A 72,089-nucleotide genomic window follows, 5' to 3' on the forward strand; every position below is an offset into this window, starting at 1 on the left:
TTATAAGAAAATAGCTATAGGCAGGGGTGACCTGTACAGTCAATGAACATTTGTGTTGAAACTTCTCTAGTTTATACAGGCACGTTCCTGGGTATGGGGAAAGATTAACATTTTTCATTCCCTGGTCTGGCAGTGCATGGACAAGCTGTGGTAGGAAGGGTAGCTGAGCAGGATAAGAAGCTCATCTGGGCATAGAAAATTGCTATGGGGCACTATGGTTGTCTATGACATGAGCTACCCCAAAGCCTCTGTGTATGTATGACAGATATTAATATCCAACTTCCTGTTTTGTCCCTGGACTGTGAAATGTCACCCTGTGAGACGTAAGAAAAAGCATCATACATTTTGACAGGGACTGTTTTTCCTTTGTGAGACTGTCCAGATGGGAAATTCTGGTCTCTGAAAGATATATCATGATGTGGGCAGGAAATGTGTCACTCCCACTACCATAGGGCAGTCCTGTATTCAAAACTTGGTGACCTTGGTCAGATGAGGTGACCATAGCAAGGTCCATGAATGTCTTAGAAGGAGGTGTTGCACAGGAAGCTCTGCAACATCTCCTTCCAAGTGAGGGGCTGTTTGTGTTTGTGGTGTACACAGACATCATGGAATCCAGGGACCCATAGCACTACTGAGGTGTGGGAGCTAGTGAAGGAAAGATAGTCCTCACCTGTGACATGGGTATTATAGGCCTCATCATAGGACTAATCTGAGGATAAAGGTGACAATGCATGTGATGTGTTGGGCACAGGGCCTAGCATGCAGGATATGCTTAGGACGGAACACCTGGGCGTTTCTGCATGTTTCTGCGTTTCATCCTCAGGCTGAACTTTGATCTCATTAAACTTACTAACTGGCTGAATCTAATAGTGAAGTTGCTTATGCCAGTGACTCAAAAACATGATTTCCTCCTACTCTTTATGGAAAAGAGCAAGAGTTTAAGGTTTCCCATGATTCCAAATTTCAGGTGTGATTAAAACTTGTTTCAAAATAACATTGATGGTATTTTGGGCTGGGAATGTGGCTCAGTGGTAGAGCACTTGCCTAGCATTTTTGAGGCCCTGGGTTCTTTCCCCAGCACTGCAAAAATGAAACAAAGAAACATTGACAGTATTTACTCATTTTCTAGTAATTCTATAGTCTTAATACTTTAATCAGTCCTAATAAGGACACTGAATTTGACTCAGGACACTGAATTTTGGTTGTTATGGAAACTTTGCATAAAATAGGTGATATATTTGAGATGCAATTTCCTCAAGTGAAATCAAAGGATTTTTTTTTGCCCCTGTTCTCATTTGAGTTGGTCTCCTTTGTTATAAGGTTATATCAAGGCATCTAGAGCCCAGTGTGATGTGGAATTTCAACCTGTCATCACTTCCGAATGAAGATTTCAATACTTTAAAGTCTTTTGGGAGGAAATTAATGACACTCTCAATTTAGGGAAATTCATTAGGTTTAATGAAATAACAGTGTGGGCTGGGGAGTGGGAGACTACAAAGAATAGTGCAACTCCCCAGGGCTCCCATGGGAATCTAGGAGGAAACTATATAGAGGTGTGGAGGCCTCCATGACCTTAGGTTTAGGAATATAGCCCACTCAAAGTGATCTTGCCCAGAGGAAGCTGGGGGAATAAATACCTAGTTCCTACTCTCCTTGCGCATCCCATGTAGGTGTTCCCCAAGGGCTTAAACCCACCTGGTCACCAGAAAGCCCTTGACCTGTCTATCTGGTCAACCTTTAGGCAGAAATCAGAAGGTGGAGTAAGAAGAGCAGAGCACAGATATGGAAGAGCATTTTTCAGGGGAATGAGTTTCCAATTTTAGATATGCACTTCTAGATAGAGAATTGAATGAGCCTTCTCAGGTATGTACAACATAGTAGGGTGACACCCAAAGAACTAAAACTTAACCTGAGTGTGCAGTAAAACCAAAGAGCTGCAAAAAAAAATTTTTTTTTTAAATGCACAATTGGACTTTACCTCAGAGTAGGTTTTACCCTATTAATAGGATCTAAAAAAACATATAAACATATACAATCCACAGGAATGGAATGTCAATCCAACTAGGACTGGTGTGTGTGTGTGTGTGTGTGTGTGAGAGAGAGAGAGAGAGAGAGAGAGAGAGAGAGAATGAGAGAGAGCGCTGAGTCCCTTTTACATGCAGAATCAGGGGGTTCAAAGCACTTGCTATATGTAACTCAGACTTAAGCTAACAGCTGGCCTCCAGAGATTATGTAAGGAAAGAATAACTATGCATGGGAGCACATGGATGAGCTGGCTTTCTCTGGGCAAGAAAGGAAACTGTGATGTTTTCCCCAACACCCTCATTAGGGTTGGGCTCTGTAACTGAGAGTTTCCATCATGCCCTCTCTCTCAGCTCAGGAGAATTGCTTCCTCATTACCAAGACCTGGTGTGACCCAATGCAAAGCCAGCCCAAGTCATGACAACAATAAAAATACTAGAAAGGCAACAGGGAAAGGCAGGAGAAAAAGAGAAATCAAACAGCCAGGACACCAAGGCCATGAGAAGATACAAAGAGACATTCCAGGATATATACCCAGAGAAACAAGGATCAGAAAATTGGGGAATGGGAAAATAGGGAGGTAATATTTAGAAACTTTATGGGTTTGGCTGCTAAATACATATATTTTTAACAACCATTAATAGCTTGATTTTCAAGCATGATTAATTCTGCCCAGCAAGGAGAATGAATTGAGTTCATTTGGAGAGATTATCTATTTATCTTTTTGAAACGGGCTCTGGTGGGTTTCCAGACCAAGGAAACAATATGAGGCCTGGGACAGGGAGTAGCATGGGGTAGTGGGGGTTCAGGGAGGGAGCAGTGAGACTAAGCACACGACCAGAGGAAACATGGCAGAGCCATACCTGGAAAGAGGGGCCTCATACAATATAAACATGAAAATTTCTTTCTTACCTCATGGTAGAACATACTGAAATTTGGGGGCAAAATGTTTTAGATATTAGGAGATACTAACTTTTTGTGATATATACTTTTAGAATCAGAAATCATTTTGCCAATAAGAAAGCTCAGTAATGTTTAAGAGATACACAGACCTGACATACAATATGTGCAATCACTTATGAGAAAAAAAAATGATATACAAAGTGGGATTCTTCTAGTATTTGCTTTCTAGTGGATCTATTTTGGGATAAGCAACTTCATGAAATTGGAATTCTTATGCAATGTGCTATAATGACTAGCCTAAAAAAGTAGACCTCCCATTAGATGGTCTGAGGCAATATAAGACAAGCAGCTTACAATGTAGTTGAAAAAAATATATAGGAACCAATGAGAAAATAGCATAAGGTAGGTTTAACAAAGGGCTTAGCTGTGTAGGTCTGGTTGTCACAGTGACAGAAATTCTGAGAAAGGTCTATGTGGTGTTGACAGGTTCTCAGGAAGTCAAGAAGAATGCCAGCTGGGTCTGGAAGGAGGGAGATGATCTGAAGCATGCAGAAGACAGAATATTCTGCTTGAGAACTGGAGACTATGAGTGTAGAGGGAAGGGTGGGAACAAAATGAGCTGAAGGTCCTAGGTGAGGGGGCTGAGAAAGAACATCCCTACAGCATCTGAAATAGTACTCATTCTCAGAAGTCACTGGTTGCTGAAATATTTGGGTCAGATGAGAAAGAAGTTCTTTGTGAATTCAGCTCACAAGTTGCCACTAGAACATCATCCAGACACCAGCTTCATTCTTCCTGGGGCTGGCAGGGACAATTAAAAATAATGACACTGTTTCCTATTGGTAAGAAAGTTGAAATTAACAATAGCAGTTAGGATTGTCAGTTGTTGACATTTTCTGGATTATTTGTATTATTTATTCTAAATAACAACCAAGGATCCTGAAACAGCCACAAATAGCTTTATTGATGGATTAAACCAAATCCTTAGAGAAGAAATAATACGCAAAGTCTCTGGGTAATTGAAGAAAAGGAAATATAAACTCAATTAGTTACCCTAATACCAAAACCTGGCAAACACATGACAAGAAAAGAAACTAAAGACCAATATTTCTCATGGATATAGCTGCAAAAAGTTCTTAATAAAGTTGTAGAAAATCAAATTCAATATTAAAAGAATAACATGTTATACCCAACTGGGATTTGGTACAGGAATTCAGGGTTGGTTTAACATTTAAAAATTAATTTAATTTGCCTTCTTTTGTGGGGGAATATACTGGGGATTGAACTCAGGGGCACTTGACCACTGAACCACATCCCCATTTTTTATTTAGACATAGGGTCTCACTGAGTTGCTTAGTGCCTTGCTTTTGCTGAGGCTGGCTTTGAACTCACAATCCTCCTGCCTCAGCCTCCTAAATTGCTGGGATTATAGGCGTGTGCTACTGCACCCCGTTATTAATGGACAAGAAAAGGTATATGATGTCCTTAATAGATGCAGAACAGACATTTGATAAAATCCAATCTCCATTCCTGATTATGAACTCTCAACAAACGAGGAGTAAAAGGGAACTTCCTCAACTTGGTAAAGGGCATATGTTAGTCAGCTTTTCATTACTGTGACAAAATACATGGATAAAATTGTAAGAAGAAAAATTTTAATTTGATTCATAGTTTTGCAGGTTTCAGTCCATGGTTGATTGTCTTGTTGCTTTTGGGGCCTGTAGAGAGGCAGCACATCATGGAGGGGAGCATATGATGGAGGAAACCACACAAAGAGGAATATATATATATATATATATGGAGAGAGAGAGTGCACGAGAGGAGGAAAGATGTGAGGGTCCCCAAATTCCCCATAAGGACCTGTCCTCAATGATCTAACTTCTTTCTACCATCTCCCAAGCCTTTAACACTTGGACCTTTGGGGGACACCCTGGATCCAAACTACAGAAGCACATTTAAAAACCCTCCAGCTAATATCATACTTAATGGTCAAAGATGAATCTTTCCCTGTAAGATCAAGAGTACGAGCCAGGTACAGTGGCACACACCTATATTCCCAGTGGTTCAGGAGGCTGAGGATTGTGATAAGCATGTCTGTTCTCATTGCTTCTATTCTATTCTACATTGCACTGAAGATTCTGACCAGTGCAATGAGCAAGAAGAAAAGACCAAAGATTTGATTGGCTCAGTGCTGACACCAAGAAACAGGGCTGGATTCTTTAGGAATGCCTCTGATGTTTTCTTGCATATGACTTGAAATCAGATACATTGCTTTTGCAAATGACCTTGGCCTCTGTGTAGCTGTGTTGCTTTGAAACATCCCTTAACCTCTTGTAACCTCAGTTTCCCAAGTGTTGGGATAAGCATAATAGCAACCCACTGGCAGATCTTTTGTGAAGATTAAGTGGAGTAAGTATACACATGAAAATGCTTATAAACTATAAAGGGCTATTCCAACATTTGGTTTTGTTACATGCATGTTGAATGGTGGCAGGAGCAATATAATCCTTTGCAGATGCAGCAGGGAGATGTGAGGGTTGGGATTTGAGGACCTGGGTCACCTAGGTGCTCAAGGAGGGGCTGGAAATTAGGCTGGAGATATGGTCCAATACTTACTAGGTGGTAGCTGGACCAAGCCTCTGAGCACACTGGGTGGGATTCCAGCTTGGGCTGCACCTCCTCCTCTCAGGTGTGGCAAAGGTGGGACATGGCGGTTAGCTGGAGGAGGGAGCAGGGGACACAAATGCCCTGGATGAGATGTGCTCATGAGTTCCCTCCTTATTGCTCTGCTCTCTTTGCTGAACTTTAGATGCTCTACCCAATCCCAAAGCCTCCTCCAGGTTCAGGGGGAAATAACCCACAGCGGGCCCCCATTGCTTGGTAACTCAACACTTGACCTCCTTGGGGAACATCTGCTTTTTAAGAGGGCACAGGGTGCAATGCCACAGTGCCTCCCCAGGACTTTGCAGGGGCAGTGGGGCTTCTACTCAGAAGGTAATTGAAGTCACATTCTCTGCAGAGTCCTCTCAGACTGAGCAGATGGATGGCCTGCCTCTCTAGCAGGGCATAAGGGAGGTAAGCTAAGAGTTTTCATGAAAGAATGAGGCAATTTTTCAGGAGGAAGCACCACATGGAAGAGAGAAGATGGAGAAAGGTAGAGCAGATGTGACTGTTAAATGGTCTGCCCACAATTGGCCCCAAGAGGAGGGCTCAGCCATACAAAAGCCAACTGGTCTGGCCAGCTCCAGGAGGCCAGGAGGGCCAGAGACTAAGGAGGATCACCTGGGTGTGCTTGTGATCACTGCGCATCTGTTAATGAGCAGCTGTGCTTCTGGGAAGATGAGAGGAAGCAGAATTTTACTGCTCTCAGAATTGAGTACCGGATCAGGTATTTGCTTGAAGCAGAGTGCAATCATTCAGATCTTTGAGGAATCAGGAGGCATTATGTTCCAGGTCTGGGAACAAAACATGCCCTGTTGGGTGGTTGCTTCAAATACTGAAAAATTAAAGTGGCTTGTTGGGCAACCATTTGGTTTGGCAAGTCCTCTGGCATACCTTGCACAGTTTTGGGAAGCTGTGTCACTTCTGGACTTTTGACAGTTATAAATTTTGAGAGTGGAATAGGTCTAAGGTGTGGCTCTTGGGAGTTGTAACTATAGAAAACAATGAGAAATAAAATAATTAAAATGGCGGGGGGGAGGGGTTGTGGCTCAGGGTAGAGCACTTGCCTGGCATGTGTGAGGCACTGGGTTCAATTCTCAGCACCGCATACAAATAAATAAAAATAAATTGTTCATTGACAACAACAACAACAACAATTTTTTAAAATAATTACAATGGTCTCTTCCCATAAGTGGCCTGAGGTGATCCGTGAAAATCATCTGCTACTCTCTTGACCCGAAAACCCCACAAAATCATGCAAAACAAAAGGTTCAAATCTTCATGTTTACTTTAAGAACACCCATGAAACTGCACAGGCCATCAAGGATATGCATGCCACGAAGTACCTGAAAGATATCACCTAAAAGAAGCAATGTGTGCCATTCGGTGTTACAATGGAGGAGTTGGGAGGTGTGCCCCGGCCAAACAGTGGGGCTGGACACAGGGATGGTGGTCCAAAAAGAGTCCTGAATTTTTGCTGCACATGCTTGGACATATCCAGGTGAACAAAGCACCCAAGATGCACCACCGCACTTGCAGAGCCCGTGGTTGGATTAAACCATACACGAGTTCCCCTTGCAATCTGAGATGATTCTCACGGAGAAGGAACAAATTGTTCCTAAACCAGAAGAGGAGGTTGCACAGAAGAAAAAAGATATCCCAAAAGAAACTAAAGAAACAAGAACGTATGGCATGGGAATAAATTCAGCATAAAATAAATGCAAATAAAAGTAAAAATAAAATAAAATAATTACAATGAAGAAAATATTCAGATACTCTTTAGCTATGATTTTTTTTTTTAAACCCAGGAAGGTTAAACAACTGGTAATTGCTTTACTTTTATTATCATGACTAGCCACAGTCCTAATGGTCTTATCAAACACCTTTTGGGGCTCAGAGACCCTTCCTTGTACAGAAGCCGAAAATGTCCACATTCTCTAAGTCTCCCTTGCAGCAAAGGTCTGAGCATAGGCCACAAGCTCCCCCCACCCAATGGCCTAGCTCAATCTTTCTTTTGGGAGAGCACTGCAGGACACAGACTGGCAGATCCCACCTGTCGGGCCCAGGCATGGAGGAGTAGGTGTGAGTAGTCATTCACCCTGGTGACTGAAGCATACCTCTGTCAGAGGCTGTTTTCAAACTCTGACCATGCTCCAGTTCTGCTTTGCTGCTTGGAACAAAATAACACCACTCCAAGGCCAAGAGTGCTTATTGCAAATTCTTCTTGTTCAGTTCCCACCCTCTCTTCCTAAGCCCTTCAGCTGATCAGTGTCCTTGGACCAATTCCATTACTGCACTTGAAGCACTGCTACCTTGGCACACATGAACACATCTGTTGTTTAATGTCTTACAAGAGCTGATCCTGGGGTGGCACAGGGAGATGCCAGAAATATGAGATGAAAGAAGCATGAGGAAGCAGGAAAATCACAAAATGAGTGACTTTTACAGACAAATATAGTCTTATAAATCATCACTGATTTAGAGATGAGGATTTCATGGTTCAGAACAATAACATGCTTCACTTGAAGTTTCACTTGAGTGATTTCTACAATACTTCACTGCCTCTTTCCTTTCTAGGTACATTTATGTGGCAAAAATAGTTATTCATCATAAATTTCAATGAAAATGTCCTGATCATGTGGAATAATTGGAATTTTCATTTGCTGTGGGTACAACCACTTATTAAAACTGTTGGACAGTATCTATTACACTAAAGTCTGACGCCAAGAAATTCCATTCTTGGTATAATCCAACAGACATGTGTCACTATGCACACTAGAATATATGTGTGCACAATGTTCAAAGCAGATTGATTCAAAAGAAACAAAGATGCTGAAAGTACCTCAATGTCCCGCAGAAGAACAGGAACATTGTAGGATATTCTAGCAATGGAAAATTGTACAGCAATGACATGAAGTACTGCCACATGCCACACAGATGAATCTCATCAGAGAAGGTAATATGCATTAGTATGATGTATGTATGGTTGCATTTCTATAGTGTTCAGAACTAATCTCTGGTGTTATAAGCAGAAGAGTGATACCTTGTGGTGTGGTTGTCTTTTGGGAATGGCAATGGGCATAAAGGAGGGACTTTAAGGTACTAATAACATTCTATCCCTTACTGGTTCATCAACTATGTTTACTTTGTAAAAATTCATCTGGTTGTCCACTTATGGTATGTGTGCTTTTCTGTATGTGAGTTATGCTTTAATAAAAGTGTTTATTTTTTTTTAAAGAAAGTTTCTAACTGGGTATGGTGGTACATGCTTGTAATCTCCATAACTCAGGAGGCTGAGGCAGGAGGATCCCAAGTTTGAGGCCAGTTTCCACAATTTAGTGAGACCCTGTCTCAAAATAAAAAACAAGAAGGACTGGAGACATAGCTCAGTGGTAAAGTACCTTTGGATTTAATCCCCAGCACCACCTCCTATCCCCCCACAAATCCCTGACAACACAGGTAAACAAAATTAATTATTTCCAAGGAAACTGAAGCCAAAAAGAGTTACAAGAGTTACAATACAAGAATACAAACAGTTATATTGGTGCTGGATCATTTCCTATGGGGAAAACCCTTTATTCAGCTGCTCACAAGAACTTCTTTGTATTATAGCATAGTCCAAAAACTTTCAGTTCATGCTGACAATCTCCAATCTTTGCAAAAAGTTCAGATCCTTAGCGCAAGCAGGAGGGGAACCAAGCAGAACATTTCAGAAAGAGCTCTACAGCGGGGCTAGGGAGTTGTGAAAGTAGATGTGGAGTAAGGCAAAAGGCCAGAGCCACTAGCCACACAAGTCCAGGAAGTGGGATCAAAAGAGCCAAAGCAGGAGTTTAGCCAGGCTAGGGGTGGAATTTAGCTTTCCAAGAGCCCTGAAAGAACTGGGATGGAGAGAGGACAGCTGGACTTGATCAGAACCCATTCAACATTCTAGTGCCCCAATGTGAGAGTTAAAAAGGAAAGATGAAGGGATAGGACATAGGGCATCCTGTGTAGTTTGAGTCTTTACAGATTTAAAAAGAAATTCTGAAAATCTGTAAGTGTGTTCTGTTTCTGGCTTTCCAAACAATTTCTGGCTTCCTTGGACAAGGCAGGGGATGGGAACTTCTTTGTCCCACCAACTTCTGGGTTCTCTCCAGGGCTGTGCCTGGGAAGAAAACTGCTGACAGCCAGTCTTCCCACAGTTCTTTGCCCAGAATGGATCTCCCTCCCTCAGCCACACCCTCTGCTGGCTCTGTCCCTTGTCCCCAGGGTTGGAACACATTCTGGGAGCTGGACTGGTTGGCTCACCTACTTTGGAGCAAGAGCAGTAACATCTTGTGAGTATTGAGTAAGGGTTACCCTGGAAGAGGCCTCAGTCTCTCAGAATCTTTGGAGGATTTTTCATGAGCTTAGAAAAGGAACATCTCTGAGCCTCCATATCATCCTCTGTTTAGTTCCATAACCAACTGACCCCAACTGGCCTTCTCTGAAACTGTATCAATGTACCTGTGTAGTTGACAGAAACAAACTGTCATGTGTGAATAACAGCAAACAAAAACAAACAACAGCAGCACAGTTAGGGAAATGAAACTGGGGGGAAATGGAAGCAGGCTGACAATTTAAGAAGGCAAGTATTGTCACAGCCTGGGGATTAGCAAATTTGAGGTTTTAGGAGAGCAAAAAAGGGAGAAAATCTCAGAGATGGAAGAATTATAGTAATTAGAATTGTTTTCTTTCTCTACGGTATGCACAAAGAGTGTTAAAATAATAATTCATTTTAAGTACTGGGTGGGACCTTGAGTAAGAGAAGAGGAAAGGACCAGTGCCCAGAGTGGGATTCACAGGGGTGGGTACCAAGGGTGGGGAAAATGCCACCCTGGGAGTATGATCCTGCCTCTCACAATGAAAAGTAAGCACCTCACTATTTGGGAAGTCCTTTGTCAGCATTTTGGGGCTATATATGTAGTGCTAAATTGGTGTTTACTTTACACACATGGATTTAGGAAATAATTCCATTAAGCAAAGGGGCCCATAAAACTATTTTCCCTCATTCAGACTTTGCAAAACAATATTACCTGTTGAGGCCAAAATTCAGAGAGAAGATTGCATGAGCCTGGGTGTGCAAGAGACACAGTGTTTGACTCCAGAGGTTGCCATTTGCATTGCAATTGCTGTAAAGGGCACTCTGGAGTTGAGCTGTGCCCAATATGCCCATGTGGACATCCACTAGGCACTGCCAGGAAGTTTTTCATAGGTCCCTTCTCAGCCTTCTCTCATGATACTGATAAAGGCTGTTTTTTCCAAATCTTGCCTCTGACCCTTCCCAAGTCTCTGCCACCTTCCCTCCACCTAGCAGGCGATGCTGCATCCTCCCCTTCCCTGTCCCTGCAAAAGTCAGGACTACAAGTTAGAGACCATATCAACTCCCTGCCCTCTCAATTAAAAATGCATCTCTTTCTGGATCTGCATTTCCCTCTCCCAGCTCAGCTGAAAGGAAAGATGGAGTTCCTTGACCCTCACTCAAGCTCCTTATCGGGGCCTTCTTAGGACTCCAGCACAAGCTATAGGCCATATACACTCCGGCTTGGGTAAGAGGGCTCCCTACTGGATGTGCCCTTCTGCAAGGAGTCTGGAGACAGGGTAGAGTGTCCACATGGGCCCAGGGTCCTGCTTTGAGAATGTGCTCCAGGTACTGAGAACCTCAGAATCTTGTGCCCAAATGGTTCTGTATCCCCTTCAGGGACTTTAAGACCCTTGTTCTGGGCTTGCGGTGCTTTCCCAAAGACATGAGAGGTGGTCACCAGGAGGCTGCTTGTGGGGCTGGAGGAGAAGATGGATGAAGCTTGAACATGTGGGTTGGACTTCCATGTGTGTGAACGCAAGACCCCTCATGATTCCCTGAGGAGCAAGGGATGAAGGAGAGGGGGACTGGGGCCAGAATAGCTCTGACTATAGTACAATATCCAGAACATAACTCCAAGGAATTTGAGCGTTTTTAATCAAACTCTGGCCTTCTGACCTATGAAGGTATGTTTGCCAAGCTAGAAGAGTAGACCACATTTCAGTTTATAGTTTATTAGCTTGATTTGTACATTTAAATATCAAGGCCCCCATTTATAATCTTGCCCTAGACCAAGCAAATGTTAAGGTCAGGCCTATTTTCAATCCCTCTTTCTTTCCTGCCTTTAAATACTTCCATGCATCTGTCAGGTGAGAAATAAGCAAGTAAATAAATGAGCAAAGACCTGTCCATAGCCCTCAGTCTCCCCATCTCTCTCTTTCTAAATACAGATTGTTTAACCAAAGAGGAACTCAGCAGTCTGTCACAGAGGGCCTGCAGTGCTCTGAAAACAATGAAGACTACCTCTGCCTAAGTAAGCCTGTGATCCACAGGTATTTATCTCACATATACTTTTGTCTGTGATGGAGAAAACACAGACTACTTCAAGAAGATTCTTCAGAGGGGTATCCCCCAAACAAGCACCACTCTCACACCCCTGAGAAGGCTGTGACTGACTTCTGAGGGACTCCATTAGCTTCTTGTTGTAGTGGGTTTGTCTCAAAGACAAACCAAGTTGCTTATCCTATAGCTTAGATTACGTAATGCACAATGGGCTAACTCTTGCTGTTGGGGGTTTAGAGGGTCCTGACTGAGCTTCAAGGTTTTTTCCCCATAATCAAGAAGTCCCATATCAACTGGAGCAGCCATTTTTTATGTGGTGAGCAGTTAATAGTATATTTTATGCATATTATTCCAGACAACATGCACAGTGTGCCTTCTATCCAGCAGCCCCATGATCCCAAATATCCACCCTATTTCCTGAGATTCTTGAGAAACAATAAACTAGGCACTCTATGTCTCAGATGATACTGGGTAGCTTAACAAGTACATTATTCATGTATAATCCTTCAGTCTTAACTGAGATCAAGACTTTGGCTGAGGCTACGTAACTGATACACCTCAGTCATGTCACCCGTATCCTAAGGGGGCTCTAGCAAACTTTGGCAAAGGAAGCGCAGCACTGGTAAAGGACTCAGGTGCTTGCTGAAGAGAAAGTACACAAAAGGGCTCATGCTGCTGCAGAGGTGAGACATACCTTTCAAGTTCTCAGGCATAACTTGGGAAGGAATTTGGAGGAGGCTTAGGTCCTGTCTCAATACACTAGCTAGCAAAATACGGGTCACCAGTGCTAATTAATCTATAGCAATGCATATGGAAACACGTGAATTACAAATGCCTCAAGATGTGTGGAGCTCCCTTTTGTGTCAACACTGGGCAGTGATTAGAGCTGCCAAGGTAGATGTGGATCAGGTTTCTTGCCAGCTCAAAGCCTTTCCTCCCTTGCATGGATGTCCTCCAGCATTTCTCTCATGCTCTTCCCTGCTACCATCTCTTGGTGCTCTGCCACTCAGTCCTTGATGACTCTGGCAAATGTCCACAGGGAGTTTATATCCAGCGAAGAAGACAAATAAATGCCTTTCTTTCCCTACTAGATTGGAGGCTGCTGAAAGCAGGAACTAAGAACATTCCATTATCTTTGTCCTCAGTAATTAGTATATAAAAGGCAATCAAGGAATACTGGATAACTGTGACTAATGGGAACATGGAACTGAACAAAAGGGATGTTAAAAGGATATAAACATTGCATGTCAACCAAGACAGAAAGGGTAAGTGGAAATTGATGAGACTACAGGAGGATGGTGTTGGGAGAAAAGGAGCTTCCATGTTGGAGCAATGAGTCTCTAGACCCTGAGTGATGAAGGTGCACAGCTAGTTGTTGGAACTGAAAACTGAGCTGGAGTGCAGAGACTTGCGGCAAAGGCAAGGCTGGAGAGATGGCAAGTCTCTGAAGGCCTTTAAAACCATGTTGTGGACATTGGGATTCATTCTAGGGTCTGTATTAAGCCACTGAAGTGTTTCAAGCAGGGGGACATGATCTGAAAACTGCAGGATCTTCAAAGAGATCATCTGGATCAACAGTGGAAGAAGGGAAACAACTCATAAGGCAATGTGCAGTCCAAGAGAGACAGATGATGGTGGCCAGAACAGGGTTATGGTGTGGAGGGATATGAAAATGAAGAATTAAGCATTTAGTTTGAACAACTAGTAGATAATTGTGGAATTTACTGACATAGGAAACACTGAAGAAGAGAAGAAAGGATGATGAATTCTGTTTTGTCATGCTGAGTACAAAATGCCTGTGAGCATATGCATCTATTATATGGGTGAGAAATTTTATATCTGGAAATGTATCTTTGGAGAATGAATCAGGAAAGAGCTGCACATGGAAAATAGTCTCTATTAGATACTAATTTAGTAACTCCAAGAGTTAGTAAATGTCTGAGGAAAATAAAGAGTAAGAAGGACAGGGTGTCTTGGACATCAGGAAACTCTCATGTGTAAAGATTGAGCAGGAAGAGCCTGGTTCCAAAGAGGGCTTCTCATGAGAACACCTGGGAAACTTTTAAAATATGTAAGGACATGATTATGCAATATATATTTTGAAAAGCCTGTAACAGCATTAGAAACCATATGCTAAAAGAAGATGACTATCAAAGAGGTAACCAGTGTTTGGGGAGTGGATGGTAGTGTTTCAGATACAAAGGGGAGAATTTCAAAAAGAAACCAATCTTTTAAAAGCAGGACTGACTTTAGTAACAGGAAGCCAAATAGTTTTGCATCCACTTGTCTGACTCTTTAAAAGAAAGAAATTAGCATTTGAACTCAATAAACATTACAAGAAGGAGCCTAGCAAAGCACCCTGTGCTCAATGTCCTCAGACATGTGGACAAAACAGAGATGGGAAGGAGAGGAGAAGGAAGGTGTTTTAGATGGCAGAAAGCTTCTCATTGGAAGCAGAATTTGAACTGAGACAAAACAGATGGTAATGAGGCAAGCAGCTAAGCATTCCTAGGAGAGAAAATAACAGAGTTAAGAGAACAATGTACAGTCTAGGAAACAGAGTTAGTTCCTTGGCTGGAGCAAAAGGCATTAAGTATTAGAAATGAGGGTAGTGCTCAAGTTATTAAGGACCTTATATAGCAAGCCTAAATTTATTTGGTTTTTATTTTTGAGGTAAAAGAAACCCAAGGAATATAATAAAATAAGTGGTACATTGGATTTGTGACTTAGAAAACCCATTCTGTCAGTCAGGGAGGAGGATGGTCCGGGGTTGGGGATGGATTAAGAAAAGATAGAGACCCAAATTCCCACTGGGAGACTGTTGCAAGGATCCAGACATGAGAGATGGGTTCACCGGGGTTAGAGTAGGGGAGAGGTGAGCTGAACTGAGGGCAGGATTAAAATGGGAGGTGGATAGGATACCAGAAGTTTGCTTAGGTGACTGGCTGGTTGAAGCTATCAGTCCTTGAGAGGAGGAATAAAGAAAAAACTAGATTTAGGGGAGGATAGGGGTGGAGATTCATATGGCAGAGAACATTTTGATCCTGGAAGGTTATTCCATTCTCCAAAAGAGAAAAAAATACCAGTAACAAAATTGTTTCCTTAATTGCTCTTTTACCTGTAAGTCATTCTATAGCATTCTTCGTTCAAATATCCAGACTCATATGTCACTTTAGTTTCCAACTAGTCACTGCATGAAGTTCACTCATTTATTATTTACTTCATTCAAACATAATTCCAATGCACCAATTACTTGTAAGTTACTGTGAACAGACAAGTAAGACATAACTTGCCCTCTCCTCAGAAATGGCATTCTAGTTGGATCCAAAAGGACTATAACCACCCCATTATAAATCATGTAGTTTGATGCCCTAAAGGTTCTGAAGTATAGAGTAGAACAAAGTAAATAACCATGAGGTGGAGCAGAGTTAATAAATAGGCTTTAGCAGAACTGTGACCTCCCTGAAATCTGTATTAAGGAGGAATAAAGAAAAGGAAGGAAGGGTAGTATGCTCAAACAGGTCTCTAACCCTTAAAAGGTTAAGAAACACTCTAGCTTTCAAGTTCATTTGGGTACTATTGAAATACTTTTCCAGCATGGAAAGGCAGAGACCAAGGGGAAGCTAATAGCTTGGCAATCTGCCTAGTCCTCTGATAATGGACTATATTGTCTTTTATTTTTATTTTTGTAGTACTGAGGATTGAACTAAGGGCCTCATGCCTGCTAGGCAAGCACTCTACCACTGCTACACCCTCAGCCTTAAAGTACCTTCGTTCTTACAAACATCAGAAGTGACCAATTTTCTGACTTAGCGTGAGAAAAGGCAACACGATCATTAATTCTAAAAGCCTAGTTATTTAAAAAGATCAGATGTTCACTGGGGATTTCCAGGCACGTGCGCCAAAGCCCAGGACACCGCCTGGCTGACACCTTCCCGCCCGATTGAATAAACTGTTCCGAGCTCCGCCTTTTAGACTCAACCGAGAGAAGTCAGCGAAAGCTGTGGAGTCCAGACCAGGTTTTCAAGCATCAAGACGGAAGTAATAACAAGCCGGAAGTTCCAGAGCCAGCCCCGGGAAAGGGGGAGGGGGAGCAGGAGAAAGACTGGGTAGGATGGCGGCTCAAATTCCAATTGTGGCAGCCACTTCCACCCCCGGGATAGCCCGGAACAGCAAGAAAAGGCCAGCTAGCCCTTCCTACAACGGCAGCAGCGGAGGGGGCTACGGATCCAGTAAAAAGAAAAAGGTATCCACCTCTGGCTTTGCGCAGGTACGCTGGCACTCTCCTACTCTGCGCGTGCGCGGGGCCGAGAAGGACAGAGCGCATGCGCACGGCCGGCGGGGCGGAGCGTGTGCACGAGCGCGTGCGCAGTGTCGGGCTGGGATGGTGCCAGCTGAAGTAAATGCTGGTTGAAGTAGATGCTGGTTGGTGGTGTAAATGAGCATTCCCCACCCCCACCCCACCCCTCTAAGTTTTAACGCTTCGGCTTTGGTTAGATTCACCACCCACCTTGTATTGTGAGGGGAGAAGAGGAGATGAGTGGTTGTTACAGATTTAGGACAAGGACCGCCCATCCCCATCGAGGTCGCATTTTGAGCCGGGCGCATGACTTAGAACCTGAGTGTCTTTGAAAAGTAGCGGGTCTCCCCTTGGTTCATCCTACTACATTGGCTGAGTGTCTGAGGTGCAGAGCGCCTTGTCCTACATGGGGGAACATAGAAATGCATTGATAACTTATAGTTTCCCTCATTTAGGAAATTTTTAATTTCTGCGTTATGATACCAGAGCAGAGACAGGCTGGCCTCTTGAAACATCCTTTGTGTTTTCAAACATAATATAAATTAAATCACACAGAATATTCTTTAGTGTCCCTCTAGGTTCCTTTGTAGAAAAGTCTTTTTGAGACTTTTTTGTTGTGTGGAAAAGTCTTTATGAGACTTAAGTAAATCTGACATCTTGTACAAACATTTACTGGTGGACATTTGAGTTAATTTAACTGGGATTCCAGGCGTGCTCCACTTGTGCATATTCTTTATTGGAGACTTTTCTGAGATATATCGTGGAATACTTTCTCCCAATATGCCTATTATTTTGATATTCAGTTATGCCAGGACCAAGGAATGTAGTCAGTACATTTTGGAGGAATGATTCTTTTAACCCCCAAAGTAGCATTGGTCAACTCCCACCATAACAAGCTTCAGAGAATGACCAAATGACTTCAGGATGCTGGAAATTCCAATAGCCCAAAGTAGTGGAAATTACAATTCTGGTGGCCTTAGAATACTCACTGAAAGGAAGGGCCTCCAAAGTACTCCCTGAGGACTTTCTTTGTCTTAGCAGCACCCTCTGGAGAGGCTGGAAAGAGCAGGACATTTCCTGGCATAGTGAATTCTTTTTTTTCTTGACTCTCCTCTTCCCAGCTGGTGTTTAAAGAAATGTAGTAACCAATTACTGCTTCCAGCCTCAGCATCCATCCCACGAAGAAGGAAAACAACTTGGCTTCTGTCTCTGGCAATAAGTCTTAAATTTTTGTCCTGCTCTAATTCCCTGATCCACAGCCATTAGCACAGTACTTCCTTGAGAACTGCCTGGAATTTTTCTAGAGGTGATCCTCATCTGTGTTCCTTGCTCAGCCTTTCTGTTATATTTCAGTTCAATTCAGTCAGCAAGTGTTTATGGTATTGTGTTTCTGTTTTGGCCCCAGAAGTATGCTTAAAGATATTTCAAAGTATTATATCCTGTTCCCTCCCTTCCAAAAATCTCTCAGAAAAAGAGAATGACAGATATATATTAGCTTTCTGTTGTTGCTGTTATGAATTACCACAAATTAAGTATCTTAAATAACTCATAGGATGAGAAGGTCAACCCACAGAAAAACCACTGTCTGAGAATGGAGTGTTGGGGAGAAAAGAAAAGCTTTATTCAGTGGCCAAAAAATGAGGAAGAGGGAGCTTTGCTCACAAATCAGCTTCTGGACTCTAGCAGCGGGTTGAAGATTACAGATATAGGATAGGAATGGTGAGGGAGAGACTAATAAAGGGGAGGAATATTCATGTCTTCTCTGGGACTAGGTAGTGATCATCCAGGAACTTGCATGCTACCTTCTTTCACTCATTCCATGAACTGGTGTGTCTGGGCGTGGCAGCTGGCAGGTGTCTTTAGCTTTAAGTAGGGAGAAACTAGGCAGGTAGGTCTTGTCATATTAATCCTATATTATAGTTTGGGACAAAACATTTCTCGAATGTTTAACAGGTTTACTTGTGGAGCTGATTAGAATCTGACCCAAAAATTAATGAAACAAAGGAGATAGACATAATATGAAGATAGAGATGCCAACATTCAGTCACCCATGGGACATCTGTAGGCCCCAGTGAAGAGTTAGTGCTTTCAGCAAAAGTGGTCTTCAGTTCCCTAAAGAGAAATGTAGGCAATGTTATCATCATAACCCACATGCCAGAGATATTATCTACAACAAAGCTAGTGGAAGACTAATAATTTATACCTAGCTCTGTGACCTCCAAAATTAGTAATTTTCAAGTCAATAAATAGCAAGTGAAGCTAGAGGGTTTATTTAGGCTTTCTTTGGTAACACATTCATTAGCTCATTGTTCTGTAGATCAGAAGTTCTAACATAATATGACTGGTTGGTTCTCTGCTCTGGGTATTACAAAGCTGAAATCCAAATGTTGATTGGGCTTTCTTTTCTGAAGGTCCTGGGGAAGAAAACAGTCAGCCTCATTCAGATTGTTGGCAGAATTCAGTTATTTGGAGGTAGTAGGGCTGTGGGTCCCTATCTCCTTGCTGGCAATCAGCTGCTGCCCATATTCCTGGGCACACGGCCTCTTCCATTTCCCAACTGGCTATGGAAAATCTCCCTTTAGTCAGTCCTTCTCGAGCTTCAAATATCTCTGACTTCTCTTACCTCTGGATTTAGATTTAAAGGATTTATGTGATTAGGACAAGCCTACTTAGATAATATCCTTTGTTTAAGATCGGCTAATTTGGGACCTTAATTGCATCTGCAAATCTCCTTCACCACAGTAACTAGATAAGGGTTACTTCACCACAGTAACTTGAATAACTGGGAGAAGGTGCTTATACACCTGGGACCATGCTACAATTCTACCTATCACCTACATGGGGGAATATAATAATTTCTAACCTTGAGCCCAAGTTGATTATATATAACTTCCATCTTAGTATTTTACTGTGGCAGGACAGAGGAAGATGGGACTTTTGACAGTAGTAAAGGAGAGGTGGGGAGGCAAATGGGCTTGAGATTGACTGAGGGGTGGTGGGTTTGAATGAGGAAGGCATTCCTGGCCCAAGGTTTCATCAGTGGGGAGGTGAGTGTTTTTATATAAATGACTTTCTTAAGTTAAAAGGGATTTTACATATCTTTCAGCACCTAAATTTCCCTGCATCAATAATTTTAACTGTTTTGTGTTTTCTTAAAAGCAAAATGTATAAAACGTCCATGAGACTTAAAATTTTACAAAAGATTTTTACTTAAGAGATTATTACAGTGTTTTTAGAGATTGTTGAAAAAATTCAATATTGTGGATTCATGGATTTTTTTTTTTAATATCATGGATTCTTAGACAAGTTTTACTTTCCAGAAATGTGCATATGGTTTCTAAAGTAAAATTGAGTGCATAGTTGAAATTTAAAGATGTTTGTAAATTTAAATGCTTAGAAGTTCTCAGGATTTGAAGAGAATGTTTTTGGTCTAGTAGTATTTTGAGCAAAGCATTTATAGATGTTTTCCTCTACATCAAACTTAGGAAATAGTTTAATAGTACAAAAACAATTTTGTTTTATTATGCCATCAAGGTGGGTCTTTATCCAGTTCAGCAGAAATTATTATTAAGTGTTTATACTTGTTAAATTTTGTAAATTGTCTTAGAATTACAATGCTGTATTTGGATTTATATTCTCAATGTAACTAATGTGGCTATTGATTAATAATGTTACGAGAGTACGGTCTTCCATTCATTCTGGTTATTATACTTTGAAAAAGATTACTGGACTGGTGGGATGGGGAACAGATATTGTGTTAAAATAAAAGAAATAGTGATAAATAATAGTAATTAATGTTTGAGCATTTACTATGTGCTAGACACTGTTCTAAGCTCTTTCTAAGCAATGTCATTTAATTCTCAAACTAACTTTATGTGGGTTGTTATTCTCATTTTACAGATCAAAAGATTAAGGGGAAATAAATAAAAAGTAAATAATTTGCCCACTTCCACATACTAATAAGTGGTAAGAGTCAGGGTTCAAACCCAAGTAGGCTGTCCAGAGTTCACATTCTTTTTTTAATTGCCTTTCTTTATCACTCTAGGTTGGAAGATGGAATTAGATTTCTGTTCTAACAAACTCCATGAGGCAGAAAAATTATTTTGGAGAGGGTATTTCTGCCTTCTTATAGGGCATTTAAATCTTCTCAAACACCTATTCTAGTTGTTAAATTTTTCTGAGAAATCTAATTGACCTACAGATTGAGTGTTACTTGGTTGACTTTTGATTTATAATGGTTAATAAGCATTTAATAAAGCATCTTAAGTTGAGGCCGCTATTGCTGCTCGAGAAGAATAATGCAGAGTGCAGATGACTAGGGGCGTAGAGATGATGATAGACTCTTTTGTAATTGGAGGCAGCCAGAGAATGCTAGACTGACTTGATTTATTCATTTAAAAAATAATCATTCTATCCCAACTTTTAAAAAGTTATGGTAATCTTAAATCATGTTACTCTTTCTAGGTGTAGTATTTGTATTTTATTTGGTGTATGACATTCTGTATCCTGTTTTTCACTTAGGATTATTTGTGAACATTTCTCTGTATTGACAGTCATCTCAGTCAGTCTAATAGACTTTTAAGATTATCTGACTTCACCGTGTCCTAAGGAATTAATTTCTCTTTTTTAACTGACTTTATTGAATATCAAGGTTTTATCTTGCATTTTTGCTATAGTAACTCTGCAGTTTAAGACTTATCCTTTTTTAAAAAATCTGGGATACTAGATGTATCTGGTATTTGCTTTTTCAATGATAAGACAAAAAGACATTTGTCTCCTTTTTTTGTAACCACAGACAGAAAGCCCAAGTTATCCTGAAGTCTGTGTCTGAGTCATGCAGGCTGCTGTCTGGTGAGAAGAAGCTATTTATTTGGGCTGTGTAGTTGGGCAGTGATGGGCTGAGACCCTAGGCCTTGCTGACTTCAGTGTCTTAGCGACAGACATGTGCTTCTTTAATAGCAGTCCAGGTTTCTCTTCTCTGGCGCTTACATCAGCTCTTTTAGTGCTGCAAAGAGAGAACAGCCCTTAGTGTTAGGCGTTACTTTCTCTCCTCAGCTTAGGGCATTTGTGTCTCTGGACAGTTCACCTCATAAAAATCTCTTAGTGTTAATAGTGCTTTCATAATATGGAAACTACACATCATTTTAAATGTTGTTTTAATGCATCTGAGCCCCAGAGACTTGGACTTCCCTTTGGCTAAGGTGTCTCCCTCTCATCTGCTTGGCTGAGGTGAAGGGGAAGGAAGGTGAAGGTGGAGTAACATGGGGGTGGGAGTAAGGTTGAGGAGGAAAGACAAGCAGAAAACCAGTCTGAACTTCCTGTGGGGATTTATCTGGTTAGAGAGTCAAGAAAGCCCCCCACTATTTTCAGAGGCAAGATCCACTCTGGAATTGTATGGCTCAGTTCTGTTCAGGTGGTTTCCTTTCTCAGCTGCTTCTTCAGCTTGACTTCTCAGGGGATTCAGGCCTGCTGAATGGAAGAGCAGAGGATGGAGCAGGCCCTCCAAGAGGAAGAATCTGTTTGAAAAAAATCCATGCACATCATCTTCATTTCCTTCTTGACTCTCTAGCTTGGGGCTTGGAACTTAGACTTCCGGCCTGTCTTTTAGAAGCCACCCTTCTCTTACTGTCAGCTATGCACTTGTCTGATTGTATGACCTCTCCCCTGGCAGGACTTCCAGATTATCTAGCCTACATTGACTTGCTGAGTGCCTGCTTTTCATAGTGGCTTCTGGAGAAGTCCCCTACCCTAATCCCACACTGTTGCCCCTGGTCTGCCTTGAGACAAAGAACTAATGTCAAAAGAATCTGCATTCCTTCCCCTTCACTGAGCACTCAACACCTTTGAGCTTCCTTGCTGGGAATCAGGGGAGAAAAATAAACAGAAAGGGAGAGGTGCAGTCTCGGAGCATTTCCGGAGTAGAATAAAAGTCAGTTGCACTCCCTGAGGCTGGGGCTCTGGGAGCTGGACATGCTCTTGTGGATGGTTCTGTAAACACTGTCCAAGGTCTTGGGGCCCTGTTTTTCTCTTTTGAATTTCCTCTTTGCTTATTTAGCAGTTCAGTTTGTTTGTTTTTCTCAGATGGAAACAGTATCATATTAATAGTCATATTCTTTATGGAAATCTCAAACTATTAATAAAGTTGAAATTTGAGGTGTATCTGGCCCCAGGAAATCTTTTTTAATTCTGCCCATTTTCCCTCTAAGTCGCCCCTACCTGTCTTGGGTATCTAATATGATACCCACTGGGTAGTTCTTAGAGTTGTCTGTCTGTCTGTCTCAAGTTCTTAGGATTTTTGTTTTTCTCTTTTTCTTAAATTTAGACCACCCAGTAGGCCTGGCCTCCTGACAATGCAGGGGCATTGGCCTGTTTCCTGCTGAGTAGTCCCATGGAGCACCCTTATGAAGAGTTGGATTCTTTGGGAGAATGATCTCTTTCCTTCTAAAACTGGCAGGTTTCCTTAGATCTATTCCCATCATGTCCTTTTCAGTCAGTACCCTGGACTTTCTCCTTTGTCCCTAGATTACAACCTCTAAAAAGAGTGATTTCAGTGTGAATTTCCTAAAACAAAAGATTTTGTATAATGACAGGTAAGACTGGTTTGAGTGAGGATGAAGGGAGGGGCCATTCAGACAGGGGGGGATGGAATACAGGTTCCAGATTCCTTGGCTGGAGCCCTAGCCCACCCAGAAACCCCAAAGAGGAATCTGGGGAAAGACTGGTCAGAGAACTGTTGTAACAGAGTGAATGTTCCTTGTTTTCCCCACTCTTCTTTCCTCTTACAGATCCCATTGAGAGGTCAGGGAAGTACGCATACGCACACGTCCAGAGACGTAACTTCTCATGAAGTTAAACATGCACTTACCAAAAAACACAACCACTCCATTCCAAAGTATTTACCCAAGAGAAAGGAAAATATTACAGCAGCTTTATTTGGAGTAACTTGGCACTGAAAATAAACCAAATGTTCATCAACAGGAAAATGAATAAACACTTTTTAGTATGTCTATATAGTGGAATTCTCTGCTGAATAGTACTAGGCAAATACATTGAAACAAACTGTTGATCCATACATATATCAACTTGTATAGGTCTCAAAAACTTTATGCTAAGCTAAAGAAATATATGCTGTCAGACTCCATTTATATGAAGTTCTAGAACAGGTATAAGTACTGTAGAAATCAGAGTAGTGGTTGCCCTGGGGCTAAAAGGTATTGACGAGGAAGGGACATGAGAGAACTTTGTGGGATGATGGTAGTGTTCCGTATTTTGATAGCAGTTTGAATTACACCAGTATAAACATTTAGCAAGCCATGAAACATACACTTAAAATCTGTGTATTTTACTATATGTAAATTTATCTTGTTTTTTAAAAAGTTGAATTATAGTCTGGAAAGATTGGAAATTGCCTCTGAAATCAGATATAACCTTATTTTGGCTATTTCTAATTTGTTATCAGCTTAAAGATTTCTTGTTTTAAAGCATATCAGCCTGCTTGTCTGAATACTGTCTGGCTGTAGCCAGCTGACCTGTGGCACTCCAGCTTCCTCTTCATTTTCCGTCCTCAGAATGCCCATGTCCTGTTGTGTCCTTATGCATGCTGGCTCCTGCGTAGGTTCTCTGATGACTAAACTCTTAAGGTGCTAAGCCTTTTTTGCCTTAATGTTTTAAGACACAGCTGATAAGAGAAGCAGGAGTTGGGACTGTGTGGTATCATAGAAATGGTGGGGTTTTTAGAATTGGCTTGATCTGGGTTTGAATCCAAAGGTAGAGTACTGTGTGGCCTTGACTCCATCCTTCTGAGCCTAGGTTTACTTTTTTTTCAAAGTGGGAATGATAGCACTTCCTTTGTAGCTGTTGTCGGAATCAAATGAGTCAGCTTGGGTCGGATAGCCATCCTGAGCTTGGCACTAAGAGGAACTAGAAAACATGGCAGCTGCAGGTCCTACCCTCTTTCCTGCTCCCCATTAGGCAGGGTCTCCTCTGGGGCAGACGACCTGCTAGAGTGCTAGTTGCAGTTTTTCCTTGTATGTCCCCCCTTGTTGAGAGCAGAAGTGGTGAATCCTGCTAGAAGAAACTGACTTCAAACAATTCTTACTATGTTTTAAGGGTGTCAGCATGGAAGCCATGAATGAAAATAAAATGGTGTCCTCTGAGTTTAGCACAGGACCAGTGGAAAAAGCTGGAAAACCTTTGCCGTTTAAGGATCCTAACTTTGTGGTAAGTTTCTAAGGCATTATATTCATAAACAAACAAACAAACAAACAAAAAAAAAAACCAATCACACGTTGGCTACTGATCATGCTGGGCCTGCAGCTTTGGTGGCTCTGGTGTCCCCATCTTGAGTCTAAGTTGCAACCTTTTCCCCGTGGGCTGTTATGGGAGGGAAGGGGCAGGATAAGAAGGATCCTTCCTGTGGATCTTCTACTTTGCCAGACCCCAAGAACTTTGGTACCTTTGTGGAATTCATTAAAGGATAACATTTTGAGGGTGGGTCATTCCCATGATGATTGCTTCCCTTCCCTTTTTATTGGTCTTACATTAGTTTCAGGTAAGGCTTGAAATATTTAACTGAAAGAAGAGTGTTCCTCATTAGTTTCTTAAATAAATCTAAGTGTTGTGCTATGAAGTAGAAATGGTCACTTTTTCTTTCATTCTTGAGGGATATAGTAACATGTTGACTCAAAGATGTGGATTACACTCTTAAGTTTATTTTTTATGAATGAGTTTTGTAAATACAGTGTTACTAGTGTCACAAATATTTTGGTAGTTTTTTTCCATTTTATTTTGTAATCTTCATAGGACCAAAAAAAGAGAGAGATTTCCAGAAGGCTTGCCATGCCACAATTGAGACTTACTCAAGTTTTCCAGGATTACTAGTAATTTGGAAGGCAGAGACTTGCCCTCAGAAGGGAGTTTAGAGATTTAGTCATGAGATTAAATCTAACTTTGTAGTAAATTTATTTTAAGGTGATCAAGTCATGAGTGAATTCTGCAAAGTTAGACCCAATAAAAGATTTGATTTTGTGTGTGCATATAAAAACATAACCTTTTATTTCTATTCTATCACCAGCTAACTCGTACATTTTTACAGTCCAAATTTTCATTTGTTCAAATTAAAATGAGAGTATACAATGAAGTACTTTTTAAAAAGGTCTCAGGGTACAAATTATTGGTGATAGAATGAAAGGTACTTAACAGTTATGATAGCATAAATGTCAGATTCTCATAGTAGTCTCCGTTGATTTTTGTTTTTTCCAACCCATGCTTTTAACTTGAGCACTCTGGCCATGGTGGTGCAGTAGCTGGCAAGAAGAACAGAACCTGGAAGAACCTGAAACAAATTCTCGCTGCTGAAAGGGCATTGCCGTGGCAACTGAATGATCCTAACTGTGAGCTGTCTAGAGTCTTCCATGTGATTATAATGCTCAGACTAGGAACTTCCTTACGACAGACCTGTGTTATTTTATTGTGTTTGCATTATTGTAGGAAATTGTTTTTAGCTTGAAAATTTTATAGTGGCATTGATCTAGGAATATTATGTGTGTATTACCTGTGAACTGTGTCTGTGTTGAACCTGTTTGTGTTGTCTTAGGTTAGGGTTAGTGTCATTATTAACATTTCAGTTTGAGAGATAGGTCCTGCTATGATAATATTGATGTTTCTATTAGACAAATTCTTATTTAAAAGTCTACTCTTAAAATTTATTTCAAAGAACAAGGTAGCCCAAGTATAATGCTAGATTTAGGAGATTCCAACAACCAGCTTAAAGTCCAACTCTTTTGCACTCTTAAGCTAGCATCTTTGAATGTGAATACTTTCTGCTGCATTATGTTTAAATTTATATAAAACACTGTTAGATGTTCTATTGAAATTCATTGTAAAATGCAGGTTCATTGATCACTACACCTCCTGTCTTGCTGTATGACTTTCATGGGGGTGACTCAGATGGATGACAAATAAGCTAGTCAGTCATCTAGGTGTGGACATGCAGGAGTCTGGGTGCTCAGATCCAGTTAGTGGGTTATTTGACATTTCATCACCATCAACCCATGGAGCCTGAGATTGTGAAAGTAGCTTGTGGGCAGATGAATTTTCCAGCAATTCTGCTGGAATAGAGGGTCCCTGGTGACAAGGCAGGGCTAGATCCAAACCCTGTACTTGGTCTGTAACATACTATACTATTTTTCTAAGACTCCTCTCTTATTTGCTTGGTTAATCCACATAATCCATAATCATAAAGGAAAATTTCAGGAATATTATCAAATGTTATTTACAGTGGTGGGGGGAGGGAGAGAAAGAGAGGAATGGAATTAGAATGTTTTAAGGCAAGTTTAGTCATCTCTTTTTTTCCCCCCCTCAGACTTTAGTATTGATGCTCCTCCATCCTTTAAACCAGCCAAGAAGTATTCTGATGTTTCGGGTCTTCTTGTGAGTATAATTATATCTCTATTTATTATAACATTAAATTGAAGAAGATTTCAGAGTAATGTCCAGACTGTGTTCAATATCCACCACCAATGATTCCACCTACAGCCCAGGTACTATGAATAGGTAATAGGTTTGTGCAAGGCATCCATTCTGCAATCTGGGACAGCTATGTGGGCATCCCAGAGGGAGGATTGTTCTAGAAATCAGGAGACGTGAGTTTTACTTCCTTTTTCTTGGATAGTTAACTATTTGGAACAATATGAAAGAAACAATTACCTTTTTAACTGCCAAAGTTTCAAAAACCTGCATTTTAGATGATTATACTTAAAACAAAATATTTAGGGCTGAAGGTGTAGGTCGGTCATAGAATGATGGCCTCACATGCTTTAGACCCTGGGTTTGATCTCTAGCATTGGGGGAAAAAAAAAAAAAGTAAATGTTTCCACAGAAGCACTGTGATTTCCAAACTTAAGCACCAGACCCCCCTTTTTTTTTCTCCAAATAAAATCATAAGATAATCCATATATCTAAAAGGGCTAGAGTCCTTCTTAGCCATTGAGGTCTCCTGGTCCTTTTCCTCCTCCCTACCCCCATCCTGATGACCCCCTCAAGTGCTTCTATGGAACAAAGTTTAGGAACCACTAGTGGAGCTGGAAGTAGGAATTGATGACCCCCTCAAGTGCTTCTATGGAACAAAGTTTGGGAACCACTAGTGGAGCTGGAAGTAGGAATTGGGGAAGTGGGAATTGGGCAAGTTACTGAAACTCAGAAACTGAAAAGAGCCCTATTTCCTTATTTGCAGAATGTAGAGCAAGTGGGGTACTTGTAAAGACATCTTCCCCTCACCTTCTTAATCTGTTTTTCATATCTTATGAATTTGTAAGATGGGCTTTTTCTCATAACTATAGAAATAAAACCTGCTGTTTTTTAAACCTGTCTCTTAAATCCTTATATTTTAATGAAAATGTGTGATCCCCAAATTCTATAACAAATTGACCAAATTAGTTTATATACATTATATAAAGAAGAATTGTCTCCTTCTTATATCCTTTTTTGGGGGAATTGCCTTTTTATATATATCCTTCTTTATTCCTGATCATTTTCATTGTTCCAAACTCATTTTCATTTGTTTGCCATTAGTGCTATATATGCTATAGTTTGGATATAATTTGTCCCCCAAAAGTTCATGTACTGTAAAGCTTGGTCTCCAGTGTGGCTTGAGCTCCTGCTTCCTGCCTGGTAGTCAGGAAATGGTCATGGCAGAGGGAGTTGGTATGATCCTAGATCTCATCTTATAGGCTTCTTTTTTTTAAATAGGCTTCTTCTTCTTTTTTTTTTTTTCAGCCACTGTAATCTTGTACTGCCTCTTATCTCTTTCTCAAAAATAGCTGCTTCATATTTTTTTAACCATCTTAATAGTTGTTTGTGGCAGGAGAACTAGTCTGGCACCAGTTATTCTGTTATGGCCCAAAGTGGAAATCTCTTGCTGTGTCAATTCAAGCTTTTGGAAGCCAGACCCCTTAGAATGTCAGCTTTATCCTCACCATTTTGGGCAGTTCATTTACTAGTATAATGATTTTCACCTGTTAGGAGGTATGAGCGCTATTTTGAGAAACATTATTCCAGGTCTCTTTTTGCCATTGGTGAAGTCTTGCTGTGTTACACAGTACTTAAAACTTCTTCCCCCACTTCTTTGTGAGAATTAAAACATTCTGGATATACAAAAAAATCAAATCATTGAAAGACAGTTCCATAGGAAAATGGGCAAAAGAATAAGAATTAGAAATTATAGTAGAAGAATGTAGATGACTAATAAGTAAGCATTTGTCTGGTAATTATAAAAAGGACTCATTCTACAGGGAAGAAATTAAAGACTTTTTTTTTTTCCCCCCCTGTACTGGAGATTGAACCCAAGGATGCTTTACCATTGATTCACATCCTCAGCCCTTTTTATTTATTTTTTTATTTTAAGTCAGGGTCTCACTGAGTTGCTTAGGACCTTGCTAAGTTACTAAAGCTGGTCTGGAACTTGCAATCCTCCTTCTACCTTCCCAAGTTGTGTGCCACTATGCCTGGCAAGAAATTAAGATGTTTGATTACATATTTTGGCCCCAACATAAGGAAGTGGATATTCTCATACATTGCTGTTTTCAGGTGGGAATGTGCATTAATACAGCTTCTTGAAATGACAATTTGGCATTTCTCTTATAACAGAAAAGCAAATGAATAATCCAGCAATTTGCCTTCTAGGCAGTTGTCTAGAGAAATAGGTGCACAAGAAGCTTTATGCAGAAATACTTATGGAAACTGTGTTAGCAAAATGTTGGAAACAACAGAAAGCTCTATCACAGGGTATATTGTCACATTGTTCTGTGAGCTTGATGCATATCAACATGCTTAAAGTTCTAGAATGCAAAACAGCATAAGCAGCTTGTTGCTGTTACATAAAAATCAGCATACAGTGTGCACTTCTGCAGCATATATGCCAAAATTAGAATGATATAGAGATGATTAGCACAGCCCCTGTGCAAGGATGACATGCAAATTCACGAAGTGTTCCATTTTTTAAATTCTTATTTTTTACTATGCCAAGTTTAGTTTTTCTTCCATAGGATTTCATACAAAACAGGAATAAGCAAATTATGGCCTACATGGCAGATTTATTTATTTTTTATTTTACTGTGGTCCATGAGTATCTTTGTTGTTATTGGTTATAATTTCTTTATAGTTGTTGTGTGGTTCTTAGTATTCATGTGACTTAAACTGTGTCTTTAAGTAGCATTATACCATTTTATATATAAGAACCTTGTAGGGGTATACTTGTGTTTATTTCTTTCCAGTACCATGCTTGTTGTATACTTTACTCCTACATGTTATAAACCCCACAAAAACTTGTTATTATCTTGCTCCAAGTGGTCAACACATTTTTAAAGAATTTGAAAATAAGAAAAAATAAATCTTTACTCATCCACAAAAATAACACATTCACAAAAAAATACATGTTGACTAATTTCTCTGTTGTTTATGTGTTAAGGGTATAAATAAAAACTTCTGGAAGAGTGCCCACCTAGCGGTGGTTTCCTCAGGGGAAAGCAAGGACTTGTGGGTGGAAGGCAATGGTAAAGGGAGACTTTAGTCTTACTTGTACTGTTTTATTTTTTTTTCCAGAGGAGAACATGGTTCACTTATTATTTGTATAATTTAAAGTTACATAATTAAAAACTAAAGCCTAACTCATATTTACAGTGACACACCTGTCCTCAGCCAGCCACATGACTGTTTCCTCTGCACTTGGGCATGGCAAGAAGACATGTGGAAGTCACATCTGTGTTTAGCCCTCATTACAAAGCTATGGAAAATGTTAAGACTCTAGGTGAGATGGGGAAGCTGTGAGCACTGCCTGTAACTCTTTGCTTGTCACCCTGCAGCAAGGGGGACTAAAGCTGATTGCCATTTAGGAACATGACCTCTGTTTGTTGCATCCAGGCTCAAGGGACAGGATGCAGAGGCAGGTAGACTATGGAGATGAGCTTCCTCACTTGTTCATCTCTGGGGTGTTACCTGGCATCCTTCCTTGTGTTCAAAATGCAGGATGCTGACTCCTGGGTCAGGCCCATACTGTTCTAGTTTTTGTCGGTGCCACAGGATCTCCGTATCCCACATTGTTTCTTCAGCAGCCTTCTTGGCAGTAAGGTCTGAACTTGGGTAGCTTAACTAACACAGATCGGTGTAAGGAGAGAGGCATCCATGCAGTGGAGCCAAACTGAGGCCAGCTCATATATGGAGGCCAGGTGGTCCTCACCAGATGACATGCCTGCACCCTGCTCAGAGCTTCAGATAGATTAACTATCTGGCAGGGGAAGACTAACTGCCTCAGGGCCATGAGCCCTCGAAAGAGACTTGTCACTGTTTTTCTAATTAAGTTTTCCCTTATAGTACTATCATTAAAGGAAATGTAGTACAGAAAGGCACTATTTAGATCAAGCAAGAGGATCAAAGTTTTATTTGATATAGAGCTTTAATTAATCTTTACTTTTTGGGAATACATCCCACTTTCCTGACACACAGCAGCTAAATACTGTAGGGAGATGCCAGGTGGCAGGAGTGAGAACATGAGAAACCTATGACTCAGTTCCTTTCGGCTTGTTGCCTCTTCTCTGAAGTCTTCCCCCTCATCAAGCCACAAAATTACTAAGAGTCTAGGTCCATACACACATGACAGCAGTGGAGCAGACAGTCCACCCTTGAATAATTGGACATTATCTGTCTAGACTTTAATGCCATCTTTTATAATTTTTAAATGGAGCTTAAAATTACTCATTTTTAAAATAAAATCTATAGAAGCCGTGCTCTTTGAGATATATAGTAAGCAAATTATTTTGTCTGCTTGCACATGGGAAAAACAGACTGAAAGAGAATTTTGATATGTCTAGGAAACAAGTACTCTTTTCTTTTGTGATGGTCCTGTGATGGTCCTTTTGTGATGGTTTCTTTGTTTGTCATTCATTCAGTCAGTCATTCAGTATATAACCACTGATGGCTCCCTGTGCTCTCTGCATTGCACAGGAACTGGTCTACAATGATAAGCCAGCCAGCTTACTTCTACCTTGTAGAGCCTCACAGCCTAAACCTTAATCAGAGAGTATGTAAATAGTAGACTTCAAAGCAGTAGAGATAAGCATTGCCCAGGAGAGCTCCACAGTGCTATGAATATGACCCTCTGCAGAGGCACTGATAAACCTTCCTTGAAGCTGTGACTCACCTTCAAGTGGCAGGAGGGATGAGGGTCCAGCAAGCATGGGAGCAGCGCCTGCCTTGAGGAGCACAGACCTGGGGCACTTACTGGAAGGGGTGGGTGTTGGAAGGCAGGGATTGATGACCATCATGAATTCAGTTTTGGAATTGTTGCTTGCAGCCCTTGAGGGACCAAGAAGAAGGGTCCTAGAATAGGATGTGGTTGTTCTTTCTGTCTGTTCCCTGAAGTGTTTCTCAAGTCTGAGGAGATTAATGAGTCTTTGCCAAAGTGAGCAATGTAGTGTTCTTGGTGACAGTAAAACATAATGCAGACATATTTTGCTTTTTGTAAAGTAGAAAAAAATGTTAAAACTTGTGCTTGAACTTGAAACACCACAACCAAAAACTTTGTCCTTCACTGTGCCCATATCTCACGCAGGCCAACTACACAGACCCCCAGAGCAAGCTGCGGTTCAGTACTATTGAAGAATTTTCCTATATTAGGAGGCTGCCATCTGATGTCATCACTGGCTACCTGGCTCTAAGGAAGGCCACGAGCATTGTTCCCTGAGCCTGAGCAGTGGTGATGAAGTGGGAACTGTTTCAAAGGCAGACTTTGGGCTCATGATTTTGTTTCATGGAAACAAACTCATTCTGCTGTCAATCTCAAAATGTCAATGCTGTGCCTTGGAAAGAATGTTTGGCTTTAATTTAAGGGTTTTTAAAATTTTTTTATTTCTCTGTTTTCCCTCCAAGTGTGATATTTCCTGTTGAATTAAATTATATTTCAGTTGTTGCCTCAAGTAAAATTGTTTGACAAGAAAATACAATAAAATTGTGCTTTTAATTTAACCCAAGTAAGTTCCATATTTTTATTTCTAAGCTGTGAACTCTTGTCTAACATTTAAAGACTCTGCAGTGAATCCACAACAGATCTGAATTATTCTTGATCCCAGTGACTCTCCTTTTAGAGCACGTTACCCTTTCTCTTGGATTAGAATGATTGGAAGATTGGAAGAAGTCCAAAATTTGGAATGAAGAAGAAAGAGCTGTGTGCCCCATCCTGTCACACTGGACCAGTCCTTTGCCCTGTGCCTCAGCCTCTCCTTGTCCCCGGATACATGGGAACCAACACTGATGCTCCCTGTCTAAGAATAATCTTGTGTTGGTGGAGGATGCTGCCCCTTGGGCTGCAGCCTGCTCCAGGAAGTTGGCCTGTGCTTCCCTGTTCTACAAGGAGAGGAAACATTTCCTTGGACCGGGAAAAGGAGTCTGGAGACATGCCTGGCTTTGCTGAGCCCTATTGCCAGTTGTCATTTTTCTGTAGGATAGGTGGTAGTACCAGGCCTTGGATCTTCTGGGCCAGGGCCGCCTCTACTTTAGAGGATTGGACACCCAGATGTCCTTTCTGGGGACAGCCCCTCCTACAACCCACCCCAGGCATAGAGAAAAGAAAAAACAAAGCCTCATCAACTGGGAGAGCAACCTGCTAGCTGGTAGCAACTACCTAAAACTTGACTTTCCTCCTACCAGGTACTTTAGCCCCAATGCCCTTCAGTACCTTCTCACAGTGGTACTCTTCCCCATAACAAGAGACCTAGGTGACTAGGAAAGGAGGGAGCTTTCCTCAGTCCATGGTCACCAAGCATTTGAGCCTCTGGTGCCAGGGTTCTCAAACCACAGCCACATCAGAGTCACCTGAGGGCTTTATAATAAGAGATGTTGTGAGGTATGCTCTGATGGTGAAATTGAAGCGTCTGAAAAGTCAGAGGCTGCTGCCTGGCTCCTACACTGGCCTTCACACTTCCTGCCTTCAGGAAACACCCCAGCTTCCTTTTCAATGGAGAACAGTTAGTCAAGGACACTTCCTGCTTCTGCTTCCATTTTCTATTATGTAGAGTAAACTTGGGGTCAGTCCATGTCTTTTCCTTGAAGACCCTCCCACCAAATGGGCATTTCCATTCAATACTGATGCTAGATGCTGCCTCAGTTCTACCTATTCAGGCTCTCTAGAGGTAAGTGAAGGATTAAAGAGAGAAGCCCTGCCCTGCACATGTCCTCTGAGAGGACCTGCAGACTGTTGCTTTCATGGGCCTCAGTGTTTCTGGGTGTGTTTTCCATGAACCCTCTGAGTCAAGTGGGGGACTGCTAAAATGCAGTCTCCTGATTCACATTTGAGACCCTTCTGGCAGACTCAGGGAGTGAGGCTCAGAAATCTGCATTTAAAAAGTGTGGTTATAATACACACAGGAGTTTGAGAATCACTACCTTCCACAGGCAGAACACAAGATTGTGGACTGGACAATTTGGTCCTATCTTTCCTATTCCTCTGCTAGGGTTTCCCCATGGGCCTCTTTGCTGAAGAGCTGTGAGTTCCAAAGTTCAGGTCATTTCTCACCCCAATCTCCAGAAGTTCAAGCTGAGCCAAACCAAACATCAAACTGTGAATATTTTCAATGAGTCCTATAGGTTTAGAATGGGCAGGTAATCAATACAGTGCTGAAATAGCCCTTGCCATCCATGTGGTGGCCCAGCCCTGGCTATGTGCAAAAATCGTTTGTGTGTGACTCACTTTCTCCATTTCTTTTTCTATATTTTTAATTTTGTTCTAAAGCAGGAACTAGAACCAAATAAAATTAAAGCATTGTTTTGGTTTGATTGGTTTAATATTCTTCAAAGAGCTGAGGATGACTCACAGACTGTCCCCCTTTTATTAGTAATTAAACTGCGATTACTGAAAGATCATAACAGCTCATAATAGCTGATTAAATACCAAGGCTATACCTCACTGAATAATACTCCTAAATTTAAACTGATATTGTTTAATATTGCTCTCAGATAATTTTAATATTTGATGTTTCAGGGTAGCTATAGCAAAGTAGCATTAAGTACAGCCATTTTAGTTTGTTATTTTTGTTGGAAAGGGGTTTTCACTTTGAGTAGAAGAGAACACAAGATAAATAATGTTATGTCTATGGATTTTATTGCATTGACAATGCTTCTGTAGCTTTCATGTTCCATTTTTGTGAATTTAAAAAATTGGTTTTTTACTCTTAAGTAATTCATTATTTTCTAGAAAATTTAGGAAGTACAGATAAATAAAATGAAAAAATTCAGAAACTATGCACAGTCCCCCAACTTGTAAGAAACTACTCTTAACATTTTAGTGTACATCTTTCCAAACATTTTACCCATGTACATTTATGCATGCATTTAAAAAGAATATAAACTTTAATATCTTAAAAAAAAAAAAGAATCCAGCTGTGTGGACGGGGAGGGAGAATGGTGAGAGACATCTTAAAATACCCAGAGAGATTTTGGGGTTTGTTTTAAAAACTAGATTTATTAAAGTATAATTTAAACAGTATAAATTGCTAATTTTAAGTTACTATGCAGTGAGTTTTGACAAATTAATATTATCAAGTCTCCCTCAAAATCAACATATGGAAATTTTCATTCACCTCAAAATGTAGGAGCTTTTTTTAAATCATTCATATTGTAATGAAATATAAATGGAGGCGTTATATATTTCAAGTTTTCCTCATGCTCATATCTAATTTATAATTAACTAAATTCCTGGCCTTAAGAAATAAAAAAGCTCATATTCTGATTCAACTGGGCTGAGCAGGGTCTAGGCATAGTATTTTAAAAACTCTTCAGATGATTTAAATATGCAGCCCATTTTGAGAATTTTTGTTAGAAATACAAAGAAAATATCTCACATGGGATATGTTTTCTTATTCCCAGATCAACCTTCTGTCTCAGGACCATGGACAATTTGGAAGGGGGTTCAGGGTGTGTGTGTGTGTGTGTGTGTGTGTGTGTGTGTGTATTTTTCATTATATTGATGGAATACCTGAGGCAGGCTAACTTTATAAAGAAAAGATATATTTAGATCACAGCTCTGGAGATCGAAGGGCATGGTGCCGGAACACGTGTGAGAAGAGGGATCACATCGAAAACCAGGAAGTCAGAGAAAGACTGGGGTGGTTCATTTCCTTCAGGGGGCACACCGGAAGACCTAAGGACCTACCACTTAGAGACCTCGCCTCTTAAAGGTCCCACCAACATTGCCACACTGAGGACCAAGTTCCCAACACATGAACCTTTGGGGGACAAGAACATAGAAATCATGGCAGTGTGTATTTAGGATTCCTATTTATAGCATCCCACACTGGAGTTGGAAATCTGAATGTCACTGCAGACTTTTTCTTCCTGTCTTTACCCCCTACATTCAGTTTCTTCCTTCTCAGTTCTCACACTGTCCCCCTCCTCTTCTACTTGGCCATCCTCCAGCCTGACTTCAGGAGTACCTCACCTCGGGCTTGCACACTTTCAATGTCCTCCTAACTCCTCTTTCCTGGATGCTGACTCCTCCCTTCTGCTCTCTACTGTGCTGTCAGAGGGGTTTTGAATGGCTTTGCCCACGAGTGACTTGTCTCTGATATCTGGTCAATTCTGGCACTGGCCTCTAGGGCCCAAAGGATAAACACAGCCCTTAAGGAAAAACAACAATGAGCTGGATTTGAGAAATCAGCTTTTCTTTTTGAAACCACAGTGAGATACAATCTAATCTAACTGGAGTTTGAAAATATCTGATGCATGTTTTCACAGTAAGATGAGAACAATCTAGGCATATTTTAGGACTATGTGTAATGTTGGAGATGTGCTTTCCAGAACTGTGGGTAGCACTCATGGGTGAAGGAGACCTATTTGTCCTACCTCCCAAGTTAAAGCCTGCATCCATCCAGATTTGGTATGTGTTTTGAAATTGATTTAGTACCTGATGGAGGGCTAAAAGTGTTTACAATGAGAAATCTCTGTTTTATGAACTCATGGCTCTTTGGAGGAGATATCAGACACCTGATGCTGTTTCCAGAGCTATATCTGTAAGTTGGAAGTGTTTGTTGAACTAAGTAAATGTAAAGGAAAGAAGCAGATATTGGCCCCTCACCGAACAGGACAGACACATTGCGGAGAGATTGCAAATTATGTCCTCTTACAAATGTGTGGAACAAACAAGTGTTATTTACAATGTTAAAAGGAAAGGTTCATATTCTTAGAGACGCATGTTGAAATATTTATGGGTGGAATGATATGATTTCTGGAATCTGTTTTAGGATGATGTGAGAGGAAGGAAGTGGATAGGAGTAGTGTTGAAACAAGACTGGCCATGGGTCAGTTATTGTTAAAGCTAAGTGCTAAGTACATGGAGGTTTATTCTACTTTTGTTTGTGTTTGAATTTCTCTGTAGTAAAAAAAAAATTAAAGAATATGATGTTCTCATTCCTAACTATTGTGATGAAATTGATGATCTATCTGCATTTACTTTAATTGGCTTGTGGATGCTGAAAGTTGGAGAAATGCTGCCTGAATGATGAGATGTTGAATAGAGAAAACACTCAATGCCTAAAGAAACTCACAAAGAAGAGATTAGGAGAAAATAATAAGGTAGGTGACCCTGTCCTTTACATGTTCTTAATAGAAATCTTTGTTGGATATTCAGTTGTCCTGGAGGATGGTCAGAGTACTTAGGAGCATCTTCTGGGTAGTAAGTGAGCATGAGAATAAGGAGACCAAAGATATCAGTGTTGAGTGTCTCATGGGATATAAATAAATCATGCTAAAGAGGGTTTGGGACACACTGTAATGACTGACAATATTTTTGAGAAAATATCTGTTACTCAAATTCCCAATAGATTGTACACATAGAGAAGATTGGTAATGAGTAGGCACACATTCTTAGGCTATAGTTTCTCTACAAAACCTTCCAGACAGCCAAGCAAAGAGTTTGGGGGAATTGTACAAATGTATATTTTTGAAGCATTATTTTCAAGATCTGGTATGTCTTTGAAGAGACTTTTTTAAAGACCAGAAATTCTCATCTTTATCTCTAGTTAGCAATTTCCTCCACAATTGTTATGAGGGGAACTATCAGTCAGCAAGGCCTTGGCTGGATCCCCATGAAAGGCCCTTGCAGTTCCATACTGCACACCCCTAGGCCATGCCCTCTTGCTTTCACCTGGAAACACGGGGAAGGGAATTAGATCATCAAAGTACTAAGCACATAATCAACTGTTGGGATTTAAGAAATTGCTGTCACTAAATTTCAACTGGGGTTATGCTTTTCAGCTCTTATATTAAGGAACTTCACTAAAAGAGGTGAAACAGGCCTTCAAAAATAAAAATGCCTATTATGTCTTTGCAGACTCACCCCCTTGAATCTCCCACTTCCCTGCAGGGTAAGCTTTTTGGTTCAGCACCAGACATGGAGCCTGATCACCTGGGTTTGACTGTCACTTTTACAATTGAATAACTCTGTAGTTTTGGAAGTTACTAGCTTACTCTTGAATTCTTACATTTTCTTATGTGTAAGATGAGCATAATGGTGTCCACCCCACATGATATGTCAGGATCAAATGGGAAAATGTCAGCTGAGCATCAAATTCAGTCCTTTGCCGGGTAGATGGTGATCAGCCACCTCCCCTGGTCTAGGCATTACAAAGGCAGATCTCTTCCTGACTTGCACCTTCTAACTTGTCTCTTTATTTCTTGGGCTTATAACTCTTCGATCCAAATTTGTGGCCCACTCTGGTAACTGAACTACATCCTGTGATAGAAAATAAAGAGGAGCATGTGACAATGCCTATCAATATTTTCCTTATCTTTTTCATGGATTATCTTGGACACTTACTCCATCCTTTATTCTGTGCATTTTAATAAGCCAGCTCAAAAATTTTATGGGACAAGGGAAAGAATAAATAACCAGCTAAAAATATAAGTAAATGATCTGTGATTGAGGCTTGGAGGGGAGATAAGGTGAGGGGTTCTTAGGGTGGACACTGATGGATGAGCTCCTACAGAATAAAGATGACAGAGGAGAAACCACTCGCTGGACTTCTTGAAAATCATTGCTTTATACCTTCTTTGGTATTCATGGTATATATACCACTGTTTGATTCCCATATGAACACAAGCTGTAAAATGCTAAAGACAAAAACAGGGCTCATTGTTCACTTCTTTTGGTGACAGGGTTGGGTGGGGAAAATGGGGGTCCTTCTTCTCAGCCCAAACACAGGATACTTGGATCCACCTGGGTTTCTTCCATGACTGAGTGGCCTCTGTCCTTCTGTTCCAACTGCAGACAAAGGCTTTCCTGGGAAGAGTCAGTGTTTTCCTGGCCTACAGGATGCTGACTGATGACAGGTGTGTGGTGTGCACCGAACATACTACTGCTTGGGGTCAGGAAGATGAGTCATATCCACCAGCCCTGGTGACATGGAACTTTGGATCTTTCCAGCATGAATGCAGGAGGGCATGGCCTGGGGTCTGCAGTGTGGAATATAACAAGGGATTTTTTTGCAGGGATCTAGCCAAGGCCTTGCTGGCTGATAGCTTTCCTCATAATAAACAGAAAGGAAATTGTTAACTGGTGACAAAGATGAGAGTTCCTGGTCTCTTTAAAGAAAAAGTCCCTTCAGAGATAAAAGCAGACCTTAAAAATGATGCTCCAAAAGTAGATACCTTTGTGTAATTCCCCCCAAACTCCTTGAGTGGCTGTTTGGAAGGTTTTGTAGAAAAACAGTAAACTAAGGATCTGTACCCTCTGATTTCCATTTTCTCTGAAATTTAATGCTGCCATTTCTTTGCTTATGAAGTGGCAGAGGGCCAATGCTTTTGGCTCAGCCTGAAAGGCAAACATGACTACAGAGGCCAAAAGAAAGACAAGACACTCTAGGGATGGAGTTAGTAACTGGATCTTCTAGGTGCAGGTTGGGTCTCAGAGACCAAAGGCAAGAACTCATGGTCACAATGACTAGGCCAAGGCCCTTTCAAGGGAAAAGGGGGCTAGATAATGTGGACATTCCCTCTCAGAAAACTGATTTCCTAGCAAGGCTCATCTTTTATTTGTAAGAAACCTTCTTTCTCTCTCTATTTTAATAGAGAACAGCAAAATTTAACCCCCCCACACACACACACACAAAGTCAAGCTTTAGATATGAAAAGGCACATATGGTATGTGGCGAAGTGAACAACAGCAATAAAATCAGAACACCATAGACAAAACCTTCCATCCTCTGAATACATCCCCCAAGTTCACGTGCTGGAAATTTACTCCCCAGTGCAACCATGTTGGGAGGTGGTGTCTTTAAGAGATTATCAGATCACAAGGCTCTGCCATTGTAAATGGATTAATGGTTATTAAAAGAGTGGGTTAGTTTTCTCAGGAGATGGTTCCTGATAAAAAGGATGAGCTCAGCCCCTACCCCTGTCTGTCTTGTGAGTGTTCAACTGCCCTTCTACCATGGGATGCCACAGTACAAAGCCCTGCACCAGGAAATGCCATGTTCTTGGACTTCCCAGCCGCCAGAACCAGGAGCCAAATAAATTTCTGTTGTTGATAATTTACTCAGCATGTGGTATTCTGATGTAGTAGCAGAAAATTTATTAAAACAAATTTCATTTTTGTAGCAAAAATTAAAAAGCCATTAAGAAAAAATGTGAAATGATTTGTGCCAAGGAGTTAATAGTTGTTTCCTTTGAAAAAGGGAGTAGACTGGGGTAGGTTGTGATGAAACAGGGGAACTTAGACTTTTTAAGTTGAATTTTTGGAAAAGAGCACATAGTAATTTAAGAAGAGAGAGACACTCAATTTAGGAGCTCAGGGTTGGGAGAATTGCTGATGCTTTCCCATGGAAGCCAGACTCATCCTTGAAGTTAGTTTTTCTTTTCCCCCAAAGAAAGTCCACCCAAAACATGGAACCCTTTCTGCCCCTCTCTATGTCAGAGCACTCTAGCTTTTCCTGATAGGGCAATGACTGAACTTAGGAGAAAACAAACACCGCCGCCCCGCAATACATTATTTCCATCTCACACAATAATCCAGCAAGATTGATAAACAGAGTAGTGTGCTCACTGGACATGAAGGAACATGAAGTTCAAGGGTAAAAATGCTAGGGGAAGAGAGGGCTGTGAGCCAGGCCCCTCTGTCCATGCACAGGATCTCCAGCCCCCCACACTCTCTGGCAGAAGGTTGGCCTAGAGCTACCTGACCTCCACCTGCACGTGCATGGGGACACCAAAATTATCCTGTAGTTCATCATCCTGTGTCATGTTCTGTAATGGTTAATTTTATGTGTCAACCTGGCTAGACCACAATATTCAGATCTTTGATCAAAGGTGTCTGGCTGTTACTGCCGAGGTACTTTTTAGATGAGATTAATACTTAAACCAAAAGAGTTTAAGTAAAACAGATTATCCTTTATGATATGGATAGGCCTTATCTAATCTGTTGAACACCTTAAAAGAACAAGGTCTCCCAAAGAGGAGGAAATTCGGGACTCAAATATTCCCTGGGTCTCTAGCTCACCCATCTTCTGTGTGGTTCTTAGATTTTCCAGCCCCCATGATTGTGTGAGTTAATTCCTGAAGATAAATCCCTCTATATGTATACATACATACCACCTTCTTCAGTTTCTATGGAGAATCCTGACCAATACACTTTCTTTAAAGGGAAGACTTGACACACTTAATTCAATCTACTATCATAGGCATTGCCACACCTAACAGTGAGTCTTTTACATGCTTCACAAATTTTTAAGTGAAAATTAATGGTAAACCAGGTGTGATGGTGCACACCTGTTGATCCCAGCTCCTAGAGAGGCTGAGGCAGGAGGACCGCAAATTAAAAGCTAGCCTCAGCAACTTAGAGAGGCTCTAAACAACTTAGAGAGACCCTGTCTCAAAATAAAAATTAAGAAGGGCTGGGAATGTGGCTCATTGGTTGAGCTCCCCTGGGTTTAATCCCTGGTACCCCCACCCCCGCCCCGCCCTAAAAAAATAAAAAAAGAAAGAAAAGAAAAGAAATAGCAAGACATACCATTGGATGGCTTTGCCAGATGCGGTATTTATTTAAACTACCACTTTGTTCCCCTATGAGTCATTGAATCTAATGGAAAGGAACAGAAATTGTTTTGATGAAATTGGGAGGTGGGGAGGAGGAGGAGGTGAGGTTCATTCAACTTCTGACCCATCATTATTCCAGAAACTCTTAAGTTTTTGTTTTGTCTTTTGTTGTATTTTTTTAAAAAAACTTGTCTTTTAAATTAGAGTAAACAGGGGCTAGAAGGGCCAGAAAGAGAGCTCTAAGGCAGGCAGCACCGTCCTCTTCTGACCCCAGGTGTCCTGAGCCTCTGTGCAGACCCTCCCTCACAGAGAAGCCCCATTCCATTCCATCCTTGTCATGAACACCACTGGCTGTTTTCCTTAGCTGTTCCCAGTGCTGTTCCCTCAGGACTCCTTAGGCAGGTATTATTAATTCTGTTTTCAAGAGACATGGAGAGGTGTCAAGAGGAAGTATCCTGGCTTCCCTGAGAGCCCATGACCCATGTTTTCTGCTGCCTGAAGAGCAGATCCTGATAAAGGTATGGAGACTTTATTGTGGCTTCACCTATATTCTGGGTATGGAAGAGTGCTTCTTAATTCCCATTAACGTTTTTGGCCTAATATCTTCTTTTTTAAGTAAGTTGTATCCAACATAGCATTTCATTTTCCACAACATGGCAAGCTTACCCCGCCCCCTGTCCTCTGGAGTGCTCCCTTATCCTTCAACTCTCAGCTCAGTACCTCCAGAAAGCTTCTCTGTCCCCTCCTCTGCCCCTGCCTTTCTCCTATGGCAGGCACCCTGGCAGTCCCTCACTCCACAGGTGTTGCCAGCTCATCAGGCTGAGGTCCTTAAGGACAGGGAGGCTGACTCGCAGCTGTGCCTTCACGTGGCAGAACTCTGTACGCAGTGGTGACCAAGCTAAGAAAGCAGCCCACAGCAACGTGATGGTATGAGCTAGTAAATCAGTGAATTTTTTGATAGGAAAAAAATAACTAGAAATTACTAATCATCTCTTACTTTGATGTTTACAGTATAATGTGTAGTTCTTCAAAGTGACAATCATAAGATGGGTGTGGTAGTACAGGTCTGTAATCCCAGCTAGCCAGGAGGCTGAGGCAAAAGGATCATAAGTTCAAGACCAGCCTGAAGCAACACAGTGAGACCCTATCTCAAAATTAAAAAAAAAAAAATTAAACAATTTTAAAAGGCAGCTTGGTGGTAAAACACCCACAGGTTTAATCCCCAGTACCCCCGTGACACAAACTAAAGAAAAGAAAAACTGACAATAATGGATGGTTCTCTAAACTGGGGAGAATATTCTGAGAATAAATACCTTCTCCAATGTAATATGTGCTGTGGGGACACTGGGTAGTACCACTGTCATTTCTGAGTAAACATGCCAATGACTAGGAAGAGAACATTTTCAATATTAAGTTTTCCTCTCATAATTTTCCAAAACTATAGGCATTCCTTGTTGCCTATCTAAAATCTAGTAACTAGTCCCAAATTTAGCCCCAAACTATGTATTATAGGTATTTTAAACTTGAAAATCCCATATGACATGATTCTAGGGACCTACCACTTATTTAAGATACATAAAATAACATGTAGACCAATGGTACAGAATAGAAGACACAGAGACAAACCCAAATAAATACAGTAATCTCATACTAGACAAAGGCACCAAAAGCATACACTGGAGAAAAGATAGCCTCTTCAATGAATGGTGCTGGGAAAACTGGAAATCTGTATGTAGCAAAATGAAACTAAACCCCCATCTCACACCATGCACAAAATCAACTCAAAATGAATCAAGGACTTACAAATTAGACCAGAAACCCTGCACCTAACAGAGGAAAAAGTAGGCCCAAATCTCCATCATGTCAGATTAGACCCTGACTTCCTTAATAAGACTCCTAAAGTGTAAGAAATGAAATCATTAATAAATGGGATGGACTCAAAAGTAAGAAGCTTCTTTTCAGCAAAAGAAACAACCAATGAGGCGAAGAGAGATAGAGTACTAATCTCCTTATATATCCTGGAGATTAGTACTCTGTCATGCATGTGGCAAAAATTTGCTCCCCAAATTTTTGCCACATGCATGACAGAGTACTGGATATATAAGGATATATAAAGAACTCAAAAAACTTAACACCAAATAAACAAACAATGCAATAAATAAATGGGCTAAGGAGCTGAACAGACACTTCTCAGAAGAAGATATACATTTAATCAACAAACATATGAAAAAAATGTTCAATATCTCTAGTAATTAGAGAAACGAAAATCAAAACTACTCCAAGATTTCATCTCATGCCAGTCAGAATGGCAGTTATCAAGAATACAAACAACAATAAGTGTAGGTGAGGATGTGGGAGAAAAGGCACACTCATACATTGCTGGTGGGACTGAAAATTGATGCAACCACTCTGGAAAGCAGTATGGAGATTCCTTAGAAAACCGGGATTGGAACCACCATTTGACCCAGCTATCCCACTCCTCGGTCTTTACCCAAAGGACTTAAAATCAGTATACTGTAGTAATATATCCACATCAATGTTTATAGCAGCTCAATTCACAATAGCTAAACTGTGGAACCCGCGTAGATGCCGTTCAACAGATGGATAAAGAAACTGTGGTATATACACACAATGAAATATTAATCAGCATTAAAAGAGAATAAAATCATGGCATATGCAGGTAAATGAATGGAGTTAGAATATTATGCTAAGTGGAGTAAACCAATCCCCAAAAACCAAAGGCCGAATGTTCTCTCTGGGAAGTGGATGCCCATCCATAATGGGGGGAGGCATGTGCAAAATGGAGGAACTTTGGGAAAAAGGGAGGGAGGGGTGAGGCCATGGGGACAGGAAAGATGGTGGAATGAGATGAACATCGTTACCCTAGGTACATATATGACTGCACATAGGGTGTGACAGTACATCGTGTACAAACAGAAATGAAAAGTTGTGCTGCAATTGTGTACAATGAATCAAAATGCATTCTGCTATCATATATACCTAATTAAAATAAATAAATTGATTAATAAAAAGACACAATTTTGATACTTCAAATCAAAATTTCTGTCCAATTCAACAAATTCAAATTCACTTGGTTTAGGTGTTTGGCATCATTGTAATAGTTCATTTTCCAGCCATTCTTCCAGCCATTCACATGAGGAATGGGAGAAGCCTCCTGACATAAGAAGTTAAAAAAAAATGGTCAGTTTTCATGTGGAATGTAACTACTGAATTTCCTGGAAAAATAAAGTCAAAAGATGGTCAAGGCTGGGGATGCAGCTCAGTAGTAGAGTGCTTGTCTGGCACATGTGATGCCCTGGGTTCCATTCCCAGCACCATAAAGAAAACAATATCAAAAAAGATGGTCAAGAACACAAAAGAGTGATAAGCAGGAAGGAGAAGGTCAGAAGAGCACCGTAGATGTGTGTGCCTGGATCAAACTGAGAAGGATGGGCTTGACCCGTGATCAAGTCGTCAAGGAAAACTAGGTAAAAAGAAAAGCCAATGTAATGTTATAGTCAGAGGTGAAGGACAGCAGGGATGGGATCGGCCTGATTTTTGAGCAGGATGCAGAAAAGGTGAGGAGATAACTTAGGAAGGGAAACATTTCTGGGGTAATAAATAGTCGTTTCATGTAGGCAATAAAAATAAATCTGTGGTGTTTATGGAGAAAAGAAAAGGACAAGCAAACTATGGACAGTGGCCTGGTCCTTAGGCCAAGCTGGAAGCAAGGCAGTCTGGGGCCTGAAGCAGTGACTCAGGCAGGAAGAATGTGGTCAGGCTGCCTGCAGCTGTGATAAGGAGGACAGGATGGGGCACTGCAGAGGACATCCTGGAGCAGCCTGAGGACTTTCCATGCAGGAGCACATGTGGAAACACACAGTCTGAGAGAATTCAGGCCTGTGCCAGGCAGAGTCCTTGAGTGTGGACAAGAGGGCTGGAAATGCTCTCTCTTCATCACCCAGGGGTAGTGGTTTGGGGACATGGGATGGCCAACGTCCCCTGGGTTGTACAGATCCTGCAGGCTCCTGCCTTTTGGGGCCTAGCAGCCCATCAGTTGTGCTAAACCCTTTTCTTGGATACTCTGGGGTATGCCCATGCCCTGCAGCTCCTGGCCCACACTTCTGAATCTCAGGCATGTTTCTGCTGCTGGCCTGGTCTGGTTTGTGCCATATCTTCGAGGTGCTTATGCCTTAATGTACTTAGGATGCTCCTTACACAGGCCCATTTTAAACACAACGTCTGCCCCTAAGTCGATACCCATATTCACAAACAAAAACTCCTAGCCAAATCAGTGCCATCCCCACCCCCAAGAGATTCCTGGGCTTTCTTGAAGCACAGTAACTACCCATTTGGATATCTTCTCCCAGGTACCAGGTGGGTTCAGGTGGCAGGCACAGGTTCCCTCCTTGGAAGCAATCTCCTTCCCTCAGCAGTGTGACAGTGGCTTCTTGGGAGGCACTCTCAAGGTCCCTGCCTGGTTGAGGTTCTACCCCATTTCCATTGCTGGATCTGGAGCCCAAACCCCTCTCCCTACAGCCTCTTGCACACATGCCTAGGAACCGGGTCTGGCCCACCCTTTAGAAAGCTCTGTGCTGCCCCCAGGAGATCAAAACCATCTCATTGCCACTCATAGTGAAAAGTCACTTTGATCCCAGGAGTCCTTGGTAGGACACAATGAGAATGGTGCTTTATCTCTGTGGTTTCTCCAGAACCCAGGATGCCCAGTCTAAATATGAGAACATCAGATGGACCCCACAGGAGGGACAGTCTACAAAATACCTGACGAGCACTCCTTAAAACTGGGGAGGTGATCAAAAATAAGGAAAATATGAGAAATTGTCACAGCCAAGAGAAGCCTAAGGGACCAGGACAACTCCATGTAATGTGGTGTCCTAGATGGGATCACAGAACAGGCAAACGCTAAGGAAATCTGAACAAACTATGAGCTTTTATCCATTTTAGTTCATTAATTTTAACAAATGTAGCATACTTATGTTAAGACATTAACAATATGGGACACCAGGTATTGGGAATATAGGGACTCCATGTAGTATCTATGCAACTTTTCTATAAATTGAAAATTAGTTTTAAGTTAAAAGTTTATTAAAAACAATAAAGGGTCCAAAGACATCCTACCACTCTCAATGGAGCAATAGCTGCTTTTTTAGATATTGTGGGAAGAACTCAGGAATCCTATGGACTGCCTTTAAAACTACAGGCCTGATAAAGTATGAACTAATTACCAAGCAAAAACTCATCTGCTTTAGCTTCCTTATTAGTATTTTAAATATTTTTTATACAAACCACAAGAATTGAAAATATGTACTTTATTTTTATTTTTTTTTAATAACTGTTTTTTGTTGGTTTTTGTTTGTGGGGTTTTTTTTTGTTTTTTGTTTTGTACTGGGGATTGAACTCAGGGGCACTCGACCCCTGAACCCAGCCCTATTTTGGATTTTATTTAGAGACAGGGTCTCACTGAGTTACTTAGCACCTCGCTTTTGCTGAGGTTGGCTTTGAACTCGTGATCCTCCTGTCCCAGCCTCCCAAGCTGTTGGGATTACAGGCATGCTCCACAGTGCCTGGCTAATAAGTACTTTAAAATTCTGGTTGGACTTATTTCTGACTCAAAAGGCAACTTGTTACTTGGTAGAACCTGAAAAAAACAAATTGCTGTCAACAGTGTTTCTACATTAAGAAAGAGTATTATTTGAAGAAATTCCCTTAAGAGAACTTCTGGAAATGGCTCAGAATGCCCACTTAGTCCACCGCATTCTACTCAGTAGATAAAGAAGCAGCGAGAGTCAGGTGTGCTAGCCCCCAAACAAGTAGATCCCTTATATCCTTGTGAATATATAAAGTCTAGCCCATCTTTCCTGCAGTACTTCATGAGGTTATAAATACATGTTATTCTGATTTTCATCCCTCATGTGTTTCACATGCTACTCTTGTTTTATAGAAAAAGGGAGGAAATGTTATTAGGGGAAAATTTGGGAAGGAACTTTTCTCAGTAGAAATATCTCAAATATAACATTAGGGCTTTAGTTGGCCTATTTGTGTCACATAACACATCATGATACCATTCAAGTAATGGAAGACGTTCTATTGAAGGAAATAAATGGAAAAGAACCAAGTAGGCAAATGCCTTTGAAAAACTGAGCTATAAACTGGGTCTGGTGGCGCATGACTGTAATCCCAGAGACTCAGGAGGCTGAGGCAGGAGGATCACAAGTTGCAACTTAGCGAGGCCCTAACCAATTTAGGAAGAACCTGTCTCAAAATTAAAATTAAAAAGGTCTGGAGATGTGGCTCATTGATTAAGCAGCCCTGTTTTCAATCAATCTACAGTACCAAAAAAACAAAAAAGCTGAGATATATATCACGAAGCTTACACACACAGACCTGAGCACCTCTGAAACCCTAACAACATCTGTTTTATTTTACCTACCATCTCTCCAACTTCCTTTTTTTTGGGGGGGGGGGTGTGGGTGGTAGCCAGGGATTAAATTCCAGGTGCTCAAATTCCACTGAACCATACCCCCAGCCTTTTTAATTTTTTTTTTTATTTTGAAACAGTCTCCTAAATTTGTTTAGGGCCTCATTAAACTTCTAAAGCTGGTTTGGAACTTGCCATCCTCCTGCCTCACCCTCCTGAGCTCACACTGGCATTACAGGCATGTGGCACCATGCCCGGCCTCCAGCTCTCTTATCTCTTGGGATGTTCATATCTCAGCCCTGGCTTCTTGTTTTCTGCCCTTTGCCAGCTTCTTCCTGGCATCATGTCCAGGGTATGACCTTTACCTGTAAATGAGTCAACACAGAAAGATCTATCCAAAAGGGTAGAGTTGAGGAGGTCAGAGGTGAGGAGGCAGTCGGCCTGACTCACTTCTTTCTTTCCCTCTCTCTCTCTGTATTGAAAGTTTCTTCTTCTCCTATAAGGGGTTAACACGACTTCTATTGAGTCCCCGTGTATGCCCAGTTCTTTAGTCAAGCGTCCTCATGGCTTATCTCAGTTAGCAATATTTTGGGCATTTCATAATAAAATGAGGGTTAGAAACACAAATCAATCAGCCAGTCAAAAAGTTTCAAAGAAACCAAGGGACTTCAACATCTTAAAATGCATGTCTGAGGCTGGTCCACAGCCACAGGGAGGGCCCAGTGGAATGAGTCTCTTTGGGCAGTGTCCTCACATACGCATTAGTGGTAACCAGTGAATCAAAGGATCCCCACGTTAAGGAAATCCAAGTGGTCTGTTCACACTTGGAGGTTCTAATCTGCCTGCTGCCACCAAACAACAGCTGAGGATTCCCACCACCTTACCACCTTCGCTGGCCTTATGTTTGCAGTTTACACAGCACAAAGTAATGCTGGGATAGGCAAAGATATCTGGTTGGTTCTGTCACCATTCTATACATTTAGTAAATGTTGTTTGCATGTGGATTCACTCCCCACCCTGCAACCCCGTGCTGATGAGGCAAAATTAGTGGCTATTTCTTACATCTGGGGGCCTGTCAATGCCATAGGAAATACTTGACCCAGAGTCTGAGGATCTGGGTTTCAGTTCCAAGCCTTTACTTACTAGGTGGGTCTAGTCAGTTACAAGAATGTTCTGAAATCTTAATGTGTTCATCTTAAAAAGAAAATAAGAATCCCTGTGTGTTGCGGGGCTCATGTAAAATTTCACATGGCTGTCCTTTTTGCGGGGTGCTAGAGATCTGAAGTCTTTATTTAGCATTGGCAGTATAAAACCATTACAGAAGATGCTTCTTGAGCAAGTGTAGGTATTACGCAGGCAGTTTCAGAACTGTCAATTTCATCATGACATTCAAAATGTGGTTCTTAATGCCATAAGTGCCTAGAGGTTGGCTACCAATCGAATGCTAAAATGAGTGTTGAGAAAGCCACGGCCTATTGGTATTTGCAGAGATTTCATTAGAAGTGTAGTATTTGCTGTTAGAAAGCTCTTGAATTGGGAGGTGTTTTAGTTAGCTTTTTCACTGCTGTGACTAAAAGAACCCAACCAGAACAACAGAGGAGAAAAAGTTTATTTGGGGGCTCACGGTTTTAGAGGTCTTAGTCCACAGAAGGTTGGCATCATTCCCCAGTGATTGAGGTGAGGCTAAACATCATGGCAGAAGAGTGTGGCAGAGGGGAGCAGCTCACAGGATGATCAGAGAGCAGTGAGAGAGACTCCACGCTCTTTTAGATACAAAATATATACCCCATAGCCACGCCCCCCACGGAACCACTGCCACCAGCCACACCCCACCTTCCTCCAGTTACCACCCGGTTAATCCCATTAGGGATTAATTTGCTGATTGGGTTAAGGTTATAACCCAATAATTTCTCCTCCAAACCTTGCATTGTCTCATATGTGAGCTTTTGGGGGACACCACATCTAAACCATAACAGGAGGGTTGTACTCATTTCTCACAACTTGTTAATCTGTCAGTCTGAGAGAAAGATGGGTAGCAATTGACAAGGTCTTTTTTTTTTTTTTTTTTTTTTTTTGGTACCAGAGATTGAACCCAGAGCTACTCAACCACTGAGCCACATCCCCCCATTTTTTAAAAAAATTTTATTTAGAGACAGGGTCTCACCCAGTTGTTTAGGGTCTTGCTAAATTGCTGAGGCTGGCTTTGAACTCATAATCCACCTGCCTCAGCCTCCCCAACTGCTGGATTAACAAGTGAGTGCCATCACACCCGGCTTGCCATTACTTTTCACTTAAAAAATTTGTGAAGCACGGGCTGGGGTTGAGGCTCAGTGGTAGAGCGCTTGCCTAGCACATGCGAGGTACTGGGTTCGATCCTCAGCACCACATAAAATAAATAAATAAATAAAGGTATTGTGTCCATCTACAACTAAAATTAAAAAAAAAACCATGGAAGCATTAAGATACACAAGGCTCACTCCTGGGCGTGTCAATACCTATGAAAAAATAGATTGAATTAAGTGTGTAACTTAACTTGACAAGGTCTTTTAAATGATCCAAACCTTTGGAGCAGGAAAGTGAAAAGTCAGCAAGTTGCTGGGGTTAGTGCCACTAAACAGAATGTGAGAGTCCATCATTCTTCTAATTTCTAAATGATATCTTTTGATGAGCCAAGTCTTTTTTTTTTTTTCAGGGGTGGGGGGCTACTGGGGATTGAACTCAGGGGCACTCAACCACTAAGCCACATCCCCAGCCCTATTTTTGTATTTGATATAGAGACAGAGTCTCACTGGCTTTGAACTCTAGATACCCCTGTCCCAGCCTCCCCAGCCACTGGGATTACAGGCGTGCGCCACCACACCCAGCAAGCTAAGTTTTAATTTTGATGCCCTTTTTGAATCTTTTGTCCCCCTTACAGTTGGTGCTTTTTGTGTTCTAAGACATCTTTGCCTACCTCAAGATCATGAAGACAGTCTTCTTTCCTTTAGAAGTGTTATAGTTTTACCTTCCATATTTCAATTTGTTATCCATGTTTAGTTAATTATTTTGTATATAATGTGAGGTAGGGATCAAGATTCACTCCCCCACTTGAGGACATTCAGTTATTCAAGTACTATCTGTTGCAAAGACTTTCTCTCCCCAGTGAATTACTTAGGTGCCTGTCTTGAAAAATCAATGAGACATCATTGTGTCAGCTTATTATCTGTCTTTTCTGTTTGATCCCATTGATGGTCTTTTTATGCTAACGGGGAAGCCACATCCTGAGTTAAAAGACTTGTTTTTACTCCTCCGTTTCTTCTTTCCAATTTCTGCGACTTTGTTTTCTCCCTGCACTGTGCTCCACATTTAATGACTAAGTGTACAATTAGTTAAAATGCACGGGCCCTTTCCTTGTGCACTGCCCATCCCCAGGTTACAGGAAAGGTCACAATTAAAACGTAGTTGTCAGGAAAATATAAAACAGAGACTGGCTGTGATGGAAACCAGATGCACAGACCTTCAAATAACAAGCCTCTGAACAATCCTTACTTTTTTAGAATCAGAGGTCCAGGGCGCTTGTGCTCTCCAGACCAAGATAGGTGGTTCACATGGCATGTTCCAGAACTGGAAACTTCTCAAGACTAATTAACTAACCTGGCACTCGCTTGCCTGAAACAGATAATATTCCCACAAACGGTGCTATATAAACCTTCTCTTGGCGACACCAGGCAAGATGGTCACAGGCATTAGCTGTCGGGTTGCTAATAAAAACCTTTCCTCTCCTACTTCTCTGTCTCTGGGGTTACTGGCTCTCATGAGCGGCAGCAGAACTGGACCTTTCACAGTCAGTTAAAATACTCTGCTGCCACAATGACTATAGATTTACAGAAGCACTGAAGTCACGCAGTGGAGGTCTTCAACTTTGTCTTTTTTAAGAATGTCGTAGCTATTCCAGGTCCTTGTTTTTTTCCACATAAATGGTAAAAGACTATTATTTTCTAAACAAACAAAAAAAAACTAACAAAAAAAGCCTATTAGTATTTTAATTGAGATTGCATTGAGACTATAGATCAATTTGAGAAGAATTAATATCTGAACGGTATTGAGTCCTCTAAAATATGAACTTGACCTGTCCCTGCATTTACTTAGGTCTTCTTCAGTTTCTCTCAGTACTGTGTCATGGTTTCCAGTGTAGAGGTCTTGAATATATTTTATTATATCTATTCCTAAATATTTCATGGGTTTTTTTTTTGGTTACAATTAGTAATGATACTTAAAATATTTATTTATGCACAGTAATATTCAGAGTTGTCGTTTACATTTCTATGTTGCAAATACTTTTTTTTGAAAAATTAATATGTAATTTACACACAATAAAAACCATTTTAAAATATACACTTCAGTCATTTTTAGTATACTAACAAAAATTGTGCAACCATTACTACTACCTGATTTTAAAACTTGTCCATCATCTCCCTCAAGAAACCCCATATCTACTTGCAGTATGTCTCCATTGCTCTCTCTTCCCAGCCACTGATGGCCAATCTCTTTTTGTCTCTATGGATTTACTTGTTCTAGATATTTTATATAAACAAAATCCTATAATATATGGCCATTTGTATCTGATTTCTTTCACTTAACATGATGTTTTCAAGCTTTAACCATGTTATAGCATGTATCAGCACCTCAATACTTTTTTTTGCATTTAAAATTTAAAAAATTTTTCTAATTAGTTATACATGACAGTAGAATACATGTATGCACTTTGATATATGAGTGGAGTATAATTTCTTGTTTTTTTTCTGATTGTACATGTTGTAGAATCACATTGGTCATGCAGTCATATATGTACATAAGGTAATAATATCTGTTTCATTCTACTATTCCTACCCCCATATCTCCTTCCCTCCTTTCAGTCCCCTTTATCTAATTTAAATAATTCTATTCTTCTGCATATCAGAGAAAACATTCAGCCTTTGGTTTGGGGGGACTGGCTTATTTTGCTTAGCATGATATTCTCCAGCTCCATTCATTTACTGGCCAATGCGATAATTTCATTCTTCTTTAAGGCTGAGTAATATTCCATTGTGTATATATACCACATTTTTTTTATCCATTCATCTGTTGAAAGGCACCTAGTTTGGTTCCATAATTTAGCTTTTGTGAGTTGAGCTGCTATAAACATTGATTGAGGATACATCACTGTAATATGCTGATTTGAAGTCCTTTGGGTATAAACCAAGAAGTGAGATGGCTGGGTCAGATGGTGGTTTCATTCCAAGTTTTCTGAGGAATCTCCATACTGCTTTCAATAATGATTGCACCAATTTGCATTCCCACCAGCAATGTATGGGCATGCCTTCCCCCCACCCCACATCCTCATCAACATTTATGGTTGTTTGTAGTCTTGATAATTGCCATTCTGACTGGGGTGAGATGAAAGGCACCTCAATACTTTTGATGGCTGAATACTATTCTCTATATGGATATATCATGTTTGGTTGGAACATCTATCCATCAATAGATACTTGGGTCGCTTTTGCTTTTGGGCTACTGTGAATAACACTGCTATGAGCATGTGTGTACAAGTTTTTGTTTAAATACATATTTTCCGTTATTATGAGTAAATATCTAGGAATGGAATTGCTGAATCATATGATAATTCTAAGTTTAACCTTTTCAGGAACCACCAAAGAAAGTGTTTTCCACCTTGGCAGTGCCAACCAACATTATAGCAGCGCCAACCTACATTATAGTAGCCATGTGTAAAAGTTTCAATTTCTCCATATTCTTTTCAACACTTGTTCATTTGGGTTTTGTTTTCATTAAGAGTCATTCTAGTGGGTATGAAGCAGTATCTCATTGTGGTTTTGATAAACATTTCTCTAATGGCTGGAGATGTTGAGCAACTTTTCATGTGTTTATTGGTCATTTATATATCCTTGTTTGATATGTGTATGTAAAATCCTTGAGCCATTTAAAATCAGATTGCTATCTTTTTATTGTTCAGCTGTAAAGTTCTAGATATTCTGGATACTAGATCCATATCAGATATTTATTTGCAAATGTTTTGTCTCATTCTATGAGTTATCCTTTTACTTTCTTTTTTTAAAAAATATTTTATTTTAGTTGTAGTTGGACACAATACCTTTACTTTATTTTTATGTGGTGCTGAGGATGGAACCCAGGGCCTCGCACCTGCTAGACGAGTGCTCCACCGCTGAGCCATAACCCCAGCACCCCTTTTACTTTCTTGATCATGTATTTTGATATACAAAACTGTAACATTTTTGAAGTCCAATTTATTTTTTCTTGTCTTAGCCAATAAATCATTGCCAACTACAATATCATGAAGCTTTTTCCTTAAGTTTTCTTCTAAGAGTTTTATAGCTTAATTCTTACATTTAGATCTTTGATCCATCTTGAGTTAATTTTTTTATATAGTATAAGGTAATGGTCCAACTGCATTTCTTTGCATGTGGACACCCACTTTTCCCAGCATCGTTTCTTGTAAAGCCTCTAATTTCTCCAATATCTGACCTTGGAATCCTTTTCAAAAGCCAATTGACCATATACATGAGGGTTTACTTCTGGGCCCTCTGTTCCATTCCATTGGTCGGTATCTGTTCTTATGCCAGGTACCACACTGTTTTGACTACCGCAGACTTTCAGTAAGTTTTGAAATCAGGAAGTCTGAGTCCTTCAGTTTTGTCTCTTTTAAAAATTGTTTTGGCTGTTCAGGGTCCCTTGAGATTCTATTTGAATTTTAAATGGATTTTTATTTCTTTTTTAAAATTCTGTTGGGATCTTGAAAGGAATTGCATTGAGTCTGTAGATTGTTTTGGATAATATTGCCATATAAACAATGTTAAATCTTCCAATCCATTTTTAAAGATCTTCTTTAATTTCTTTCAGCAATGTTTCTTTTTTCAATATCAAACTTTTTTCTAAACAATGTATTATAGTTTTCAGTGAACAAGTATTTCGCCTCCTTGCTTAAATTATCAATGGTATTCTTTTCAATGCTATTGTTAATGGAATTATTTGTTTTATTTTTTTGAGGGGGGGTGGTACCGGGGATTGAATCCAGGGGCATCAACCACTGAACAACATCCCCAGCCTATTTTGTATTTTATTTCGAGACAGGGTCTCACTGAGTTGCTTAGTGCCTCGCTTTTGCTAAGGCTGGTTTTGAACTCAGAACCCTCCTGCCTCAGCATCCTAAATTGCTGGGATTATAGGCGTATGCCACTGCGCCCAGCTAGAATTGTTTTCTTATTTTAATTTCAGATCATGCATAACCACTACCACAAATGTGAGTCCATCCCAAAGTCTTTTCTCAATCTGACCCTCTCTAGTCAAATGATATTTTTAAAAAATTAATTTTCCAATTGTTTGTTGCTAGTGCATAGAAATACAATTGATAAAGGGATCTTGCATCCTAAGACCTTGTTAAATTCACATAAGTTAAATTCACATAGTTTCAGACAGTTTTAATTCTTTTTTTAATATTTATTTTTCAGTTTTCGGTGAACACAACATCTTTATATGGACACAACATTTTATTTTTATGTGGTGCTGAGGATAGAACCCAGCGCCCTGCACATGCCAGGCAAGCGCGTTACTGCTTAAGCCACATCACTAGCCAGTTTTAATTCTTTATTCTCAGTCTTTGTACCCTTTATTTCAATTTTTTGTCTCACTGTAATGAATAGTAATCTCTAACACAAGGTTGAATAGAAGTGGTATAAATGGACATCCTTCCCATGTTCTTTTTTTTTAAAATATTTTTTAGTTGTCGATGGAACTTCCTTATGTATTTATTTATATATGGTGCTGAGAATCGAACCCAGTGCTTCATACATGCTAGGCAAGTGCTCTACCATTGAGCCACAACCCCAGTCCCATGTTCTCCTTTTTCACCTTAAAAGGTGAAACTTTCGATATTTCATTATTATGTACGATGCTATCAATAGGGTTTTTTTAAAAAAATGCTCTTTATCAGGTTGAGAAAGTTCATTCTTGTTCCTAGTGTGCTTAGAGTTTGTATCATGAAGATGTTATGAATTTTGTTAAATGCTGTCTCTGCATCAATTGAGTTGGTTGTATGATTTTTCTCTTTAGTTCTAATAATGTGATGAATTATTTTGACTGATTGATATTGAAATAATAAAACAATCTTGCATTCCTAGGGAAAATTCCACTTGGTTGTGTTGCATTTTCCTTTAAAAAATTTTTTTGGGGTTCAGTTTGCTAATATTTTGTTAAGAATTTTTGTGTCTACAGTTGTGAGGGATACAGGTCTGTGGTTTTCTTTTATTGTAATGTCTGTCTGGTTTTAGTATTAGGGTTTGTGTTAGTCAGCTTTCCATTACTATTAACAAATACCTGAGATAATCAACTTGTAAAGAGAAAAGGTTTATTTTGGCTTACAGCTTTGAAGGTTCCAGTCCATGATTGATAGGCTTCATTGTTTTTAGGCCCGTAGTAAGACAGCATATTATGGCAGGAGAATATGGTAAAGCAAATCGTTAGACTCTTGCTAAATCTTAATTACCTTCTTATATGCCCTATTTCCAAATATAGTCACATAGGGAGTTAAGGCTTCAATATATGAATTTTCTGTGGACATAATATTGGGTGGACACAAGTCTATAGCAAGTCTCCAGAAAAAGGTATTCCACTTCCCTAGTTGGAAAAAGGCCAGGGATTTCCCAGGCATAAATTAGGTCAGCCTCTGCTCAAAAAGCATGTTGAGTGATATTCTACTGCTCTGGGTGAAGGCAAACGCTCAGTTGACAATGTGGGATGTTATGTTACACGAGTCTCTTCCAAATTGAGCTGATATGCAAACACAGGAGCTGCACATTGGATCTCAGTCTTGAGACCTAGACAGGGAGGAGAGGTGGCCCACTGGTGCATCAAAAACTGCCTACTGGCCTGCATCCTCCCTCCCCCTCCCTCACCTGTGCAGTGGGGATAATACAGTGAATGCTGAGGTAGCAATTGCATTATACAAAGGCATGCTTGACACCTTGAAAAACACAAATTACCAAAATAGGCAGAGGAAGAAGTAGAAAATCTGAAGATCCCATGTTGATTTTAAAAGTTGAATGTGCAGTTACTTGCAAAGAAAACTTCATTCATAGATGGTTTTGTTGTGGGGCAGGTCGCTCAGAAAACAAGTCCCAGTTTTGTTCAAATTGAAGAGTCTTTATTTAGCCGGCTAGCCAGTAACTGCTCCCCACAGCACCCATAACTGTCTCTGCAAGGAACAGCCCTGAACCTGAGCATTTAGGATATTTAAAGGCAAAAACTACATCTGTGTCGACGTAGCTGTAAGCAAGCAGGTGCAGAAGCTGGATTGGGCAGTCAGTGAGACAATGCAATGGGTACATTGGTATTTCCCACCTGTGGCCCACAGTGCCCACTTAGCATTAATAGTTAGTCTTTGAACACTGCCTGGAATTGGTTTTGCTTTTCTCCCACTAACTGATGATCTTCCTCAGAGATTGCCTTGAAGCCTGCAATGAAAATGCCTTCCTTAGACCTTCACCCTCCACCCTAAGACACTGTGATTGTCTCCATGGTTCCCATGATGCCTTGGGCTGCTAAGGACCTAGCTTTAGGGCACCAGGACAGGGGCCAGGTTACACTTGGTATGGAATGGATCTGGGAAGGAGCAGGCTGGATTTAGGTTAGAGAACAAAACTGAAGAATGCCCCCCGGCTAGGTCACTCTTTCCAGTTGCCCAGGGCTGAGGGCCTTTGGGTTGGGGGTCATGGCTCTCTGCTAGGCGGGGTGGTTTATTACACTAAGCTTGCAATATCTTGCATATCTCCATTATGGAATCTGATGCTTCTGGGCTAAGGCCCAGAAACTAACAAAAATTAGTTGAATTGGTTTAAGCTTTGGTTGGGAAGAAGAAGGGAGAAGAAATGACAGGATAAAATGAGTAGGAAATGAGTAGAAAAGAAAGATGACAAACAGAGTCGCAGGAGTCAAAGCATAGAGGCCTTCAAGTTCCATGACTGGGTTGAGAGGGGACAGACACTTATACGTGGTGATACCTGAGTCCTCTCACCTATCTTCGATTTCTCCTTTGGATAATAAGACATGTAAGTTCCCATCACTCAGAGCCACCAAGCTCAGACATCCAACACACAGATGAATGCTCACAGGCTACCTTGCCCATGACAAATGACCGAAGGAAAGTGTATGATTACAGAAAAAACCCTCTTAGAGGCGTGGCTCATTTTAGCTGGTTTGTAAAGCTGGCTGGGTTTTTGTTGTTGTTTGTTTGTTTGTTTTGTTTTGTAGACTAGCATGTTTTTGCAAAAGCAGCACAATAATCAGGCTGACATCATCTGGTGTCAGTGAGAATGCCATAAATGTTTCCATTTTAAGTCAGGCCAGAGCATTATTTTACAATACTGCCTAATCATTTCTTCCAGCAATCACCCAATCAGTTCAAATGTCAAGCAAATGCTCAAAACCAAAGAAATCAATAGATTGAGAAACAAATGAATTTATACTACTACTACTAATTACCACCAGCCTGCAGTCTGCGGGCTAAGTACATAGGTTCTGGATTTCTTCCAGGGGCTTCCACAGAGCCAGGAATGCTTTTGCCATTCAATCACACAGCTGAGCTGGCCAGCTGCCCTGACCAGGAGATTTGTTTATTTGGTTTTCACTTTTCAGCTCGAAATATAGTCTTGATTCCTCTGCCTCTGGGGCTCTCTGACTGTTTTTAACTAGAGTCCTTTCTGCTCACTTGCAAAAAAAGACTCCCTCCCGGAGGACTGGCGGGTGCCTGGAGGCTCCTTTGGGGGGTGGGGAGGGGTGTTCTGCTTGGACCACAGCTTGCTTAGTCAGCTCGTAAATCAGGAGAGTTTCTGAGTTAAGACTCTCCTGCGGTAGTAAGTTTTATTTAGGGATAGCACTAATTTGGCTTTTGAACTTGATATGATTTTCTTGTAAACTTAGCAGAGTGCCTCATCTGGGGAATTTGTGCCTGGGCTCTGTCCTGTCATCATAACCACATTACGCAGTTTGTGGGCACATTGGCCTCTGTGTGTCCTGGTGATCCCAGAAAGCTTTCCCCTGATGGAGGATGATTGTCAGAGGTCTGACTTCAAATTTAGTGTCTGCATGAGTGCTCCTTTTAAAAGGCAAGTGGGGTAAAAGGTATCTGATGTTTGTGGGGGTTGAGGGGTTACCGTTCAAAGGAGAATGGCCAGAGTTTCTTTACAAATAAATATGCAGTTAATTTAATATATGGCCCAGAGATTGTATGCACTGGCATTTATCCCAGAGAAATTAAAACTGTGCTTATACAAAAAACTACACATGAATTTTCATGGCAGCTCTAATTGCAATAGCCCCCAACTAGAAACAATCTGGCTGTCCTTCAGCCAGAGAATGGCACAACACTGCAGTCCACCCATGACATGGCATACTACTCAAGGAACAAAGTGTTAACACACACAGTCACCCCATGAGGCACCAGAGAATTACTCTGAGTGAAGAAAGTCAGACCCCAAAGGTTAGATACTATTTGCTTCCATTTTATAACTTTTTTTTTTTCAGTACTAGGGATTGAATCCAAGGCCTCACCCACTCTAGGCAAGCTCTCTCTACCACTGAGCCACACCTCATCAGCCCTTTTTATTTTTTTTTTTAGTTTTGAGACAGGTTCTGGCTATGTTGCCCAGGCTGGACTCAAACTTGCTATCCTCCTGCCTCAGATGGCCAAGTTGCTGGGATTATACATAACATTCTTGAAATGAAAAATTATAGAAATACAGAACTACAGAACAGATGAGGGGTTAGGGATTATGGAGGATGGATGAAGGAAGGAAATACATGGGACTATAAAAGGGCTACATGCGGGATCCTTGTGTTGATAGAAATGCTCGGTATTTTGACTTCATAAATGTCAATATCCTGATTATATGTAGATTTGCAGGATGTTGCTATTGAGAAAATCTGGGTGAAGAGTACAGGGACCCTTCCCTCCTCTTCCTCCCCCTCCTCCTTCGTCTTCTGCTTTTAGATGAGTCTTGCTATGTTGCCCAATCTGGCCTAGAATTTGGCAATCCTCCCATGTCAGCCTCCTAAGTACCTGGGGTTACAACCATGTACCAGGGAACCTTTCTTTATTCTTGCAACTATGTGTGAATCTACAATTATCTCACAATAAAGAGTTTAAAGTGGGCAAGGTCAGTACACTGAGAAGGTGGCCTTTGAATAAAGACTTAAAAGAGGTAAAGCAGACTGCCAAGCATCTATCTGGGCAACAACATCCCTGACAGATGCTCCACTGCAGGAGAGAATCTAGAAGGCTCAGAGTCACCTAAAGGGTCTTGTGAGGACATAGAAGGTGCATCAGAGAGGTAGCTGAGGTCAGACTCCCAAGGGTCTGAGTCAGCAAAGACTTTCACTTTGTGTGACCTGGGGAGCCACAGATATACCAAGCAGCAGAGTGACCATTTCAACAGACCCTCTGGCTTCTGAGTGAAGACTAGACTGTAAAGAGAAGTTGGGAGACAATGAGAAGCCTGTAGCAGTCATCTTGGATGACCTCTAAGTTCCCCACACCCAGCAAGATTGCTTGTATGACCTTGTCTATGACTCTCCTGGACGTGTGTACCTTTAGATGGTTGATCCTTTATATAAGAGCTGCCTGTAGAAGCAGTGATCCCCAAAGTTGGGTGTCCATGCTGATGATCCATGGAGAGTAGACTACACAGTCAAGTATGAGGGTTATGAAAGTGAAGATGAAGACTTGTCCAAGGATGTGGACCTCAGGCTGCAACTTATTCATGAAGCCTTGGGGCCAATGAGATGCAACTGTGAAAGCCTAGTGGTCAGGACAGTAAAAATGCCCTCAATGGTGGGCAAGGTGTTTGCATATATGTCAGTGAGTCTTTGCAAGTAGAAATACATCCCATGAGAGTTTTTGAGCCCTCGATATGTGTTGGGAGCTGGTACTCAAAGTGTCAAAGGTACATAGCTGTTACTCTCAAATAGCTCACCATCGTAAGTGAGTAGACAAATAAGTAAAACGGTGAGGAGTCATAAAGGATGTTATGAAACAAGCAGAGAATGGGTTGGGAAGGATGTGTATAGGGAGGGAGACAATTGCACTCCCTAAGTCAGAAGGTGGCCCCTAGGTTGAGGCACAGAGTAAGTGAAGAAGCAGGTCAGAAAGTTCCCAGCAGAGGGAACATCCTGTGCAAAGGCCCGGACTGGAGGAATGGGGCAAGATGGGATCCAAAGATGCAGTTGTCTGCCATTGCCACCATCCCTACTTGGCTCTCCCAAGGACAGCACTTGGCATCCAGGATCCCAGCTTCACATTTCTGCCATTTCTCACATGGAGTCATAATTGGGCCTGCGTAATTCTTCACTAGAGCCTAAGAAACAATAAATGCAAATTATGCTTTCCTCTGTAAATATGAGGAATCATGGGAATATGAAATGCAAATCTATTAAATGCACCTGTTTCTCATGGCCTCTCTTGCACTTGGTAGAACCTTGTGGCTCAGGAGAAGAGGACCTGGCAAGTGGGTTGGTGTCCCAGGGAGCAGGAATGGGAACTATGAAGTCTGCTATCTTGGATATATAGAAGATGGAGCAAGCAGACTAACAACATAGGCTTGCCATGTATATCTGTTTTCTAGGGCTGCAGTAACAAAGTGTCACAAACAGAGTGATTTCAGATAACAGAAATGCATTCTCCCACAGTTCTGGAAGCTGAAGTCCAAAATTAAGGTATTGGTAGGGAAATCTGTCCCCCCACCCTGAAATCTCTAGGGAGATTTCATCTTTCCTACTTCTCCTAGATTCTAGTGGCCCCAGGTGTCCCTTGGCTTATGTGTTATCTGATCTCTGCCACCATATTTACATGCTAGCCTCCCTCTGTGTTTATCATCTTTCCTCCTCTTATATGGACACCAGTTTATATTGGAGTAGGACCCACCCTATGACCTCATCTTGATTCATTACATCTGCAATGACCCTATTTCCGAATAAGATCACACTCTGAGGTACTGGGATTAGGATTTCTTTTAAGTGACACAGTTCAGTCCTTAACCAGGCCATGCTAGGAAGGAAACTGTAACGAGAAAGGACTGGACAGCTTTTATTTTGTAGGAACAAGTTACAGATATTACACAGAGAAGCCATTCTGAGCTCATGTCCACACCCTGGGTCTGCTGATTCTGAATCACTCATACAAATACCTTTAAAAATATGCTTTACTCTGGGTGCTCTTGTTACTGATTTTAAGTTAAAAAATATATTTTTATGCTCCTAAAGACTAGGGTATTTTTGTTAGTAGTGCAAACTCTCATGGTCATGCAGGCCTGAGGGGCTGGTTTTCACCCCTTTCTTCACCCTATGGCTGACATGTCTTCTAGATGGGAAGTAAGGAGAGTATTAAAGGCCAGGCTAGATCATGGGAGCCAGTAGGACCTGGACTAGATTGGGTAGGCAGTAAGGATAGTCATCCAGGTCCCAAGTGGAGGAGAGATATGGGAAACACAGGGTCTCCCAAGGCTAGGCAAGGCAGAATGAAGCTGACCAATCAGGAGATATCTGGAAGTGGAGCAGAGGTGAGAGTCCAGCAACTAGGAACTGTCAAGATGAGGGAGCAAGCAGGTTATTTGATGCTCTCAGGGGAGACAAAGATGAGCCATGGAGGCACCATATGGTCCCTGAGGCCAGGATGGATATCTTTCTGACCCTGGAGCCTCTCTCTCCTTATCAGCACATCTGCAGCAAAAAGAGCCCTCTGGAAAGGACTAGGCTGGAAAGACACAAGGGAAGTAGCCTGGTTGAGAGTTCAAAACGGGCACAATCCTGGCTTCAGGCAGGTTTCCACAGTCTCCTGGTGCCATGGACATTACAACTGAACCCATATAAATAAGGAACATAAATATATAAATCATCATCTCAACTGTCCTTCACCTCTCATGGGACACCAGGGAAATATTTATATTATGCCTTAATAACAACCAGGGTCAGGGATAAATTTAGCATTCTTTAATTTAGGCTCCAGTTCATTCACATATTTGTTGCTAAATTAAAATAATTGACATAATTTCCTACTTTGAAAATATGAGACTCTTGCAGTTCAGATAAATGGATTTTTCAAATCAAAGACTTGAAATCTCAGGAATTTTCTCAAAATGCTTCTGATTATAAAATATCAATGTCATATTATTGTGAACTGCAGACTTTCTAAATTTATCTTTACTTATTAGTCCTAATCTAAGTTAATAATATGTCATGCTTTAAAACAATAAATTCTTTTCTTTAGATATAAAGTATATGTAGATAGGTCTTCCAGTTATGATAGAGAAGAGATCAACAAATCCTCTCCTTTCAAAACAGCTATGAAATTGAACTGAATTGTCAAAAATGATTATTTTGGCAATAATTAATTACTAATTTCTGTAGATTGACCACAGACAAAATAACAAATTGAGGAACTCATATTAACCAAAAACAAAAAAAACTGTGGAGATTCAGGTAAGAATAGGTGGAGAATTATAATCTGTTGTATCTGCCTCCACACCCCAAGGAAGCATGGTTTCTTTACCAAGATAGGACTGGCCTTCACTTGATTTGGACTGAAGAAAAGAAACCCACAGCTGGAAGTAAGCGGGAAAAACTTGCAGAACTGGCCTGAAGTTGCAGTCCTGGTTGAGATGGATGATATTGGACTAGGAAGATCCTGGAGATGAGATAACATTCCATATACCTGTGGCTGGCTGGGAGCCCATGTGCATGAACAGTGGAAACACAACAGGGCCTGGTATTAACGTAACTGTTGGGTCAGAGTTGAAAACTGCCTCAAACTTTATTACATTCCCCCAATTCCAGATCCACCATTAACAGAATGGGGTATTTGAGCTCAGCCTCTGACCAGCCATTAAGTGACCATTTAAACTATGCAGACACAGAGGTGACTTAAGAAGCCAACCTTTCTCCCCCCACAAAAAATACAAATGAGAATTATTTTTAAAAGCCTAAAGAGAGCTATCAACATATTCACACTTCAGGGCAAAAGATTCTGTATTTCAATTCCAGGCAAGTTATAAAAAAAATATAAAGCAATGACAACCGAAATTCTCAAAGGATAAAAAGAAAACTGAATCTAGAGTTGATGTGATATATTATCTAAGATATCCAGTTTTCAACAAAATTTTATGAGTTATGAAAAAAAAGTCTGTTAGGGACCCAGATGTTGGATTTAACAGAAAAAGACTTTAAAGCTGCTATTTTAAATATGTTGAAAAAGTTGAAGAAAACCAGGTTTAAAGAATGTAAAGAAAATATTATGAAAATGACTCAATAAGAGGAAATGTCAATAAAGAAATAATTTTTTTAAAAAAGTAAAAAATGTAAAATAACCAGGTGGAAATTCTAGGGTTGAAAAATACAATAACAAAGTAAAACATTGGTTATATGGGATAAGCAGTATATTTGAAATATCAGAATAAAGAATTTGTAAATTTTAAGATAGATAAAATATTATCCAATATGAAGAATAAAGAGAAAAAAAACTGAAGAAAAATTAACAAGTCTCAGATATTTGTGGGACAACAGGAAATATACCAACTGCATAATGGGAGATCCAGAATGAGAGATGAGAAAGAGATGAGAGGAAAAAGAGAAGGAAAAAATGTAAAGAAATAATGCTAAAAGCCTCCGAAATTTATGAAAAACGTTGATCTGGAGGTCTAAGAAGCCCAATGAACTTGAAGTTGGAAAAACACAAAGAGATCTTCACTCAGTCACATCAAATTGTTGAAAGCAAAAAGCAAAGAGAAAATACAGAAATCAAGAAAAAACTGATCATCTATAATAGAACAACACAAATAATGACTAAATTCTCATCAGAAAAAAATGAAGGAGAGGGGCTGGGGTCATGGCTCAGGGGTAGATCACTTGCCTAGCGTGTGTGAGGCACTGGGTTCAATTCTCAGCACCACATATAAACAAATAAAGGTCCATCAATAACTAATAAAAATATTTTTTAAAAATTAAGGAGAGAAGGCAAAGGAATTCAAAGTGTTAAACAATTGTTAGCCCAAATTCCATATCCAGCAAAACTATCTTTTTAAAATTATTTATTTATTTATTCTAATCAGATATATATGACAGCAGAATGCATTTTGATTCATTGTACACGATTGCAGCACAGCTTTTCATTTCTCTGGTTGTACATGAAATAGCATCACACCATATGTGCAGTTATACATGTATCTACAATAATGATATCCATCTCATTCTACCATCTTTCCTGCCCCCCATGCCCCCTCCCCTCCTCTCCCTCTCCTTTGCCCAAAGTTCCTCCATTTTTTCCATGTCCCCCACTCTCCCTGCATTATGGATCAGCATCCACTTATCAGAGAGAACATTTGGCCTTTGGTTTTTTGGGGGGATTCACTTACTTTGCTTAGCATGATATTCTCCAACTTCATCCATTTACCTGCAAATGCCATAATTTTTTTCTCTTCTAATGCTGAGTAATATTCCATTGTGTATATATACCATAGTTTCTTTATACATTCATCTATTGAAGGGCATCTAGGTTGGTTCCACAGTTTAGCCATTATGAATTGAGCTGCTATAAACGTTGATGTGGCTGTGTTACTATAGTATGCTGATTTTAAGTCCTTTGGGTATAGACCAAGGAGAGGGATAGCTGGGCCAAATGGTATTCCATTCCCAGTTTTCTAAGGAATCTCCATATTGCTTTCCATATTGGTTGCACCAATTTGCAGTCCCACTAGTAATGTATAAGTGTGCCTTTCTCCTCACATCCTTGCCAACACTTTATTGTTTGTGTTCTTGATAACTGAAATCTTAGTTTTGATTTGCATTTCTCTAATTACTAGAGTTGTTAAACATTTTTCATATATTTGTTGATTGATTGCATATTTTCTTCTGAGAAGTATTTGTTTGGCTCCTTAGTTCACTTATTGATTGGGTTGTTTTTGTTTTTGGTGTTAAGTTTTTTGAGTTCTTCATATATCCTGGAGATTAGTGCTCTATCTGATGTGTGTGTGTGTGTGTCAAAAATTTGCTCCCAAAATGTAGGGTCTCTTTTCACTTCATTGATTGTTTCTTTTGCTGAGAAGAAATTTTTTAGTTTGAATCCATCTCATTTATTGATTCTTGATTTTATTTCTTACACTTTAGGAGCCTTGTTAAGGAAGTCATGATGAAGATTTAGGCCTACATTTTCCTAATAGGCGCAGGCTCTCTGGTCTAATTCCCAGATTCCAGAAAAACTATCTTTCAAAAGTAAAAGTGAAATGAAGATATTCTCAGATAAACAAAGACTGAAATAATGCATTGCTAACAGACCTGCCTTACCAAAAAAATAATAAAGGAAGTCTCTCAATGTGTTAATTAGCTTTATATCACTATAACAAAATACCACAGATAGTAAACTTATAGAGAAAAGTTTTATCTTGGCTCACAGTTTTGTAAGCTCAGTCTGTGATCAGTCATCCCTATTGTCTTAGGCCTGTGGTCAGGCAGCACTTCATGGCAGGAGTACACAGCAGAGCAAAACCATTCACTTCCTTTCCAGAAAGCAAAAGAGAGGAGAGGGAGAGGCCAGGATCCCATAATCCCTTTTGGGGATGTGCTCACAGAGACTTAAGGACTTCCCTTAGGGACCTAACTCTTTCTAGTAGCTTCACTCTGGGTCTAAGCTTTTAAGGTGACCCTTGGAGGACATTCAACATCCAAACTAATGATTCAAAATGAAAGAAGATCACTCCAATTCATAACTTGAATCCACAAGAAGAATTAAAAAAGACTAGAAATGGCAAATATGTAGGTTAATACAAAAGACTTAATGATATACATTTTTTTCTATTATTTCTGTAAATTGCCCTAGATTATATTAAACAACTGCATTGGATGGTTTGTAACATATATGGATATGGTAATATATGACGTTAATAGCACAAAGTTAGGGAAGGGTAGGGAGGAAATGGAGCTATATTAGAGTAAAATTGCCATATTTTACCAGATTAAGTTATTTTGAGCTTGAAATAGATTGAGGTATGTTAAAGTGTATATTGTGATTCCCAGAGCAAATTCTAAGACATTAAATCAAAATTATTATTTAAAAATCAGCCAAGGAATTAAAGTACTGTACAAAATTATTTGCTTAACACAAACAGGGGGTAAAAGAGAAATGGAAGTGGGGAAAGGCATGAAGTATGTAGAAAACAAATAGCAAAATGACACATATAAGTCTGACCACATTAATAATTGCATTAAATGTGAATGAAATAAGTATTCCAGTCAAAACTCAGAAATTGTGAGACTGGAGAAGACAGCAAATCTGACTATATATTGGGTACAAAACACACACTTTCAGTTCAAAAATACAATTAGGTTGAAAGATAAAGGACATCTGCTCTCACCATTTTCATCTAACATGCCGCAGTCTGGCTGGGCACAAATAACCGAGCCGCCAGGAGGCACTTGTAGGTTCAAATAGGAACTACTTTATTGCCCGAACTCTCCCCGGTACTCCACGCATGCTCCCCGGGAACTCTCTCCACCCTCAACCGGGCTCCGTGAGAACTCAAGGGGAACTCCGTGAGAACTCAAGGGGAACTCCGCGAGAACTCAAAAGTAGCCCGCTGAGGCAGCAGGAGCCACCCTATTGCCAGAGAGCAGGGGTCTATATACAACTGAATACACAGCCTGTTTCAATCCAGCATCATCCAGTCACAACAATTATACACAGCTTAACTTAATTATCATCATCTTAATGGCCCAATGGCGTCACCTCTCAACCATTCCTTCTGGCAAAATGCCAGGCGCCATCCCGACTGGGCTATGGCTCTCAACACTAACATATTATTGGAGGTTCTGGCCATTACAATAAAAGATTGGTCAAATGAATTTTGTATGGAATGGAAAAGATAAAACTTTCTCCCCCAAACAACATGATCCAGTATATATATAAAAAAAAAAAAAGTGTGTGTGTGTGTGTAAAATTTGGTCATGTCTCAGGATAAAAGATCAGTATACAAAATGTAATATTTTTACATTTAGCAGTCCAAAAATGAAATTAAGAAAATCTTATTCATAATAGCATCCAAAAAAATCAAGTACTTCAGACATACAAGATTTGGGCTGGCAGTATGGCTTGGTGGCAGAGTTCTCAAGGCCTTGGGTTCCATCCCTAGGACCACACACACATATAAAAAGGTACAAGACTTGTACACTAAAATGTATAAACCATTTCAAGAGAAATTAAAGATCTAAATAAATGGAGACATAGTCCATCTTCATGGATTGAAAGAAATACTATTATTAGGATGGCAGATCTCCCCCCAAATTCCCTATAGATCCAACAGAATCCTTATCAAAATCCCAGTATGAGCCAAGCACAGTGGCTCAAGCCTATAATCCCAGAAACTCAGCAGGATGAGGAAAGAGTTTGAGGTCAGTCAGGCAACTTAGTGAGACCTTGTCTCAAAATTAAAAATAAAAAGGGGCTGGGGATGTGGGTCAGTGGTTAAGTGCCTTTGAGTTCAATACCTGGTACCAAAGTAAATAAATAATAAAAAGGGCTGGAGAAGCAGCTCAGTGGTAAAGCACCCTGGAGTTTAATCCCCAGTACCAGGAAGAAAAGATTCTAGTAGGATTTCTTGTAGAAATTGGCAAATGAATCCTAAATGAATATTAAATGCAAAGAACCCAGAATAGCAAAAACATCTTTATAAAAAACAGAATACTCATACTGCCTGATCTCAAAACTACAAAGCCACCATAATCAAGACAATGTGGTATGAACACAGAGATATGGGTCAAGAGAATATGCAGATCATACATATAAATAGACATAGACATATAGATCAATTGAGAGTTCAAAAATAAATCCTTGTATTTATGGTCAATTGATTTTGCAAAGTTGCCAAGATAGTTCAATTGAAAAAGAATGGCCTCCAACAAAATGTTGCAGAACACTTGGATATACACATGTACCAAAATAAACTTAAGCCCTTATTTCAGAACATATACAAATATTAACCCCGAATGAATCATGAGCTTAAAAGTAAGACTAAAATGCCAGATGCAATGCTGCAGGCTGAGACAGAAAGATCATAAGTTCAAGGTCAGCTTCTGCAACTTAGGGAGATTCTGTCTCAAAATTAAAAATTAAATTAAAAGAGCTGGGGATGTAGCTCAGTGATAGAGTGCCCCTGAGTCCAGTCTCTAAGTGATACACACACACACACACACACACACACAGGAGTAAAAACTATAAATCATCTAGTGGAAAAATCTTCATTAATTTCAAATCAGGTAATAGACTTCTTAGCTTAGACACTATATATATATATATATATATATATATATATATATATACACACACACACACACACACATATGTGTGTGTGTTATATAACACCAAAGGAAGCAACTTATAAATTGAATTCAAATTTAAAACTTGAAAATATGAATATAAATCACAGATTATGAGAAAATATCTGCATATCTGTGTCTTATAAAGGATTTATATCAAGAACACATAAAGAATTCAATAATAAGTCAAAAACTCAATTTAAAAATAAACAAGAGATTTTAATAGGTATTTCACCAAAAATGATGTTCTAATGACTAAACCAGTGCACAAAATTATGTTTATACAAAGACTTTTACATGAATATTCATAGCAGCTGGGCCCTGAGGGGCTGTCTATGTAGATGCAGAGAGTTGGGGTTTGCGTTGTCCTGCTGTGCTTGAATGAAGCTGTGATGCACAGACCAAATCTATCATGAGTAGTCAGTAATGATGACAAGAACAACACTAGCATGTAATCTATTCATTCCAAGTAACCATCACATTCTGCCCCAGTACACGCTCCGCCATTTTCAGGATGCATTGATGGCTACCACATTTTCTGGGCCTCACTCAGGCACTGAGTAAAATTCTTGTCAAGACTTGTCTCCCCTGACCACCTAGCTACCTCTTTGCCCCTTCAGGTCATCTGGTCACCTATGCGCCTCCCTCCCACAGCCTAACAGCATCCCAAATGGCACTGGCCCAGCTACTAGCCTGTCATTCATTCCTGGGAAGGTATATTTTACTTGGTTAAGACTGAACACTCTTGTTCTTCTGATTTCTGTCTCTTTGAAATCAAAAGATGTATCCTACCACTCTGTTATGTCTATAAAGAGAAGAACAGAGAGAGAAATGAGAACATTTACCACGACATTTCCTGGGAGTCCATAACCATGACATGTAAAAACCAGTGCAAAACCACAGTAGCTAAGAAGGAGGGAGAAATGTGGTTTTCTGAGCTTTGCTGAAAAGAAGGAACTTCTCTCAAGGGGCAATTTGCTTGGAAATAGAAGGAGTTGCAGTCGAGACATGTGATTCTCATTACCAGCTACATCCTTTCAGACAGGAGGCAGAAATAATTGGATCCATTTCTATTTTAATTATAACTCTTTGGTTTTAAAGAAATCGCCAGTGGAAATCTGAAAGCCACTACAAACAACACCATTTCAAATTCCCCGGATTTTAGTGTGGCCTGGATTTCCTTCAGCAGGGCCACCCGCCACAACTGGTGTTTGTTGTTGATACAGACTTAGGTTTTCTTGAAACAATGAACTGATCTATCTCTCTCTCTGTTTTTTGCCCCCTTTCTCACCATCCCTGCCTTCCTTATTCTATTTTTCCTTTTGAAGCAAAGTGGGGAACTTTTTGTATTTTGCCAATCCTTCTCCTACAAAAAATTAGGAGGCAGAAGAAAGTCTCTTATGATGAATGACAGCCGAGGACAGGCACACAACACTTCCTTTTGTTCTCCTGTCAGTTCCCAGAGTGATTCCCCAACCTCTCTAGGGACCCACATGAAGGACAGGCTCCTAGCAGTCAAACAGCTGTGAGGTTGTGGGGTTGGACCTCAACGGAGCCATTTCCACTCACTGTCTTCCCATCAGCCCCTGTCTCAAAGATGTTCTTGGCAGAGTTGGAATCTTAGTACCATCAATACCATCCAGTGCCCAAGGCAGGGGATGTAGTATCCATGGAGCCCCCAAGAAGATTTCTGCTCCCAAGATCCCACAAGAGAAACCTGATGGACATCTGAGGTCCCCATGCCATCCTGACATTGATTAGCCCCACAGGAGGTTGGCAGCTTGTTGAACATAGTTGGCACAAAACAGAAGCTAGACTCATCTTTCTTTCGAAGCTAAGTGAATAAATACAAGGAGCACAATCCATGCAGTAGCCACAGTTTTCTGTTTTAAATTAAAATTCAGATAAAAATGCTAGGAGAGTATTCCAATGTTTTGCTTGTTTTTAATTTGACCTGCACATAACTGCTTACTCAAATTCACTATAATTTGACAGTTCTTAAAAAGTCACTTTAGTGTGGAGGCAGAACAGTGGTTGGTTCGTTGGGTGTTTTGATTTCTTTATACACATATGCAAATAAAAGTGCAAAACATTCATGGATACACACCCACATATGCCAAACATACAAATAACTAAATATTGCAGTTTCATAAAACTAAACACAATAATTATGCCACATTAATAACAAATGATATCTTATTTGAATCTGAAGTGTCCCCCGAGAGCTCATGTGTTGAAGGCTTGGTCTCTAGGCCTGCAGTGTCCGTAGGTGGGTCCTTTTGGTGGTGATTGGATCATGAGGGTGCTGACCTCATGAAATCAACCCATCTATGGCTTCATAGCTTAATGGGTTTGAGGGGGAGGGGCTTTGCTATCAAAACAAGCTCTTTGCTTCCCAGGTGCCATGAGCTGATAGCTTTGTTCTACCACATTCTCCCCATCATGCTATTCTACTTCACCACAGGCCTAAAAGCAGTAGAGAAAGCTAACCATGAACCAAAACTTCTGAAACTGTGAGCCAAAATAAACTTTCTTCCTTAAGTTAATTTTATCAGGTTGTATGTTACAGCGATGGAAAGGTAGCACAATTTTAGAATACAGAAAATACATGAAGGAGAACCTTCAAAATGTTATTTGAAAATGGTTTCTGAATTAACCATATAATCAAGAGGTTTTTAGCACATGAAGAATAAGCAGAAAATACTGAGCCTGTGTGAGTGTGCTTATGTCAGGAAATCAAGTCTTCTTGAACAAGTTAGGCTTGGTTTAACAAAAGCCATTTCATGTGTAGAAACAAAGCCCAAGAGATCATTATAAGCCAGCCAACAAGTGTGTTTGTTGTTGTTTTGTTTTTTAGTTTTTCTTTCTTTCCAGAAAAGGAAAGAAAGTTTTATTAATAAAGTTTCATTAAT

The 72,089-nt window shown here is 40.4% G+C and overlaps 1 protein-coding gene, 1 non-coding gene and 1 pseudogene across 3 annotated transcripts; all 3 read left to right on the top strand.

Annotated features, from left to right (window-relative positions):
- Positions 1–6,821: 6,821 nt before the first annotated feature.
- Positions 6,822–7,299, top strand: LOC125617775 (annotated as a pseudogene).
- An 8,697-nt stretch (positions 7,300–15,996) lies between these two features.
- On the top strand, positions 15,997–32,285 carry Ino80c (INO80 complex subunit C). 2 transcript variants are annotated; one of them, XM_015482434.2, is made up of 5 exons: positions 15,997–16,238; positions 24,378–24,488; positions 25,549–25,660; positions 26,632–26,699; positions 31,873–32,285. In XM_015482434.2, exons 1-5 carry the CDS (start codon positions 16,083–16,085, stop codon positions 32,002–32,004), a joined length of 579 nt encoding a protein of 192 aa, XP_015337920.1. In that variant the 5' UTR covers positions 15,997–16,082; the 3' UTR covers positions 32,005–32,285. The 2 variants fall into 2 exon arrangements, with proteins under 2 accessions (XP_015337920.1, XP_048662287.1); XM_048806330.1 differs by having other exon boundaries at positions 16,003–16,214.
- On the top strand, positions 29,163–29,267 carry LOC125617804. Its single transcript, XR_007348918.1, has one exon. It is a non-coding gene; the product is annotated as a U6 spliceosomal RNA (small nuclear RNA).
- Positions 32,286–72,089: the final 39,804 nt, after the last annotated feature.

This window comes from Marmota marmota, unplaced genomic scaffold, assembly GCF_001458135.2.
Source record: "Marmota marmota marmota unplaced genomic scaffold, marMar, whole genome shotgun sequence".
Taxonomy (NCBI): domain Eukaryota; kingdom Metazoa; phylum Chordata; class Mammalia; order Rodentia; family Sciuridae; genus Marmota; species Marmota marmota.

Coding starts and splice junctions, on each gene's coding strand:
- Ino80c (XM_015482434.2), top strand. CDS start 16,083: ATGGCGGCTCAAATTCCAATTGTGGCAGCCACTTCCACCCCCGGGATA. Junction 16,239..24,377: donor CCACCTCTGGCTTTGCGCAG/GTACGCTGGCAC, acceptor CTATGTTTTAAG/GGTGTCAGCATGGAAGCCAT. Junction 24,489..25,548: donor TTAAGGATCCTAACTTTGTG/GTAAGTTTCTAA, acceptor TTTTAACTTGAG/CACTCTGGCCATGGTGGTGC.